The sequence below is a fragment of the Pleurodeles waltl genome, chromosome 2_1 (assembly GCF_031143425.1).
Source record: "Pleurodeles waltl isolate 20211129_DDA chromosome 2_1, aPleWal1.hap1.20221129, whole genome shotgun sequence".
Classification (NCBI taxonomy): domain Eukaryota; kingdom Metazoa; phylum Chordata; class Amphibia; order Caudata; family Salamandridae; genus Pleurodeles; species Pleurodeles waltl.
Genome location: NC_090438.1, coordinates 111640275 through 111712363, shown reverse-complemented (window position 1 = coordinate 111712363; position 72089 = coordinate 111640275). Strand labels below are relative to the sequence as shown.

General features: G+C 45.2%; 1 protein-coding gene across 1 annotated transcript; it reads right to left on the bottom strand.

The window, feature by feature from the left end:
- Positions 1–20824: 20824 nt before the first annotated feature.
- Positions 20825–65902, bottom strand: PGK1 (phosphoglycerate kinase 1). Its single transcript, XM_069211122.1, has 11 exons — positions 65728–65902; positions 58323–58373; positions 57351–57506; positions 57120–57264; positions 53761–53864; positions 52091–52210; positions 43771–43885; positions 41745–41924; positions 23346–23523; positions 22682–22780; positions 20825–21244 (listed from the first exon to the last, which is right to left on the bottom strand). The coding sequence occupies exons 1-11, from the start codon at positions 65790–65792 to the stop codon at positions 21204–21206; spliced, it is 1254 nt and encodes a 417-aa protein (XP_069067223.1). The 5' UTR covers positions 65793–65902; the 3' UTR covers positions 20825–21203.
- Between the last annotated feature and the right edge of the window lie 6187 nt (positions 65903–72089).

The following is a 72089-nucleotide window of genomic DNA, read 5'->3' as shown; positions in this document are numbered from 1 at the left end:
CAGCCGATGGTGTCACCTCTACCACAAGATATTTGGAGTTACTGTCCATAATCACCACCATTGTTCAAGCATCTGGAAAGCTTCCAAAGTCCATACTAAGATGAGACCAGGGATGTAAGCACAGCTCTTCGGTCATGTTTGGCGTTAGGCTCCCCACCCTTGTTATCTGGCAGGGTTTGCACCACTGTACTTTTTGTTCTACAGTCCTGTCTATTCCTGGGATCCAGAGCTTATTGCTGAGTCTTGCTTTTGTCTTGGTCCTTGATGCACCAGGTGAACCACCCAGCTCCAGAGTGCCTGGGGCACAACTATGCCTCAGCCACTGAGCAGAAGCCCCTCCTCTGTGATGCAAAGTTCTTTGCACACTCTCCACATCTATGTCAACACCAGCTTCTCTGTGGGGTTCCAAGTTCTGGTGCTGTCCAAATAATGTGTCCACATCCGGTGGTGCAGTGTCTCTGCCATCTTTTGCATGCTTGCGTCTTTGGTCGTTGCTATTTGGAGCTCTTCAAGCGTCATGGCTCATGGCATATTTATTGCACAACCATTCGTATGAATTCATTTGCCCACTTGTCTTCTTCCTTCCCCTTTTTGTTGCTTTGAGTGGGTGTTGTAACAGTCAGCCGGTTTCTTTCTCGTGGACTGCAGCCTGCATCGAAGGTGCACAGCTGCAGCTGGACAGCCCATATTTTGCTCCTCAGCAAGCATGTCCTGATGTTCCAGCGAAGTAGGGGACCAGCGTTTATGATCCATGACTGCCCAGAACTGCCTTCCACAGAGGTAGAGGTGAAAGTGCAGACAGCCCTGCGGTTCCACCTGCAGGCCTTCTCTCAAATAGATGAAACCAAATAATTCAATAGATGCTTTGAAGAAGGAGAACTTTTATTTATGTAGGGTGAGTCGTTGACTCAACAGGCAGGCTGACTTGGCTCTTAGTCGGTGATGGTGGTCCTCGAGCATTGTCGGAAAGATCAGGATATCATTGCTTATGTTTAGGACTCCTGCCAGAGCGGATAGTTTTTCTCTGATTGTATTCTACAAAACTCCAGCCGCAGGTGATATGACAAAGTTTAGATGTCAGTACCTCCTCAGACAGAAGTGGGTGGAGAAGGACCTGTAGGAGAGGGTCTAGATCTGGTGATACGTAGCATTACGTTCTAGTTTGGAAAACTACTGGGCATCATTCAAATCTGCAATGATGTTGTCCATCACAGGTGTCAACTGCCTATCCCTGCAGATTGCGTTGTTGGGCAACCTCATGTCCATGAACAAACAGATGGCCCTCGGTTGCTTTGGAGCACCTACTAAAAGTGATACCCACGGAGTGGGTTCTAATACTTTCTTAATCACCCCTTGCTGTTCCAACTAAGGAGTTCCTTCTCCATCAGCGGGCATAGGAGAATCAGTATCCTTCGGGTAGGAAGGCAGGTCTCACTGTCTGGTCAATGTGCAGCTTGACCTGTGTCCCCTTCAAACATCCAAGGCCTTCAAACAAATGGGTAAACTCCTTTACCACTTCTTCTATCTAAGCATCATGAACGTGCTTTGCAAAAGAGTGATCCCAAGTCCTCAGCTGTGTACTACCCTAACAGTGTACTGATCCCTTCCTATTTATATGCTTGGCAGTGTCTCCATTCTTCATGTACACCTCAATCACTCCAGCCTGTGGCAGTGCTGGTATCCTCCATAGGCACAGATAATCATGTTCATGGGTGCAAGGGCCGGCATGGGTTTTAGTCCTCTGAATTGTTGCTTGTCCATGACATTGATCAATGCCTCTGTGCCGATTACTGCTTGGACATCCTCGCCAGTGATCATGACAGAGCACATTAAGGGTAGTCCCTTTCCTGCACTGTTGTCTTTCACAAATAAAACAATGAAGATGTTGTCACTCCCACCAGTGTCCAATATAGCCCTCTGCCTGGCAGTCACATTGTTAGGTATGTTGTGATCAATAGAGGTTGTCTAAGAATCGGGCTGGAGCATGGCTTAAACTGAGCTTGGTGACTTTTTTTCCGCTCTAGCAAGCTCAGGCAAAGTAATTGGCTTTTTCTACATTGGGAGCACAACCTGCCCTGGTCTAGGCACACGTCAGTTGCATTGTGGACCAGCCAACAGTTGCAGCATTTGCCCTGGCTGATAGTTGGTGGTCAGTTCATATGGGGTAATGTTGGTCATTTGTATACTGTGTTGACATGTTCCTCTGTGACCTTGACTGGCTGGAAAGCTGCCACTTGAATTGACCCATGCAACAGGGCTATCTCCATTTCCTCTGCCCTGCTGTTCGAGAGCACGTGCAACCTCATCAGTGGCAGGATCTTTAAGCCTTATGCTGGCTGGTGCCCTGACGTTCTTGGTCTGGTTGTCGTTCACCCACGTTCTGGCCAGTGCCCACAGTCTCACGTGAAATCCATAAATGTTCTTGTCTTTGCGCTCAGGAGTCTGGTGCAGCTTGAAAGACTGCACATAGTCCAGGTTTAGTTGTGGGTTGAAATATGCTTTCACAGCTGTCACTGTCGCTTCATAGTTGTGGCCCTCCCCACTTCCCAGGAGGTTTTCATATAGTTTATAGATCTCCTCACCTCCAAAATGTACTAACAGGAGCACACTGTCATTCTCAGGCGTGGCACAGAAATAGTCCTTACATATATTGACCCAGGTCTTCTATTGCGGGGCCGCTGTCGCAGAATCGATGAGCTTTCTGAAGAGCGGCAGAGCTTTCATGGTTGTGGCCACCACAGGTTGAGGTTGGACAGCCACATGAGGCTGTGGAGGGCGATTCACTATGTCCCTTGGTGTACACTCACCCTACGCGCAGAGCAATGCTTCGGATGAAACACTGGGTGTAGTCCGTGGGGTAGCCCACTGTTACTTGTGGCAAAGCTACTGACCCCATGTGCACCTTGAGTCCTTTTTTAAGTCTTATAACGTCTCCTTCCCTTTTATTATTGGGTTATGCTTGTCTTGTTTAACTGATGCTTGAGGTTTGTTTCTTGTGTTGATGAGGAACATACTCATGTCATCTTTCATGTCATGCTTTGGAATGCATGTGTGCCACCTCCTGTGTCATAGAGGATTGGGGGATGGACGGTTGGGAGAGGAGTTTAAATATTGGTACCATGCTAGTTGTGTCTCTTGGCTTGTCCTGTTTTGCTACACCTGAAAATAAAGAAAAGTGAACTTGCCTTGTGTCAAGCTTCCTTCCAGTGGTGACAAGTTTCTTCAGGATGACACCACATGTGCAGTGCAGAGTGATTCCTCCTGTTTGGTGACAGCATCCATGCCCCTTCTCCTCTGAGACCCGTGATCAGGTTATGCCCGACGGTTGTCATTGGTAAAGGAGCGGATCCCTGCTGCTTACTCGCCTGGTATTCCATGGTCAGCTTTGCTAAGGTACTTTTGCAGATCCCGGGCTGTGCATTCCATTGTGAAAGTTGGTTTGTGGCTGTGTGTCAGTGAGTCATCACATAGTGTGTGTACTACTGCCATCTTACTTGGGTATGCCTTCAGTGCATCGATGATGTGCACACTATATGACCACTGCAGCTACTTATCTGTGATGCAACATGCTCCTTATTGTGCCACCATCTTACTTATGCCTCAGGCATTCAGCGCATCAGTGATGGGCACACCATCTTAACATTTTGGTTGCAGTCAGTGTCGCAATGTGTTTCTCCTTGTGTGCTGCTCTTTGGATCACAGAACAAGAACACTTCGTTGTTGCGTTGCTGTGCATCAGTGACGCACTCCATTTTTGCTAGTGAGCAATTCTATATGTCTGCAACTGCACTATTTGCTTGTGGGCATTTAATCTGAGATGCACACTCCATATCTTTGCAAAAAGCATTTCAATAGATGTTGCTAGAAGTATCATAGTGCAGATTTACTTTGACTAAAGGAAATAGTGTTCTTTAACTCCTTGATACGTCCTGAGCATCGCTGCTTGGGGCTGAGGATGTGTCCAGGATGTCCTAACACCCATTTAAGCGGGAAGCAGTGGTGCTCTTGCCGTATGCTCTGCGCAACATGCCTTCAGAGAGATGGAGGCGGAAGCGCTTCCGCTTCCACTCCGACCCCTGCCGATCTGATGAAGTCAGCGCACGCATGATGCGCTAACGTCGTCAAGCGGTGTCAGGGAATACTGGAAGCCATTTGCTTCCAGCATGTTGGCGAGGGAGGACACTGAAGGCAAGTCCTCTCACCTGGAGCGGGGAAATCAGGTGGATAGACAGATAGCATGGGAAGAGTTGTTCCTTTTCCCGGTCTCTCTCTTCAGTGCATTCCTGCTGCAGGACTGCGGTGGTACTGCAATGGTGCAGCATGAATGCACCTACTAGACACCAGGGATTGTTTTTGGTAAGGGCAAGGGTCGCCCCCAATATATTTGGCACATGTTTCGGCTGCTCCCCCTGCATCAACCCCCCCTCCCGCGGACAGATCAGGTGCTTTTTAGGCCGACGAGCCTCCCCTCAGGTTGGGGGGGATGGAATCGTACTAGACACCAGGGATACAAAAATATTGATGTGTATGGGTAGGGACTGCTTGGAAAAGTGTCACTCCCCTTCAAGGGGGCAGTTTTCTTTTGTTTCTGGCCACCTGGGAAGATATTGTTTATTTTTTAAACCATACTGCACCCCCAGGGGTGGAAGTAGACCCCAGAGATATAAATAATAATTATTTGATTGGGAGTGACCCCCTTGGGCAATGGTCACTCCCCTCAAAGGGGCAATTTCCCTTTGTTTCCACCCATTTTGAGGGGTTACCCACCACACACCGGGGAATTGGTGCCCATGGTTCTTTTTGGGAGCAGCCATTTGGGTAAGAGGGGTTGGAAACACACTAGATACCAGGAAATACGTTTTTGTATGTGGGGCAACCTGCCCCTGGGATAAGAGTTGGTTCCATTCTAGGGTGCAAATTATTTGCTTTAGCGTTGTGCCCTCCCCCTCAGGTATAGGTCAGCCTTTTTTTATTCCGGCCTGCCCCTCATAGCATACTTTATTGACTTTTGTAATACTATTTTATTTCTTATCATGTGCCTTTGTAACCTTAATGTATTTTTCTTTTTATTGTAGTGTAAAGATTTTGCTTTTCTTTGTGGCATATCCTGCTTAAGGTTTAGGCATTGGCATATCTGCAGTTTGTATAGTTGCATATGTTTGGTGTTGCATGTGTTTGGCAAGAAAACATTTTTTGTAATGTTTATTAAATGTGTATCATTGCCCTGTTTGGCTTGTTTTTAGTGTTGTAATAATGGTACATTTTGTTTATGATTATTGTCTTGCGAATTCACATTTGAATTTGTGCCTGATCCATAATGTGTAGTGGCCTTGTGTGTATTTTTTCCTTTCTTGAGGGATACCTTTGGTGCTAGCAGTGACTGTGCTGAGTAGGTGCAGTTGATCCTCAGTCTAGCTATCTGGGGCAAGTAAGCGGTAGTTAGGTATCTTTTTGTAGTAGAAAGGTAATTGTGTAATTTGCTTTATTTCCAGATCGTTATATTTCAATAGCTGTATTTACTGTCTGATACAGCCACAGTTTGCCAAGTAATGGTTTGACTCAGTGTTGTTTTTAGTTGTCTGTTTTTCTTGTGACAGTTTTATTAGTGGGTATAATGGCTGCTGGAAGGCTGACCTCGCAGCAGGTTGTTGGTTTGTTTTTAGAATCTGCCTCCGAACATGGCTCTGAGTGGCTGCACGGTGCTGAAACGTGATGATGTTAGGGGTGAAATAAGGATAAAGTGTATACAGGTCCATCTCTCTCAAGGTCAGGGAAAGTTGTAAGTTGGGGTGGAAAAGATGACAGAGAGAAGAAGTGTGAGCTGGACGGGCGGAGAAAGATAGAAGTATGGGCAAGAATTCAATCCTGTGAGAGTTTCTCACAAGTATAAGATGATGTCTACAAAGGTTTGTGATTTTGTGTTGTAGATTGTTGTTATGCTCTCTTTTGTAACAACTTTGTTCATTGCAATGTTGTGTAATACTGGAGGACATTTGATGGGTTTAGTTTTTTGTGTGACATTCAGTTCACTCCCTCACCATGGGGTAGAGACTTCCTCCTATGAGGGAATATAAGAAAGGCAAAGCTCCGTTTTCTGCAGCACTGATTAATGCCTGCTCGTTGCAGAACCATGCAAATGACATCTTTGACCTTTTGAGAGAGGGTACCCTTGACCAACTATTTCTGACAGAGATCTGGCTCTCAGAAACCTCTAATCCCTCCATTGTTATGGCAATTCCGAATGGCTTTAAAATATATAGGAAAGAGTGCCAGACTGGCAGGGGAGGAGGGCTAGTTTTGATTCTCAAGGATGATTTAGACTGCCAGACTTTCGAGATCGAGGTCCTGGTAGGCGCAGAAGCAATGGACTTTTGTGTCACTTTGTCGCATCAGCAAGCTGTGGCAGAAGTATTAACTTATAGACCACGAAGGCCAGCTGTCCCGTTTCGGAAATCTTTAGAAAATGCTGCAGTACATTTAGTGCCGAGTAACCTTAAATCTGGCTCTCCATCTGACCCCTGCCCACCTAATGTGGTAGCTCTAGGGGCTTGCATAATTAACCCCTTTGGCAAATGAAGTGCTTAATGTGTCATTAGCAACAGCCATGTTACCAAGATCTTGGACGCAAGCTAAACTTTTGCCCTTGTTGAAGAAACTATCTGCAGACCCAGGAATACAGCCTAAATACAGGCCCTCTACGCCGGCACCACACAAACTCACACGCAAGCTCCAGAGAATCCAGAACACAGCTGCGTGCCTCGTCCTTGGCCTCCCCCACCACGAACAAATCTTACCACACCTCAAAACCCTTCACTGGCTCCCCATAAACAACAGAATCACATTCAAGATCCTCATCCACGCACACAAATCCCTCCACAACACCGGGCCAACATACCTCAACGAAAGAGTGAACTTTCACACTCCCACCCGCAACCTCCGATCAGCCAACATCGCCCTAGCCACAGTCCCCCGCATCCAACGCACCACCACAGGAGGCAGGTCCTTCTCCTACCTCGTCCCCAAAACCTGGAACTCCCTCCCCACCAACCTCCGCAAAACCAAAGACCTCCTGCTCTTCAGAAAAAACCTCAAAACATGGTTGTTCGAACAGTGACCCTCCTTTCTCTCCCCCCACCCCCAAAGCACCTTGAGACCCTCACGGGTGAGTAGCGCGCTTTATAAATTCTTTTGATTGATTGATTGATTGATACTTCTTTGCTTCCAGCATTATCTAAAATATTGGAGAAGCATGTGACTCAGCAGCTCTCTGTATATCTGGAATTCAATAACCTGCTCCACCCTGGTCAGTCTGGCTTCAGACCCCACTTTAGCACTGAGACAGCACTTATATAGGTTAGTGAATACATCAAAGGCACCTTAGATGTCGGGGGGAGGCTGTGCTGATCATGTTAGACTTATCAGCAGCCTTTGATAGGGTCCCCCACTATAGTCTCCTGACATGCCTGCAATCCATTGGCATAGAGGCTCAAGCTTTTGACTGGCTCACCTCCTTTCTGGATTGCAGAAGTCAACAGGTTTGGATTCTGCTTTTCTTCTCAGACCACATGAGTTGACAGTGGATGTTTCGCAGGGATCTGCCTTGAGCCCAACATTATTTAATAAATATCTCACCCCTCTTGCTCGGATAGCAGAAGCCCTGGGAGCAAACATATCTTACGCTGATGATTCTCAGCAGGTGTTCATGTGGCATAGGAAAATAGTTTCAAGGATGGCAATTAAAACCTGCCTGACAGCAGTCTTTCACAGTTATCCAGGCCCTGATAACCTTGAGGTTGGACTATGGTAATGCCCTCCGTTTTGGCCTGCCAGAGAACCTGCTGGAAAACCTTCAGGTGCTCCAAAATAAAGCAGCTTGTTTTCTTTTGAAATTGCCACTTAGATTGTGTATGTCCCCTCGTCTGTGCACTCTTTACTGGCTTCCTATCAGGAAAAGAATCCTGCTCAAGGCACTAGTTCTAGTTCACAGAGCACTGTACCAGACCCGTGTAGTCTACCTCAGAACAAGGTTCCATTTCCAGGTTCCATTCAAAAACCTGAGGTCTGCCAATAGACTACCAGCAGTGACTCCCAGAGTTTGGCAGGCTAGAGCAGGTGGTAGATCACTGGTCTATCTTGGATCTACAGGGTAGAACAAGCTCCCTTTTGAGACAAACACTGAAAGCAACGCTGCAATGCTTTAAAAAAATAAATAAAAAAAAAAGGCTTAAGACCTATCTTTGTGCAGGATTAAAATGACTGGACTGATTTTTACTTTGACCTGTTCAGAGTGCCAGAACCCTCCTTAGAGTAGCTGTGCAAGTTAACAAGTCGAATTCATCATCATGATGTGATGACACACCGCCAGACAGAAAAGTAATGTTTTTGTCTTTGTGCATGGCACTAGCTCAAGGACTGGTTTTTCCCTGATTTCTAGCTCTCTGATCCTGGATTTGTTAACTTCCTCGTACTTGAAAGGCATGATCAGATCAATTCCATTTCACCAAGGTATTAATTAGCCTTATGGCACTCTCACCCAAATTGTGATGAATGAACACATCCGAAAAGAAACTTCCTGATGGAAGAAAAAAAAAGTTCCGTCCTAATATGGGATCTTTGATATCACGTTTAGCAATAAAATAACCCACGTGCAGTAACAATTTGTCTCCTTTTAGCTCCCATCCCACCATTGGTTATACCCAGCAAAGCATGTTTGATCCATTCAAAACCAGAAACCCATCACATCCTGGACTGTGGTGTGGACCTGCTCCCAATACGACTAAATATGAGAACATGTCCAAACCATATGAAAGAAGGTCCCAGTTTCCACTTGGCATCTAATGCACAAAGTAGTGGGAGATAGGATCTATTACACGGGCATCTTCGCCTCAATCCACTCATCACCCAATCACTCAGATCAGCTACCCATCTATGACAGGAGTGGATTTGGAGAGTTCTCTACCAAGGCACTAAAATTGAACCTGAAGTACCCTTTTCCCCCCCGTAAAACGTTCGAGAGAAAGATTGTAGTTAATGAAGGACTTTGCTGGGTAGAGAAGTATTTGGTTATTACTCAATTGGCTGAGCTACCCCCACCACCCCCCCACCCCCCACCACCAGTTTCTAAGGGACAAATTCATTGAATTTGTCAATGCTTGTTCATGGTTGACTGAAATGCTTTGATTCACTATATCTTTTATTCTATATCTCTGGAACACTCCGGTGGATCATTTGCATTGTGGGGTCTAGAAACACATAAGACAGTTTTTTATTTTATTTTTTTTACAAATTAGCGCTGTATTTCTTTTGTGTCTTGATTAGTTCTTAAATTCTTTTGGTGCTGTTTAAATGCGTTACATTTGTTCCTCTGTGTAAGCCTTGGTGCTCAGAGCCACAGCTACCCAGGGTTGAGCTGAAGGTTTGACAAACCAAACCCAAAGTTCCTAAAGGGGTTGGTAAGTGCATTACCCAGTGAGGTCGCACAACCAGTCTTATCCTCCAGAGTTCGTTGAGTGTCTTGAATGGCCTTAAGGATCATTTCAGTAGACACTAAGTTAGCCGGTCAGTCTTGTGTAGTCTACAGTAGGCCATCTCATTCACCCCTTTTGCCTGCAAGGGTTTGGCAAATTTACCACTATGGGTCTGCTGACCTGATCCAGAAGTGCATGGTGGGCCGGTCCCCCTCTCAACACAGGCACCAGAAGCACCACACCCCCGGCACACAGCCCCCCTGTTTAGCCACAGGACTGATCAAAACTGTCTGTGGGTGCCACAGCCCACAATGGCTAGACTATCACAGGTAGCCCAAGGTGTCACTGGGACCAGCAGGCCACAGGCCAGGAGAGGGTCCTCAATAACCCACCAACAACCAAGCCAAGACACCCAACGGTAAGAGCAGGTCAGTGACCTGGGCCAATGACCAGTCAACTTGAAGAGATGGCAAATAGAGGAGCTCACACACCTCTACTACATTCGCCTCCACACCCAGTCTAAGGGTAGGCCAGGCCTTACCCCCAGCCAAGTACACCAGGGCCCACCAGCTACCACACACTGTGGCGTAGCCTACCAAAAAAAAAAGGGGAGGGGGATGGTAAGCCATCCCAGACAGATAACCCACTAAGAAGTTGAGAGGGGGAGCGAGAGGAGGAAAGCCCCCTGCACTATATACTGCCCCAGGAGCCCAGACTCCTCACGCCTCTCCTCAGATGGGGGCTGCAGAAACCACACCTTTCTACCTGGTTGAGGCCTCCCTCAGCACAGCCTCCACTCCTCACACGGAATCGCTGCACCTATGCTTCATTTGACAGCCTCCAACTGGCCCTGAAAACCAGCAGGAGAAAAAGGGGAGGAAGGAAGCAGCCCCAAGCCACCATTCCTGTCTCTGACTGCTGCGTCAGGTCTTAGTGGCTTTCTGTGGCCGAGTGCGAGACTCCAGGTCCATCCACTCTTGTGGCTGAGGAGGCATCCCACTCCACCTTCAATGGTCCCCGCCGGCTCAATCGCCAGTAATCCGTAGGGATAAACATGAAGGGGTACGCATGTAGGTGGGGGGAAAATCAGGATGTGGTAGGATTTCAGCAGTCTAACAGAAAGCCCTTTAAGTTGTCAGACAATATCTTGCCCGCCAACCCAGATGTTTGACCAGGACCTTTTTGCAGGGTCATCCCCAAACTTTTGCCATCCTCCCTCTATTTTTTTTAGGCCTTTTTTTGTTGGCTTTACCACTGCTGATCAATGCTCAAGTGCACGTGCTCTCCCCTTCTAAACTTGGTATGATTGGCTTACCCCTGATCAGCACATTTAATTTACCTGCAAGTCCCTTGTACAGTGGTATCCCTATACCCAGGGCCTGTAAATTAAATGCTTCTAGTGGGCCTGCAGCCCAGCTTGCCCCGCCCACAGAAGTAGTCTGTCAAACCTCTCAGGCCTGCCACAGCAGGGCCTATATGTGCAGTTTACTGCCACAGTGGCCTGCCATCTAAATTTACTTGCCAGGCCTGGAACTCCCCTTTTACTATATAGGTCATCCCTATGGTAGGCCCTAGCTAGCCCTATGTAAAAGGGTAGAACATATGTCATTATGTACTACATGTCCTAGGATTGACAAACTGCCTATTTAGTTTCTCACTACTGCAAGCGCTACTCCTCTCAGGATTTCATTGGAAATGCCCTAACATCATATGCCTAAGTGGTATTGTCTGATCAATGAGGGGAGGCGTAGGCATGGTAGGAATGGTAGTGAGAAATGCTGACTGGTGTAGGTAGATTTATTTATTATTATTTTATTTTTTTAATCACCATTGCAGAAATGCCAGTCTTCGAAAGTGAGCATTTCTCTGTGCTTAGAACTCTGGTGTTTTGCAACCTGACTCTAATCCACGTCTGAGGCAGTGACAACTGGGCTTTGAGCATACTCCTCAGACAGCCTGTACATAGGGAGGGTGGAGATGTAACAACAGCACATCTGCATACTGAATGATCTTCCTGGGCTGGTAGAGGCATCTTCAAAGGCTGTGCCCTGGCCTCACAGAAAGGACTCGTTTACCACTCAACTGATGTCTGGAGCTCATGCTGGAGGAGAAAGGGGACATTCCTGGAACCGGTTAGTGCTGGTTGGAACCCCCTATACCCCTCTTTTGTGTAAGCTGCGCAAAATTAGTATAATTATAGGGGGCTGTAAATTGGACACTGGATGCGGCTGGAAGGACTCACCAGGAACCACCTTGGGTCTGCTCTGGTGTTATGCTGACCTGTGACCTGCTAGTTCACTGACTTTGAACCCTTGTGCAAGCCTGCTTGCTAGGGTCCTGCAGCCCTGTGTCCCTGTCTCCAGGAGTTGGGTGGTATGTGCCCTCCACCTGCAGTAACCTTCCTAAAAAAAAGCAAGAGGGAAGCGCTGTACTCTGCAATCTTAGTGCGTGGAGAGCGCTAAGTTCTCGTATTTCAGCACGTGACGAGCACTGTATTGCCTGCCCAGAGCGCTCATCGCTTTATTATCTACAGCAAGTGCACAGCGCTTTTTTTTTTGGTCATCCTGGGCACAGGCAGAGTCCTGTGGACTCTGTGGTTGAGGCTCCCCCTCGCCAGAGAGGTAGCAAAGGGCCCCTCGGGTAGCGCAGACCAGCATTTCATGTAGTGCTCTCGGGGCACAGGCAGGTATTTATTCCAGCCATGGGACCCCGAAGGACGCAGCACTCCAGTAAGCTGTTGTGCCTTCACCCCCGCCGACAAGCAAACATTTGTGGTGTGGAGGAAAGGAGAGCAGACGGTGATTGGGAATGGGCCAACCCTCCCCACAGGTAGTGGGAGAAGTCCCAGAGGACACGGATGCGGGCAGCTGTTCCATGCGGGGGTCCCAGAGAAGTCTCCCTGCTGACGAGGGCAATATGTGTGCCTCCACCGGTGGCAGCATATTTTTCGGGGGCATTTTTGTTTGCACCAGACATAAGCGGAATGGAAACCTTGACGCTGTGTCCTGTCTACCACCCCTCCTGTAGAAAAAGCACAAAGGCACCAAAAAGGATTGGGGTGCTGTCTGAACCTTCTTTTCTTTTGGGGAGATTTGACCACTCAGGAGCGCTGTGCCTTAGGGTGACACAACCAGCGTCCACGTGTAGGTGGTTGGCACTTCAGAGGGATTAGGGGATATTCTACCACTCACTCTGAAGTTTGTGTGTCTTGTTGGATCTAGGAGGATGCTTTACACTATGTACAAGGGAGAGAAGCCTCCCTTCTTCTATTGGCATTCATGATGAGGATTCATATGCTGTGAAAGAGAGAAACCGTTCTCATAGGTGCATTCAGGATGAGGTCTTGGCATTTCGGATAAGGTTTACTCTGACGTGCATTTTTGGTGCCCGACGTTCTGATGTTTATCCTGACGAGCATTTTTAATGATAATGAGGACCTGACTAGTGCTCCTGCTGCAGAATCCTAGTAACCTAGGTTTACCTGACTACTGCCTGTTTTCGCAGGGTACTAGTAACCTTTGTGATGTTCTGTCAACTGCTTGTGTAGCAGGGTATTACCGATACATGCTGTGTTTAGTCTAACCCAGATTGAAACATATGCTTCAGGGCCGTGCATTACGTTTTTTCAAGCACCTTTTATTGAATATGGTTTCAATGGCAACCAACACTGAAGATATAGGCAATGGTGACACTTCCCAAGGCAAGACTTCAAACACAATCATCTGCTTTGCGGTCACTGTCCTAAATGATGACATGGGGACAGCAAAAGGATAACGTTTCTGGGTTCTATAGCACTACAATTTCTTATTCCTTCTCAAACACACTAGCAGATAACTTATGGAAGTTCTGTCAACAGGACACATCCTATGATAAACCTGGGGGGGGGGGGGGGGGGACTAGACCCGATCTCTTGAAGCACCACAATCAAAGCTTTCTGGAAGCTAGAATAATGTTTAGCTTTCAAAAGATTCTGCAGAATATGGAGATATATATGGAAAATGTCACTTACCCAGTGTACATCTGTTCGTGGCATGAGACGCTACACATTCACATGCTGTGCACATCCCGCCATCTGGTGTTGGGCTCGGAGTGTTACAAGTTGTTTTTCTTCGAAGAAGTCTTTTCGAGTCACGAGATCGAGGGACTCCTCCCATTTCGGCTCCATTGCGCATGGGCGTCGACTCCATCTTAGATTGTTTTCCCCCGCAGAGGGTGAGGTAGGAGTTGTATATGCTAGTAATAGTGCCCACGCAATGGAGTGAATACGTATGTACATAATGTAGTTTAAAGTAATATATATATATTTACAAATATACAGATGTTCAAGATCAACTTCTAAACGGCTACAGGCTCCTGGGGAGGCGGGTGGGCGCATGTGAATCTGCAGCGACTAATGCCACGAACAGATGTACACTGGGTAAGTGACATTTTCCGTTCGGTGGCATGTGTAGCTGCAGATACACATGCTGTGCATAGACTAGTAAGCAGTTATCTCCCCAAAAGCGGTGGTTCAGCCTGTAGGAGTTAAAGTTGTCTGGAACAATGTTCGTAGTACTGCTTGGCCTACTGTGGCTTGCTGTGTTATTAGCACGTCTACACAGTAGTGTTTGGTAAATGTATGCGGCGTAGACCATGTAGCTGCCTTACATATTTCTGTCATTGGAATATTTCCTAGAAAGGCCATGGTAGCACCTTTCTTTCTAGTTGAGTGTGCCCTTGGTGTAATGGGCAGCTCTCTCTTTGCTTTAAGATAGCAGGTTTGAATGCGCTTAACTATCCATCTAGCAATGCCTTGCTTAGAAATTGGATTTCCTGTATGAGGTTTTTGGAAAGCAATAAATAATTGTTTTTTTTGCGAATTAGTTTTGTTCCGTCAATGTAGTACATTAACGCTCTTTTGATGTCCAATGTATGTAGTGCTCTTTCCGCTACAGAGTCTGGCTGTGGGAAGAACACTGGTAATTCTACAGTTTGATTTAAGTGGAACGGTGATATGACTTTTGGTAAAAATTTAGGATTTGTTCGTAGAACTACTTTATGCTTGTGTATCTGAATAAATGGTTCTTGTATGGTAAATGCTTGAATCTCACTTACTCTTCTTAAAGATGTGATGGCAATTAAAAATGCAACTTTCCATGTTAAGTATTGCATTTCACAAGAGTGCATGGGCTCAAAAGGTGGACCCATGAGTCGTGTTAAGACAATGTTAAGGTTCCATGAAGGAAGTGGTGGTGTTCTTGGTGGTATAATTCTCTTTAGACCTTCCATAAATGCTTTTATGGCTGGTATTCTAAATAGAGAAGTTGAGTGCGTAATTTGCAGGTAAGCTGAAATTGCTGTAAGATGTATTTTAATGGAAGAGAAAGCTAGCTTTGATTTTTGCAAATGTAGTAAGTATCCTACGATGTCTTTGGCAGATGCGTGTAAGGGTTGAATTTGATTGTTGTGGCAGTAATATACAAATCTTTTCACTTATTTGCATAGCAATGTCTATTGGTAGGTTTCCTAGCTTGTTTTATGACCTCCATACATTCCTGTGTAAGGTCTAAATGTCCGAACTCTAGGACTTCAGGAGCCAGATTGCTAGATTCAGCGATGCTGGATTTGTGTGCCTGATCTGTTGTTTGTATTGCGTTAACAGATCTGGTATGTTTGGTAGCTTGACATGAGGCACTACTGAGAGGTCTAGTAGTGTTGTGTACCAAGGTTGCCTTGCCCATGTTGGTGCTATTAGTATGAGTTTGAGTTTGTTTTGACTCAGCTTGTTTACTAGATATGGAAGGAGTGGGAGAGGGGGGGAAAAGCGTAAGCAAATATCCCTGACCAACTCATCCATAACGCATTGCCCTGAGACTGTTCTTGTGGGTACTTGGATGCGAAGTTTTGGCATTTTGTGTTTTCCTTTGTTGCAAATAGATCTATTTGTGGCATTCCCCAACTTTGGAAGTAAGTATTCAGTATTTGGGGGTGAATCTCCCATTCGTGGATCTGTTGGTGATCCCGAGAAAGATTGTCCGCTAGCTGGTTCTGAATTCCTGGAATAAATTGTGCTATTAGGCGAATGTGGTTGTGAATCGCCCAATGCCATATTTTCTGTGCCAGGAGACACAACTGTGTTGAGTGTGTGCCTCCCTGTTTGTTTAGTTAATACATCGTTGTCATGTTGTCTGTTTTGACAAGGATGTGTTCGTAGCTTGTTATGGGTTGAAATGCTTTCAGCGCTAGAAATACTGCCAATAGTTCTAAGTGATTTATGTGAAAGTGTTTTTGGTGAGTGTCCCATTGTCCTTGGATGCTGTACTGATTGAGGTGTGCTCCCCACCCTATCATGGAGTCATCTGTTATTACGTATTGTGGCACTGGGTCTTGGAAAGGCCGCCCCTGGTTTAAATTTATACTGTTCCACCATTGAAGCGAGGTGTATGTTTGGCGGTCTACCAACACCAGATCTAGAATTTGACCCTGTGCCTGTGACCACTGTGATGCTAGGCACTGTTGTAAGGGCCGCATGTGCAACCTTGCGTTTGGGACAATGGCTATGCATGAAGACATCATGCCTAGGAGTTTCATTACTTTTTTGACTTGTATTTTTTGATTTGGATACATGCCCTGTATTACAGTGTGAAATGCCTGAAACCTTTGTGGGCTTGGCGTGGCAATCCCTTTTGCTGTGTTGATTGTCGCCCCTAAGTATTGCTGTGTTTGACACGGCAGAAGGTGTGACTTTGTGTAGTTGATTGAGAAACCTAGTTTGTGGAGGGTTTCTATGACATACTTTGTGTGTTGTGAACACCGTTCTAGCGTGTTTGTTTTGATTAACCAATCGTCTAGGTACGGGAACACATGTATTTGCTGCCTTCTGATATGTGCAGCTACGACTGCTATGCATTTTGTAAAAACTCTTGGTGCAGTTGTTATTCCGAACGGCAACACCTTGAATTGTAGTGTACCCCCTGGAATACAAACCTTAAGTACTTTCTGTGTGAAGGATGTATCGGTATATGGAAATATGCATCCTTTAGGTCTAGTATTGTCATGTAGTCTTGTTGTTTGAGCAGTGGGATTACGTCTTGTAATGTCACCATGTGAAAGTGATCTGATTTGATGTAGGTATTTAATGTTCTGAGATCTAATATAGGTCTCAGACTCTTGTCTTTTTTGGGTATGAGAAAGTACAGAGAGTAAACTCCTGTTCCTTTCTGTTGGTTTGGTACTAATTCTATTGCTTCTTTTTGTAGCAAAACCTGAACTTCTAGTCCTAGAAGATCTATATGTTGTTTTGACATATTGTGTGTTTTCGGTGGGACGTTTGGAGGGAATTTGAGAAATTCTATGCAATAACCATGCTGGATAATTGCCAGGACCCAAGTATCTGTTGTTATTTCCTCCCAATGTTTGTAAAACTTGCTTAGTCTCCCCCCCCCACAGGTGTTGTGGATGTGTGACTTGTAAGTCACTGCTTATTTTGAGGAGTTTTGGGACTTTCCTCTATTTTTTTGGAACTGTCCCCCTCTATATTGTCCCCGAAACCTTCCACGCAGATATTGGCTCTGATAAGTGGGCCTTGTTTGTGAGGTTGTGGGTTCTGTGCTTTGCCCTCGAAACCCCCCTCGAAACGGTGTTTTTCGAAATGTGCCTCTGCTCTGTGGGGAGTAGAGTGCGCCCATGGCTTTGGCCGTGTCAGTGTCCTTCTTAAGTTTTTCGATAGCAGTGTCCACCTCCGCCCCAAACAACTGCTGTCCGTTAAACAGCATATTGAGCACAGCTTGCTGTATTTCTGGTTTAAATCCGGATGTACGCAGCCATGCATGTCTCCTTATTGTCACTGCTGTGTTGACAGTTCTAGCAGCTGTGTCTGCAGCATCCATAGCTGACCGTATCTGATTGTTGGAGATACTCTGTCCTTCTACTACTTGCTGTGCTCTTTTGTGGAACTCCTTGGGCAAATGTTCTATTAAATGTTGCATTTCGTCCCAATGAGCCCTATCATATCTGGCCAACAAAGCCTGTGAATTTGCAATACGCCACTGGTTTGCTGCCTGTGCCGCCACCCTTTTGCCTGCTGCGTCGAATTTGCGACTTTCCTTATCTGGAGGTGGTGCATCTCCTGAAGTATGTGAGTTTGCTCTCTTGCGAGCTGCCCCTACCACAACTGAGTCCGGTGTTAGCTGTTGTGTGATGTACACGGGGTCTGTTGGTGGCGGTTTATATTTTTTCTCCACTCTTGGAGTAATGGTCCTTCCTTTTACAGGCTCCTGAAACACTTGTTTGGAGTGTTTGAGCATCCCAGGTAGCATGGGAAGACTCTGGTACTGGCTGTGTGTGGACGACAGTGTATTAAATAGGAAGTCGTCTTCAATGGGCTCTGCATGTAGGCTGACTGCCCTCGACACCACTTGTGCGTAGGCTGTACTATCTTCTGGTGGCGACGGTCTAGCTGGATAACAGTCAGGACTATTATCTGACACTGGTGCATCATAAAGGTCCCATGCGTCAGGGTCATCTTGACTCATCCCTGTGTGGGTCGGGGATTGCATCATAGGTGGAGTGGCTACCGGTGATGGTTGCGGAGAGCATTGTGGAGATGGTGGCGGGGTTACTTGTTTAGCCACCTTTGCCTGTGGCTGCTTGTCTTTCTCCTGGAAGGCAAGTTTGCGTTTCATCCTAATAGGAGGGAGAGTGCTGATCTTTCCCGTTTCTTTTTGGATGTGGAGCCGTCTTTGGGTGTAGTCCGGCTCCATTGCCTCTAATTCCTGTCCAAATGTATGTTTTTTCATTTGTGAGGACAGTCCTTGTTCCTCTGTGTAGGAACTTGATTTCGGTTCCGAAGCCAGATGTTTCTGTATCGAAACCTTTTCGGCTACTTTTTACGGTTCCGACAAAACCTTTTTTGTTTTCGGCGTCGTGGTCTCTCGGTGCCGACTCATTTCGGTGCCGCTGTCTCGGTGCCGAACCTGCTCAGAGCCACTATTTCGACCCAGAGATTGCTGTGTGGCGGTATCTCGACCGGAGTCGGATGACTTCGCCACCAGCGTGCCCTTTTTCGGTGCCGATGATCGGTCACCTATTTTTCGGGTTAAGCCATGGCCTGTTGGCGGTGGCGTCCCCTGGGCTTTTGTTGTCTTCTCGTGAGTTTTATGTTTCGACGTCTTACTCACGGTTTTCGTCGTTTCTTCGGGATCGAGCTCGTCCGAGTCCGATTCATGGATGGAAAAGCTTTCTTCTTCCTCCTGGAAACGCCCTTGTCCTGTCGGCGCCGACGCCATCTGCAGTCTTCTTGCTCTTCAGTCTCTTAATGTCTTCCTCGACCGAAACGCTCGACAGGCTTCACAGGTATCCTCCTTGTGCTCTGGTGACAGACACAAGTTACAGACCAGATGCTGATCTGTATATGGATATGGATACTTGTTATGGCATTTTGGGCAGAAGCGGAATGGGGTCCGTTCCATCAGCCTTGAAGAGACAGGCCCCGATGGGGGGAATCGAAAAAACCCCGAAGGGCCACCGGAGCTCTTCAAAAGTCGGTGTCGATCTGTTATAACTAACCCGATACCGAACGCAAACAATACCGACGATTTTTCCGAGATTCTAACTAACTTTCCGACCCGAAACACGGAGCGAAAAGGAACACGTCCGAACCCGATGGCGGAAAAAAAACCAATCTAAGATGGAGTCGACGCCCATGCGCAATGGAGCCGAAATGGGAGGAGTCCCTCGATCTCGTGACTCGAAAAGACTTCTTCGAAGAAAAACAACTTGTAACACTCAAGATCAAAGGGGCCGGTCTTTTGCGTTGCTCAGGAAGTCCGTTCCAAAACAACTTGCATTAAGTTTAGAAATTAGCTATGTTGTCAGCAGTTTTCTAAAGACAGAATCCAGTAGGGTCTGTGGCAAATGTTATTAATTTAGCACTTTGACACCTTCAGGTAATCACAATCTATAAATATCTTAATAACAATAACTTATACAGGACCCCTCCACAACTTTTTAAGGCTGATCTTGCCCAGGATTCATCTTGCTGGAGGTTCCACCAACAAAACTGCTCACTACTCCTTAGGTTTTAAGGCTGACCAGATATCGACCCGTCTATAGCCAATAGATGCAAGTTTCTCCTCTTGGTTAGGTTAGCAATTTCACATGATGTCTCGTTGGGTTTAGACATCTTTATCAGTGGCGAAGCTGTGTATTTTCGCCCTGGTTTCTCTTCATATCATGATCACTGTTCCCCAGAGCACCATCTGCCCTCCTTTCGTCCCCCTCTGTCCCATTTTCCCCAGGTGCTGTTTTGAGTTCAGATTTTGACTGCTTACACTAGGGAAATACCATATAATGGGTTACAGTTTATCTACCACTGTCTCTACTGTTTGACAGGATGTACAGGCCATTTATATTGTGGACACTATACACCATCACAGGGAGGCAGGGCGGTCCCGCTCTCAAGTCTGTAAAAACTCAGCGCTATACTCTGCCTATTAAGGCACTGCTTCTTACCAATTACGTCTGGCACTTCTATGAGTGGTCAATAGCAGAAAATGGAAATATGCTTTTTTTTTTCTCCTAAAATGTGATTTATATTGCTCCGCTTTGACACACTAAGGAACTGATAAACAAGAAGAAGCTATTCTGTTCTTGGAGGAGAGAAAGGGGCAATACAGTGGTCTAACTCAGGGTTCAGTAAATATAAAACTCTTCCTAACAAAGTGAAAATAAACTTTGGATTGGTGCGCAAGGTTGCTCGGGTCTCAGCAGAAACACCACTCTGGCCAGCCGGTTAGCAAGAGGAGTGAAATATTTCAAAAGAACTAAACTCATTGGGAACCTTTTTAGCCGTTTACCTGCACTTCAAGGCAGGGTGGGGCAGTGGTCTATCACGGACGCACATATTGTGCCATCAAGAACATGATGCTATGGGTGATGCGACAAACTGTTCAACGTACTTTCAAAGGGACAGAATGGTGTCACTGGGTGGCTACATTGCGTATTACAGGCATGCATGCAAGTCAGTCGAGTAAACTTTGCCAATGCTTGTTAAGGAGAGGATGGCAGGCGACAATGGAGTCCAACAACGACAACAAAAACGTGACTGGCCCAGGGAAAATACAGTGGCTGCTCTTCAGTTCGTAAGTGATGGGCAAATAGGTCACAAGTGGTGCCACAGAGGGCAAAGCAGGGTACACTTTGGCTAAGCCACAAGCATGCTGTGTTTAGTCGCTTCAGGGAACCCCTTAAAACTACAGACAACAGAAGTTGCAAGCGAGTAATGGTCAAATCCCAGTTCATTAGGCATGCTTTCTAGGCACCTTACGAAGCAAAGTGTGGACCAACGTTTCTGGCTCTCACACAGAATAAAATACACATTGTACGGTCATGATGTCTTTTTATTGTTTTTCAGTTCCCACAGTTAACTCCCTACCTAAGGGAGGCTCCGCTGCTTACTGTGACCGTTCACACTGAGGAGATGTCTGCGGGGACAGGAAGGCGCGTGAACAGAGGTGCGGGACGAGCATGTACACAGTGCCAAGGTGAGATACAAATAATACAGTAAATATACACCACAGAGCTGGGGCAACGGACAGCGCCACCCACAACACGTAAACCGGAGAATACATGCAACTAAAGTGCTACGAGGCATCGCCCCCGCAGGACAATCCCATCAGTTCACGCTCTGGAACCGATCCCACCAGAGGTACAGAAGCGCTGCAGTTCAAGGTCCGAGTCCGAGGACACGTCAGCCCTTTAAACGTTACTCAGAGCATCCACGCCAGGAAGAACTTTACCTGCAAGTTGAAGGGAAAAGGGTGTTACAAGCTCCTTTCTCACTGGAAAATTCAGATTGCAAGTAGTTCGATCTGGCTTCTGGGCGAAGCTTGCATATTCAACATAACCATTATGATTTATATTGTAAATGTATTTGTTAGCAAATCCTTTCCAACTCACTCAAAAAACACGTTCTAATAGATTAGAATGGAAAGGGGGAGGGGGGACAAGACAAACTATAGTCTTAATGCACGAGCCTCGACACCCACAAACCATGAAATAGCGGACTGATGGAGGGCAGTACCAAGGTGAAATTTAAAAGGTAGAATGAGTCCGTTTTGGAACGTGGTAACCAGTGCTTTAACCTACTCAAATGCCTGCCCCTGGCAGAACAGCACCCGCACTATGGAGACCTCAACTCAACCAGAACAGCCTCACTGGGGTGTATCATTTTAATATTCAGATTTAATATGGGGTGTCACAGGCAGAGCGTCACAACATGTAAAGAATGAACAATCCTGTCAAGAAGAAAACAAAAAACAAAAAAAAGTCCCAAGTACAGGAAATCGCTTCCTCAAACGATGTCGATTAGAAGGCCACCCTGAATGGGCGCTGTCATTCAGTTCTTAAAACCAACATCCATGCCTTTGCAGCACAGCACATATTAGGCAAGAGGGACACATACACCTACTGAGGTGCAAAACGCGAGCACATGACCTGACAGAGAAGCCACAGTTGAATGTTGGTTATTTTGAAAGACACTCTAGCTTGTAACCAAGGACAGTGTAGCCAGGCTGAACGGATTAGAAACGGTGTCTTGGTTTCTAATCAAGGTCTGACCCGCAGTACACATGCATACCTCCTGCTAAACTCCTGCCGCATCCATAGCAAACAATCACCCACAAACAGGTAAAAAAGGGCCAAAGGCATAAATGACATGCCCACAGATGGTTCACGGAGCACTACTTTGGAATGTCAATACTGCAACAAGGCAATGTATGCAGAAGCCACGGTGGCAGGCCAAGTAGGTCAGCCACAAACATGAGTTTGCACACTCGTGCGACAATCTGTAAGCACAGTGCCAGGACGTTCTGTAAATGCTCACTGCAGCCATTACATGTCACCCCACCAACACGGGGGGTGGGAGGCCTGCCTGCAGTTAGATCAGAATTAGTCTGATAATGGGGTCATCAAGAAAGACCATCAACAAGTCAAGATCCGGATTAGTGTCCTTCCATCTTTGAAAGGGCTTCAAATAGTCTAAAGCTGGGAAGGACAGGTGCAGCTGCAAACTGGTTTGTGAATGAAGGGCATCTTCCATTAAATAGGGCAAACGCATACAGAACCTAAAGTTGCCTTTTAGGTTATGCCTGTCCTCTAACAATATCAACATTCGAGCATGGTTTATCTCTGGCCCAGCACATTTTCCTGAAAGCAGAATAGTCAACGATATCTACCTTCCAGGAGCTCTAGACTGGCTCCACCGCCTGTGCTGACGTGGCTGACCTTGTCCTCAGTATCCCACTTCGCACAGCAAGTCGCAGTATCTCCGCCGCCTGCAGCAAAATAGTTCAAACAAATGAGAAACAACTAAAAAAACTGCGCTTTTTAGACATTACCCTCCAGCATGCAGCAGACTGGATGTTTGCACTTCTGACGTCATTCCTAGCCAATTATTTTGCAACGTTATAGCCTTATTGTAGGGCGCAGATGGGAAATTACAACCAAGGAAAAGAAACAACGAAAGGCTGGTTATTGCGCAGTCAGTGGCCTCTGGGTACAAACAGCACAAAGTACTGCCACCACCTTCAGGCACCTCTTTAAGCCACTCCTACGATGAGCGGTACCTTGAAATCTGTATTCACCCTTAGTTTTTGCGCCTGGACCACATAACATGTCGATGTTCCCATTCTATGTCCTACTGGTGCTCTTTGTAAGTACCAGCTGAGTAAGAAACTACATAGCTATGGCCATTAAAAAAAAAACAAGAAGAAAATACAATATGTGAACTATCATAGTCCTCTTCCAAAAGTAAGTATTCACCAACGTTGAAGTAAATCACAAGCCCTGCCAAGAAGCCCCATCAAGAGAAATGAAGTTGACAAACGTTCTATTACTCACCAATGATGGTTGTGCATCCTTTTGCAGTGACTTCTACCACCTTGTCCATGACCGCTTTGGTTCCATTTGCAAATTTATCCCACTCAAAGACACCAACAGGGCCATTCCAAACGATCTGCTTGGATCGGCCGACTGCTTCAACAAACTTCTTTACGCTTTCGGGACCACAATCCAATCCCTAAATTAAAAAAGAATAAGTTTCAGATTAAAAATAAAACTGTGATAATGTTAACTCTAAGCAAGAAACTTACAAAACAAAGAAGAGCATTGATTTTACATACAGAGCACTAGATACTTAGCTGTACATAAGTGCCTTAAAGTATAAAAGGCATGCAAAAGAAGTTCATATCTAGCACGGCCCACACAAACTTTTCAATGTTTTTTCCTCAGCACCTCACTTGGAAGATTTGTTAGAGCGGTGATTAAAGCCACTGTTGAGGCCCTTAAGATCATTCAGGAGAAGAACATCATAGGCTTGCCTACTGTTTTCCTTCGGCTACAAGCGCTGTAAAACAAAAGGCTCTACATCATGGGGGGGAGAAGTGCAATTCATTTTAGTGGCAACACCACATCCTTGCGTCCCACCCACCCAAAAGCAAGTCGCAGCCCTCTTGGCTCACACAGATGGCCCACCAATGAAGTATTCCGCTGGAAATAAGCTTAAATACCCAAAAGGTGGGAGTTACGGCCGACTCCAGCATTACACTAGCGCTTTATATGCATTGAGGACCTACTTAAGCAAACTGTTAAACTGCTGCAAGACATTTTCACAAGCTAGAGCAGTAAATAATAAAATATTTTTGTGCAAATTATAGTAAGTAACTAAGAATCTCACTAGAAGCCAACATATCTATTCCAAGATGATTTTCCCAGACTCCGCTTTTTATACTTGACCCCTAACATTGCTCAATAGGATGTCAAAAAAACGTGATATTGTACTGATGGCCCGCGGTCACACTTCTATTGCCAGAAACACGGCAAAAGAGTACTCTGCAATTACGAAAGTAGACAAGCCTTGGTTGTTAGTGTGGATCACCAATTCTAGATAAGACCACTAAAGGGAAGGCTTTTACAGTAAAAAAAAATACAATGTCTAGCTCCAGCACTATTATGTGAGTGGACCAAGGGGATCTGTGCCAAAAGGCAACAAGTGAGATTCCTGTAATGAGTCCCTTTCCCAAACTAATAAGTTAGTCATGGCCATAATGTGGAGCCATCCTAAGTAGAAACAGAGCACCACCAAAAGGTTGGCAGATTACGCCCACTTTCTCATGTTGGACACTAGAGATTGGTTGGCCAGGATAGGCTTGGGTTGGCTGTCCAGCAACTGATCAAAACGCTCTGCCATTTGGAGCTGCAACGAGTACGTGTGGAGACTGGTATGAAGGACCATTCTGATGCAGGATCGCGCAGTCTCAGACGCTCCTGGAACCACCAAGCCAGCATAGCATGTTTTCTAAGAAGTGAGCCATGGTTTGAAGGGCATTCAATGCACTCTTAGGGGCAGTGAAATCCTTTGCAAGTTTGGTGTCCAAACCTGGCCGAATGAACAATAGCCTATCTGAGGGTGTCACGGAGGAGGTTAGTAGTTCACCAAGAACCCAAGATCAATAGAATCCAGAGTATCAGGGCCAGGCTGAACTCTAGCTTCCTCAACAAACTACGATTAGGCAATCTTCGAGGGAAGGGTGCCTGGGTCCAGTATCCTGGCAAAGACCAAGGAAAATGCATTTAAGGTAAACTGCAATTAGAGTAGTGAGGTTCTGGTGCTCTTTCAGAGGGCGTGGCCAGCTCAACATGGCAAACCTAAAAGCTTTTTAACCTTCTGAAGGTTTCGAAATGTCAAATGGGTCAGAGGTAGTCTGGATGAAGACAGTTGAGGGAAATATAGGCCATTCATCAGAGTTGGTCCATTAATTATATAAAGAGCAATGTTCTCCTCTACTTTTTTCCACTGCCACACTGTGTTAAGTCGCATGACATCAGGCTGGCGCAACCCTAAACGTATATGCACTTCCTAGTCTCAATTTTTGGTCTTGTGAACAGACATGGTTGAACATACACCTACACCAAGACACTGCCCCTGAAAGCACCTTCTTTTCGACTGGGAAGTCGAATCCCCAGAAAGACGGGGAGCTAACAGAAGCTATTGACTTAAAAGACTGCCTAGACAGCACTCAAACCGGACATGACTGTGCTAGTCTTGTTGCCTAGCACAGACTATAGAGAAACCGGTGTTCATGATCTTAACGACAACGTAAATGAGGTGCAAAACCATACAGTTTTTATTCAGTCACTTTTTGAATATGTCAAGCATAAACCTGTACTACTATTACAAGGAACCAGTGGGAAATATTAACACATCCAAATGAGGGAGAATATGTGGTAACAAGTAAAGCAAGGGTGCTATATCTCAAAACACACACACACTGCCATCAAGGATGTTCGGTCAACAGCTGGGATGAGTGTAACACAGTTCTGACACTGCGGGACTTCCCTCAACAGGTAGCCCTACGGTACAGGCTAGGCTTTCCGCCTGGTGTTCCCTCATGTAAGCTCCCTGGGGTCAGAGAACTCACACTCCATCTGGTGTTGGCGTAGCTCTGGAAAATAAGGACCAGACATATGCTCTCCAGCAATTACATCACTCTGCCCTTCACATGTATTAACCACAGTACCCTTCACCCAACCATCCAGTAACTCAGCCTTGGAAAAGCACTCTACTTCACCCTCCTGAGACTGGAGAGACAGTATCTGACTGTCCCTGACACTCAACCAATACTCTTCTGGGATGTCTCTACACTCTATATCCAGGACGTCCACCAGGGGGGAACCCTTTTCTCTGTCACTCTCTGCTAGAGCCAGTCAAGTGTCCCTCCCCCCCAGTAGAAATGACTCCCTGTGCCAGTTCCCCTATCCTTCTCAGGGACCCTGTGCATAACGGGAACTACCTCATACCCTTGAACCACCTGGGGTGTGTCAACTCCCTTCTTCAAGTTGGGCACCACATCTCTGGGCTTGTGCCCTTCTTCAGCAGTACTGGATGTAAGATTTTTGCTGCCACCATCTGAACTGGACTCAGCCCTTCCGACCTCCAGTTTCAGCTCTTCACAGCTCAGCTCTTGAGCTGCAATCCTTTCTTCTTCCAGGGCTAAGGCTCTGGCTGCCTCAGCCCTTTCAAGAAACTCATCTAGCTCTTCCATCCACCGTTCGAGCTAGGAGCCATTCATCTCTCACTGGTTCTCTTTCCTCACCTGAGTAGTCTTCCTCCTCATTTGAGCAGTCCTCCTCCTCATCTGAGGGGTACTTAGTCATTTGGTTTTTTGCTGCCTCTCTCTCTGCCCATCTTTCTTCCCCCCAGACTATGTAAGCATGTAGCAGTTCCATCTTAGTAGATCTCCTTGATACAGGAAGGCCCCATTTTCTGCAAAGCCTCCTTAGGTCGGCCTTAGTGAGGTGGTCAGTAGGCACAAAGAATGAGTAGGTAAGCAATCTCATTGCTGATAAGGTCTTACCGGCAAAAACCAAAATCCAAAGTCCAAAATATCAATAGTATATCCAGGAGGACATCACAGAACCAAAAGCAAAAAAATGAAAAATCAAGTTGACCTTCAACTGTGGGTAGGTAGTGAAATACTTAGCTACTGTATGTCACTGCACAAACACAAGTCCTATCCCACCGCTGCCACCAATGTTAGAAATTGGGTTTTTGGTTGGCAGTCAGGTTGCCCTCTGTCCAAGCAAGAACCCTCACTCTAGTCAGGGTAAGTCACACACAATCCAAAATCAGCCTGTGCCCACCCTCTGGTAGCTTGGCACGAGCAGTCAGGCTTAACTTAGAAGGCAATGTGTAAAGCATTTGTGCAATAAATCATACAATACCATAATATAACACCACAAAAATACACCACACAGTGTTTAGAAAAATATATAATATTTATCTGGGTATTTGCAGGTCAAAACGATCAAAGATGCAATATGAATTTGTAAAGATATCACTAAAAAGTGATATAAAGTGTCTTAAGCCTTTAAAAAGTAAACAAAGTCTCTTTCAAGCACAAAGTACCTGGTTTGGAGTGGAAAATCTCCGCAGAAGAGGAGATGCGTGGAAAAATGGTGTGCGCGGTTACGACCCTTCACACACGGACTTGCGTCGTTTTTCACGCGGGGAGACGTGCGTCGTTCTACGGGAGGAAAAAATGGTGTGTGCGTCGGTTGCGCCCCTTCACACACGGACTTGCGTCGTTATTTTTCACGCGGGGAGACGTGCGTCGTTCTACGGGAGGAAAAATGGTGTGCGTCGGTTGCGCTTCTTCACACACACGGACTTGCGTTGTTATTTTTCACTCGGGGAAGACGTGCGTCGTTTTCCGGCACGCGGACCGTCTCCTTCTATGGGTCGCGGGGATTACCAGATGTCCCGGATCTGTGCGTGGACTCTCCTGCTTGTTTTCCGGCTGCGCATCGTTCCGCGGGGCTGTGCGTCGAAGTTTCGATGTCATGGCAGGTGTCGCGTCGATTTCTCCTCTGGAAGTCGGGCGGCGTTGTCCTTGCGAGGCCGTGCGTCAAAGTTCCGGTCGTCCCGAAGGCGTCGCGTCGATCAGCGTCGGTGTGCGGCGTTTTTCTCGCCGCAGAACAAGCTGTGCGTCGAAAATTTCGACGCACGAAGCGTCCAAGTGAAAGAGAGAAGTCTTTTTGGTCCTGAGACTTCAGAGAACAGGAGGCAAGCTCTATCCAAGCCCTTGGAGAGCACTTTTACAGCCAGACAAGAGTTCAGCAAGGCAGCAGGCCAACAGCAAGGCAGCAGTCCTTTGTAGAAAACAGACAGGCGAGTCCTTTGAGCAGCCAGGCAGTTCTTCTTGGCAGGATGTAGTTTCTGGTTCAGGTTTCTTCTCCAGCAAGTGTCTGATGAGGTAGGGCAGAGGTCCTGTTTTATACTAAGTTGTGCCTTTGAAGTGGGGGTGACTTCAAAGAGTGTCTAAGAAATGCACCAAGCCCCCTTTCAGTTCAATCCTGTCTGCCAGAGTCCCAGTAGGGGGTGTGGCAGTCCTTTGTGTGAGGGCAGGCCCTCCACCCTCCCAGCCCAGGAAGACCCATTCAAAATGCAGATGTATGCAAGTGAGGCTGAGTACCCTGTGTTTGGGGTGTCTGAGTGAATGCACAAGGAACTGTCAACTAAACCTAGCCAGACATGGATTGAAGGGCACAGAAAGATTTAAGTGCAAAGAAATGCTCACTTTCTAAAAGTGGCATTTCTAGAATAGTAATATTAAATCCGACTTCACCAGTCAGCAGGATTTTATATTACCATTCTGGCCATACTAAATATGACCTTCCTGCTCCTTTCAGATCAGCAGCTGCCACTTCAACAGTGTATGAGGGCAGCCCCAATGTTAGCCTATGAAGGAAGCAGGCCTCACAGTAGTGTAAAAACGAATTAAGGAGTTTTACACTACCAGGACATAACTACACAGGTACATGTCCTGCCTTTTACCCACACAGCACCCTGCTCTAGGGGTTACCTAGGGCACACATTAGGGGTGACATATATGGAAAAAGGGGAGTTATAGGCTTGGCAAGTACTTTTAAATGCCAAGTCGAAGGGACAGTGAAACTGCACACACAGGCCTTGCAATGGCAGGCCTGAGACAAGGTTAAGGGGCTACTGAAGTGGGTGGCACAACCAGTGCTGCAGGCCCACTAGTAGCATTTAATCTACAGGCCCTAGGCACATATAGTGTACTCCGCTAGGGACTTACAAGTAAATTAAATAGCCAATTATGGATAAACCAATCAGTAGTACAATTTACACAGAGAGCATATGCACTTTAGCACTTGTTAGCAGTGTTAAAGTGCCCAGAGGTCAAAAGCCAACAACAACAGGTCAGAAAAAAATAGGAGGAAGGAGGCAAAATGTTTGGGGATGTCCCTGTCAAAAAGCCAGGGCCAACAATAACAATAGTCTACACCCAACCCAACAACCACAATACAAACACAATTTACTCAATGGGAGCACAGCAACATAAGTGTGTTAGAACAGAATATTTTACAAGTTTGCAAAAATATATGCTTTAAAAGTATTTACATTCAGCACTAGTCTCTTTCTTTATTACTTGGACGGCAAATTTAATAAATTAATCTCTAAAATGAGAATATTATAATCAATAAAAGCTATGTGAATCATTTTAACTACCAGTTAACCTACGAATCAGGCATCCCTCCCACAGAACAACGAACCAGGAAAGGGCAGAGTAATCTCCCTAGCTTCAAAGGAACGGCTGTCACCTACCCTTAACAATCTCGAGTCAGACCCATTACAAAGCAATTGACATTTTCTGCCTGGTTCCTCACCAACTCACCATCTAAATTTAAGTACCACTTCAATGTAGCAAATATAAAATTAATTCAAGTGTGGAAACAGTCACCTGTACCGCACATGCATGCTCCAGACAAAACACACTTATAACATTTGTGCCCACATGGATTGATGAAGAACCTGGTGCAGGGACTGACAGAGCACTCTAAAAAGCAGGAGAGGCCAGTGGCTATGAAGGTTATTGCAGCCAATACCGTCAATCGTCAACAGCCCGCTGAGCTATTGGTAGTCACACTCACCAAAGATGGTTCACATGGTGTGCCATTCGTGAACACTGAGCCCTGCTGTGTCCTGAAAGCTGCTCCAGTGCACATGCATGAACGTCATGTGTGTTGATGGGGGTCTGTGAGTGGGTGCACGAGGGTCTGAGTGGGTGTGTAAGGGTCTGAGTAGGAAAAAGATTGAAAGAAAAAGAGGGAGAGAGAGATTTCTAGGCTTTGATGGATGATATACTTAGAATGAGATATTTCTTGACAAACTAAAAAAAAGATGTATTTGTCGGTTAAAAAGAGCAAGATCCTGTCAGTATGAGCCTAAACAGTTGTAATTTAAAAAAGTTAAAGGAGGAAAATGATCACGGACATGCCTGGAGTAGAACCCTCAACCTCCAGTGTGAGGGTCAGAGTCCTTGACCATTAGGCCAATGTCCTTATTTTTAATATATTTATTTATTCATTCATTCATTCTGTGCCCTTTTTGGGCTATCTAGGACTGCAGGAGTAGCCTCAAGGCCTCCACTGCAGTCCCTGATGATTTTTTATTTTTTTTTTGCCCTCGACTGGCTATCTGGGACCACGAGGGAGCCTCAAGGTTTCCCCTGCAGTCCCGGTCGGCCCCCACCTCCTGCATGAGCCAGCATTGTTCCAGCAAGGAAGGAGCTGCTTTCATAGCAGATCCCTGCTTGCTGGAGCAATGTTTTCATCAGTCTTCCCTGCACACGTCTGCATGCAGGGAAGACAAATGAAAACTCCACTTTCTGACCGCTGGACCTGCGACAGGTCCCACTGTCAGAAAGTGGAGTTAAGTTTGCTTTTGCTTGGTAGGAGCAGTCCGCTCCCACCAAGCAAAAGCAAACATCTATGTCCTGGTGGTGGGGACCGAATATGGTGTAATTCAGTCCAGCGGTTTGGGCTACAGTTGTGCCTAAAGGTCCTAAAGAAATTAACATGGGAAACAACTTTTTTGACCCCCACCCTTTTTCCTCAGCCCCCGCTTGATGGAATCCCCCCTAAACTGTTTGTGCGCAACAAGAATCACTGGTGCGTTTTTTTGGGAACATTTTATGAAGCATCACCCTATTGAAACATATAGACATACACACAAATATTTATTCATGCCACGTAAAATGTATAGGTCTCAATAACAAGATATTTGGAGGAACTGCGCAAATAAACTCAGATTCATTTCAAATTTCGTGTTGGTACCAAGAGCAAGACCGATTATCGCCTCATAAAATGCATGCCACAATTAAAATACAATGAAAACCAAGTCCGCTAATAGTCAAGAGATCGCTACCTACCTGCATGAACTTAAGTCTTTGCATCTCGGTTAAATAACTTACAAAATACACAAGAACACCATGGCATAAACCATACACGCAGAAGTGAACAGTACATCTTGTGAGTCATGACCCCTCCCCCCCCCCATAGCAATGTTAGTTAACAGCATACTATGTAAAACTTTATTGGTTACTTCCTATCTGCAAAGTAGTCCCACTACTTTTTGATTGGGGTCTTAATTGCTTGTAATTACAGTAGGAAAATGCACCATGTTGCAGTTACACCACCCCCCCACCCACACACTTTGTCTGATATTGAGGCTGACTTGACAGAGTGTGCTGGGATCCTGCTAACCAGGCCCTAGCACCAGTGATATTTCCCTAAAAATGTACCTTTGTTTCCACAATTGGCACATCTCTGGCATACAGCTAAGTCCCTTATAAAAAGGTACCAGTGGGACCAAGTGCCCTGTGACCAGGGAAGGTCCCTAAGGGCTGCAGCATGTGTTGTGCCACCCTAAGGGACCCCTCACCTAACACATGCACACTGCCATTGCAGATTATGTGTGTTGGTGGGGAGAAAAAGGCAAAGTCGACATGGTATCCCCCTCAGGATGCCATGCACACAAAATACTGCCTGTGGCATAGGTAAGTCACCCCTCTAGCAGGCCTTAAAGTCCCAAGGCAGGGTGCACTATACCACAGGTGACGGCATAGCTGGATGAGCAATATGCCCCTACAGTGTCTAAGTCCATTCTTAGACATTGTAAGTGCAGTGTAGCCGTATTGAGTATATGGTCTGGGAGTTTGTCAAAACGAACTCCGCAGTTCCATAATGGCTACACTGAATACTGGGATGTTTGGTATCAAACTTCTATGCACAATACACCCACACTGATTCCAGTGTTGGATTTATTTTTAAAAAATGCACACAGGGGGCATCTTAGAGATGCCCCCCTGTATTTTACCAAATCCTCTAGTGTAGGACTGACTGGTCTGTGCCAGCAGGACTAAGAGACAAGTTTCTGACCCCCTGGGGTGAGAGCCTTTGTGCTCTCCGAGGCCAGAAACAAAGCCTCCTCTGGGTGGAAACGTAACCCCTGGCGATGAGCCTCAAAGGCTCAGGCCTCGTGTTATAGTGCCCCAGGGCACTCCAGCTAGTGGAGATGCCCGCCCCTTGGACAAGCCCTCACTTTGGGTGGCCAGTTCGGCGGGAAACTTAAGAAAACAAGGATGAGTGACCACTTCAGCTGAGACCCGTGTCCAGAGCTGGTGTCCCCCCCCACTTTCCCTGGAGAGTCCTCCGTCTTGGTTTGGAGGACAGGGACCAATAGGGATAGGAATGAGCCCCCATCCCCAAAAGGAGTGGACACAAGGAGGGGGTAGCCACCCTCAGGGACAGTATCCATTGGCTAATGCCCTCTGCCCTCTAAAATGCACCTAAATCTTTTATTTAAGGGCTCCCTTAACCAAGCTAGGCAGATTCCCGACACCCTCACAAGGACTGCTGAGCTGAAACCCCCGCAGAGAAGGAAAGGAGACAACAACTGACTCGGCCCCAGCCCTACTGGCCCATCTCCTGCTTCAAAGAACCTGCAAAAGAAAAGCAACACATCCTGCAGGTCCAGCGACCTCTGAAAAACCTCCAGAGGACTGCCTGCATCACAGGATAAAAAACTCCCGTGGACAACGGCCCTGTCCAAAAGTAAAATACAGGGAGTGCAGAATTATTAGGCAAATGAGTATTTTGACCACATCATCCTCTTTATGCATGTTGTCTTACTCCAAGCTGTATAGGATCGAAAGCCTACTACCAATTAAGCATATTAGGTGATGTGCATCTCTGTAATGAGAAGGGGTGTGGTCTAATGACATCAACACCCTATATCAGGTGTGCATAATTATTAGGCAACTTCCTTTCCTTTGGCAAAATGGGTCAAAAGAAGGACTTGACAGGCTCAGAAAAGTCAAAAATAGTGAGATATCTTGCAGAGGGATGCAGCACTCTTAAAATTGCAAAGCTTCTGAAGCGTGATCATCGAACAATCAAGCGTTTCATTCAAAATAGTCAACAGGGTCGCAAGAAGCGTGTGGAAAAACCAAGGCGCAAAATAACTGCCCATGAACTGAGAAAAGTCAAGCGTGCAGCTGCCACGATGCCACTTGCCACCAGTTTGGCCATATTTCAGAGCTGCGACATCACTGGAGTGCCCAAAAGCACAAGGTGTGCAATACTCAGAGACATGGCCAAGGTAAGAAAGGCTGAAAGACGACCACCACTGAACAAGACACACAAGCTGAAACGTCAAGACTGGGCCAAGAAATATCTCAAGACTGATTTTTCTAAGGTTTTATGGACTGATGAAATGAGAGTGAGTCTTGATGGGCCAGATGGATGGGCCCGTGGCTGGATTGGTAAAGGGCAGAGAGCTCCAGTCCGACTCAGACGCCAGCAAGGTGGAGGTGGAGTACTGGTTTGGGCTGGTATCATCAAAGATGAGCTTGTGGGGCCTTTTCGGGTTGAGGATGGAGTCAAGCTCAACTCCCAGTCCTACTGCCAGTTCCTGGAAGACACCTTCTTCAAGCAGTGGTACAGGAAGAAGTCTGCATCCTTCAAGAAAAACATGATTTTCATGCAGGGCATGCTCCATCACACGCGTCCAAGTACTCCACAGCGTGGCTGGCAAGAAAGGGTATAAAGAAGGAAATCTAATGACATGGCCTCCTTGTTCACCTGATCTGAACCCCATTGAGAACCTGTGGTCCATCATCAAATGTGAGATTTACAAGGAGGGAAAACAGTACACCTCTCTGAACAGTGTCTGGGAGGCTGTGGTTGCTGCTGCACGCAATGTTGATGGTGAACAGATCAAAACACTGACAGAATCCATGGATGGCAGGCTTTTGAGTGTCCTTGCAAAGAAAGGTGGCTATATTGGTCACTGATTTGTTTTTGTTTTGTTTTTGAATGTCAGAAATGTATATTTGTGAATGTTGAGATGTTATATTGGTTTCACTGGTAATGATAAATAATTGAAATGGGTATATATTTTTTTTTGTTAAGTTGCCTAATAATTATGCACTGTGATAGTCACCTGCACACACAGATATCCCCCTAACATAGCTAAAACTAAAAACAAACTAAAAACTACTTCCAAAAATATTCAGCTTTGATATTAATGAGTTTTTTGGGTTCATTGAGAACATGGTTGTTGTTCAATAATAAAATTAATCCTCAAAAATACAACTTGCCTAATAATTCTGCACTCCCTGTAGAAGAAACTGCTTCTAGAGGACTCCCACCTCACACCAGAAGCGTGAGTCCTGACCACTCTGCACCAAATGCCCGCGGCCCGAGTTCAGGTGGCCCAACTGACCAGAGAGGACTCCCAGGCGACTAAGTGCCCAGCCTGGGTTGACCTCTCCACCCCTCCACGACGACACCTTCAGAGGGAATCCCTCTGACTTCGACTGCCCTGGATGAAGATAACCGACGCAACAGGACCCACTGCACCCGCAGCCCCCAGGTCTTGGAGACATCGACACCCAGTGCTGCAAAGATCAACAGGCACCCCTCTTCCCTGTCTGACCGATGGTGTGCCCAAGACACCCCCCTGGACCTCGCCTGCAGCGCCCGAGTGACCCCCAGGGTGCCCTCAAAGTTTCATTGGAAACCAGACACCCTGTTTGCACCCTGCACCCAGTCGCCCCAGTCACGCTGAGGACGTGGGATTGGTGTCTATTTGGGGCCTCTCCAGTGCTCCTCTAATCCCCCCCCCCCCGGTGTGCCCTCCGAGCCACTGGTACTTACCTGCTGGTAGACTGAACTCCAAGAACCCCCTGTCTCCATAGGGGCCCCATGTTAATTTGCCTCCTTTTTTGACCTCTGCACCCAACCAGCCCGTGTTGCTGGAGGTGGGTGTTTGAGGTTAACTGGAACCCCCAACGGTGGACTACCTATACCCAGGAGACTGGAACTATAAGTCGCGTACTTACCTCTAAAACTGTACTTTATTTTCTTCCCCCAGGAACTGTGCAGAAAATGCAGTGTCCACTTTTAAAATAGATATTCTCTGTTTTCTTAAAAACTGTTTACTTGACTAAAGTGAAACACAGTTACATTGATGTCTATGCTAAGTACTTACCTGCAACAGTATTTACTTCTGAACTGAGTCTTGTGGTTCTAGTAATAAAGTAACAAAAGGAAAATGTCACTTACCCAGTGTACATCTGTTCGTGGCATTAGTCGCTGCAGATTCACATGCTGTGCATAGTCCGCCGTCTGGTGTTGGGTCGGAGTGTTACAAGTTGTTTTTCTTCGAAGAAGTCTTTGAGTCACGAGACCGAGGGACTCCTCCCACTTCGGTTCCATTGCGCATGGGCGTCGACTCCATCTTAGATTGTTTTCCCCGCAGAGGGTGAGGTAGGAGTTGTGTATGCTAATAATAGTGCCCATGCAATGGAATAAATACGTATGTACAAAATGAAGGTTTAATGTAATATATTTACAAATGTACAAATGTTCAAGATCTACTTCTAAACGGCTACAGGCTCCGGGGGAGGAGGGTGGGCGCATGTGAATCTGCAGCGACTAATGCCACGAACAGATGTACACTGGGTAAGTGACATTTTTCGTTCTGTGGCATGTGTAGCTGCAGATACACATGCTGTGCATAGACTAGTAAGCAGTTATCTCCCCAAAAGCGGTGGTTCAGCCTGTAGGAGTGGAAGTAGTTTGAAATTAAAGTTCTTAGTACGGCTTGACCTACTGTGGCCTGTTGTGCAGATAACACATCTACACAGTAGTGTTTAGTAAATGTATGAGGCGTAGACCATGTTGCTGCCTTACATATTTCGGTCATTGGAATATTTCCTAGAAAGGCCATAGTAGCACCTTTCTTTCTGGTTGAGTGTGCATTTGTTGTAATAGGCAGTTCTCTCTTTGCTTTAAGATAGCAGGTTTGGATGCACTTTACTATCCATCTGGCGATACCTTGTTTTGAAATTGGATTTCCTGTATGAGGTTTTTGGAAGGCAATAAATAGTTGTTTTGTCTTCCTAATTTCTTTTGTCCTGTCAATGTAGTACATTAGCGCTCTCTTGATGTCTAATTTATGTAGTGCTCTTTCAGCTATTGAATCTGGCTGTGGGAAGAACACTGGTAATTCCACCGTTTGGTTTAAGTGGAACGGTGAGATAACCTTTGGTAAGAATTTTGGATTTGTTCTTAGAACGACCTTATTTTTGTGTATTTGAATAAATGGTTCTTGTATGGTAAACGCCTGTATTTCACTTACTCTTCTTAGAGATGTGATGGCAATGAGAAATGCAACTTTCCACGTTAAGTATTGCATTTCACAAGAATGCATGGGTTCGAAAGGTGGACCCATGAGCCTTGTCAAGACAATGTTGAGGTTCCATGAAGGAACAGGTGGTGTCCTTGGTGGTATAATTCTCTTTAGGCCCTCCATAAACGCTTTAATGACAGGTATTCTAAATAGGGAAGTTGAATGAGTAATCTGCAGGTAAGCAGATATTGCTGCGAGATGTATTTTTATGGAAGAGAAAGCTCAATTTGATTTTTGTAAATGTAGTAAATATCCTACTACATCTTTTGGAGATGCATGCAATGGTTGGACTTGATTATTATGGCAGTAACAAACAAATCTTTTCCATTTACTTGCATAGCAGTGTCTAGTGGATGGTCTTCTAGCTTGTTTTATGACCTCCATACACTCTTGTGTGAGGTTCAAGTGTCCAAATTCTAGGATTTCAGGAGCCAAATTGCTAGATTCAGCGATGCTGGGTTTGGATGCCTGATTTGTGTTGTGTTAACAGATCTGGCCTGTTGGGTAGTTTGACATGAGGTACTACTGACAAGTCTAGTAGTGTGGTATACCAAGGTTGTCTTGCCCATGTTGGTGCTATTAGTATGAGTTTGAGTTTGTTTTGACTCAATCTGTTTACTAGATATGGAAGGAGAGGTGGAGGGGGAAAAGCGTAAGCAAATATCCCTGACCAATTCATCCATAGAGCATTGCCTTGAGATTGCTGGTGTGGGTACCTGGATGCGAAGTTTTGGCATTTTGCGTTTTCTTTTGTTGCAAATAGATCTATTTGAGGTGTTCCCCAAATTTGGAAGTAAGTGTTCAGGATTTGGGGGTGAATTTCCCATTCGTGGACCTGTTGGTGATCCCGAGAGATTGTCTGCTAGCTGGTTCTGGATCCCTGGAATAAACTGTGCTATTAGGCGAATGTGGTTGTGAATTGCCCAATGCCATATTTTTTGTGTTAGGAGACACAACTGTGTCAAGTGTGTTCCCCCGTTTGTTTAAATAATACATTGTCGTCATGTTGTCTGTTTTGACAAGAATGTATTTGTGGGTTATCATTGGTTGGAATGCTTTCAACGCTAGAAATACTGCTAACAATTCTAGGTGATTTATATGAAACTTTCTTTGATGTACGTCCCATTGTCCTTGGATGCTGTGTTGATTGAGGTGTGCTCCCCACCCTGTCATGGAAGCATCTGTTGTTATCACGTATTGTAGCACTGGGTCTTGGAAAGGCCGCCCTTTGTTTAAATTTGTACTGTTCCACCATAGAAGCAAGATGTATGTTTGGCGGTCTATCAACACCAGATCTAGAAGTTGACCCTGTGCATGTGACCATTGTGATGCTAGGCACTGTTGTAAGGGCCGCATGTGCAATCTTGCGTTTGGGACAATGGCTATGCATGAGGACATCATGCCTAGGAGTTTTAATACCATCTTTGCGTGTATCTTTTGTGTTGGATACATAGCTTGTATCACCTTGTGAAAATTTTGAACCCTTTGTGGACTTGGAGTGGCTATCCCTTTTGTTGTGTTGATTGTCGCGCCTAAATATTGCTGTGTTTGACACGGCAAAAGGTGTGACTTTGCATAGTTGATGGAGAAACCCAGTTTGTAAAGGGTTTGTATAACAATCTGTGTGGTGTGAACACTTTGTTAGCGAGTTGGTTTTGATTAACCAATCGTCTAGGTACGGGAACACGTGTATTTGCTGCCTCCTGATATGTGCAGCTACTACTGCTAGACATTTTGTAAAGACTCTTGGTGCGGTTGTTATTCCGAATGGCAACACTTTGAATTGGTAATGTATTCCTTTGAATACGAACCTTAGGTATTTCCTGTGCGAGGGATGTATCGGTATATGGAAATACGCGTCTTTTAGATCTAACGTTGTCATGTAGTCTTGCTGTTTCAGTAGTGGTATTACGTCTTGTAACGTGACCATGTGAAAGTGGTCTGATTTGATGTAGGTGTTTAGTGTTCTGAGATCTAATATTGGTCTCAGACTTTTGTCCTTTTTCGGTATTAGAAAGTACAGTGAGTAAACTCCTGTGTTCTTTTGTGTTTTCGGTACTAATTCTATTGCGTCTTTTTGCAGTAATGCTTGAACTTCTAGTCCTAGAAGGTCTATATGCTGTTTTGACATATTGTGTGTTTTCGGTGGGACGTTTGGAGGGAGTTGGAGAAATTCTATGCAATAACCATGTTGGATAATTGCTAAGACCCAAGTGTCTGTTGTTATTTCCTCCCATGATTTGTGGAACTGGCTTAGTCTTCCCCCCCACTGGTGTTGTGTGAAGGGGTTGTGTGACTTGTGAGTCACTGTTTATTTTGAGGGGTTTTGGGACCCTGAAACTTTCCCCGGTTTCTTGGGAATTGGCCCCCTCTGTATTGGCCTCGAAAGCCACCCCTTTGATATTGTCCCTGGTAGGTAGGTGGTCTTGTTTGTGAGGTGCTGGCTTCTGTGGCTTGACCTCGAAACCCTCCTCTGAAAGTTGTTTTGCGAAATGTGCCAAATGTGCCTCTGCCCTGCGGGGAATAGAGTGCGCCCATGGCTTTGGCTGTGTCAGTGTCCTTCTTTAATTTTTCAGTTGCAGTGTCCACTTCTGGGCCAAACAATTGCTGTTTATTGAACGGCATATAGAGCACTGCCTGTTGTATCTCAGGTTTGAAGCCAGATGTGCGCAGCCATGCGTGCCTCCTTATTGTCACAGCAGTATTTATTGTTCTTGCAGCTGTATCTGCTGCATCCATAGAATAACGTATTTGGTTGTTGGAGATATTTTGCCCCTCTTCAACCACTTGTTTCGCTCGTTTCTGGAATTCTTTGGGGAGGTGCTCGATGAGATGTTGCATCTCGTCCCAATGGGCCCTGTCGTATCGCGCTAGGAGTGCTTGCGAGTTGGCGATGCGCCACTGATTTGCAGCTTGTGCTGCAACCCTTTTCCCAGCTGCATCAAACTTGCGGCTCTCCTTGTCCGGAGGTGGTGCGTCGCCTGATGTCTGCGAGTTGGCTCTTTTACGAGCTGCTCCTACGACTACTGAATCTGGTGTCAGTTGTGATGTAATAAAAGCAGGGTCTGTGGGCGGTGCCTTGTATTTTTTCTCCACCCTTGGAGTTATTGCTCTGCTTTGAACAGGCTCCTTGAAAATCTGTTTAGCGTGCCTTAGCATTCCCGGGAGCATGGGAAGGCTTTGATAATGGCTGTGGGTGGAGGACAGGGTGTTAAAGAGGAAGTCATCCTCAATAGGCTCCGAATGTAGAGATACATTATGAAATTCGGCTGCCCTAGCTACCACCTGTGCATAGGCTGTACTGTCCTCAGGTGGTGAGGGTTTAGTTGGGTACGACTCTGGACTATTGTCCGATACTGGAGCATCATAGAGGTCCCATGCTGCCTGATCATCCTGGCTCATGGTGGTATGAGCTGGTGATTGTGGTGGAGTCTGTGCTGGTGATACAGGAGTTGACTGTGGTGGAGAGGGTGGTGGAGTTGCCCTCTTTACCACCTTTGCTTGTGGTGGCTTGTCTTGTTGCTGGAAGTCAAGTTTCCTTTTCCTTCTGATTGGGGGAAGAGTGCTGATTTTCCCTGTACCCCTTTGGATAAAGATCCGCTGTTGCGTGTGATCTACCTCTGTAGTTTGTAATTCCTCCTCAAATCCGTGTCTTTTTAGTTGGGAGGACAGTGATTGTTCCTCTGAGTAGGAACTGGTTTTTGGTTCGGTTGCCGGGTGTTTTGGCACCGAAACAGTGTCTTTAGTTGTTTTCGGCTCCGACGAGATCTTTCTCTTTTTCGGTGTCTTGGCCTCTCGGTGCCGACCATCTTCGGTGCCGCTATCTCTGTGCCGAGCAGCTTCGGTGCCGCTATCTCTGTGCCGAGCAGCTTCGGTGCCGCTATCTCTGTGCCGAGCAGCTTCGGTGCCGCTATCTCTGTGCCGAGCAGCTTCGGTGCCGCTATCTCTGTGCCGAGCAGCTTCGGTGCCGCTATCTCTGTGTCGAGCAGCTTCGGTGCCGCTATCTCTGTGTCGAGCCTTTTCTGCACCACTTTCTCGGTCCCGAGAGTGTTGCGTGCCTGTGTCTCGACCTGAGTCGGACGACTTCGGCACCAGCTCGCCCTTTTTCGGTGCCGATGGACGGTCACCTACTTTATGGGTTATGCCATGGCCTGTTGGCAGTGGCGTCCCCTGGGTTTTGTCTGTTTTCTCGTGTGATCTTTCTTTCGACGTCTTACTCACGGTTGGTCGCTCGTCGACGTCGAATTCTTCGGAATCAGATTCGCGGATGGAGAAAGTTTCTTCTTCTTCTTCCTCCTCCTCCTCCTCCTCCTCGAACCCTTGTTGTCCTGTCGGCGTGGAAGCCATCTGCAACCTCCTGGCTCTTCGGTCCCTGAGCGGTTTTCTCGACCGAAACGCGCGACAGGCCTCACACGACTCTTCCTTGTGCTCGGGGGACAGGCACAAGTTACAGACCAAATGTTGGTCTGTATAAGGATATTTACTGTGGCATTTAGGACAGAATCGGAACGGGGTCCGTTCCATCAGTCTCGATGTTGCACGCGGTCGGGCCGACCAGGCCCCGACGGGGGATCGAAAATACCCCGAAGGGTTACCGGAGCTCTTGAAGGCTCGGTGTCGATTTGCCCCAACTATCCCGATACCGAACGAAACAATACCGACGAATTTTCCGTTGATTCTGACTAACTTTCCGACCCGAAACACAGAGCGAAAAGGAACACGTCCGAACCCGATGGCGGAAAAAAAAACAATCTAAGATGGAGTCGACGCCCATGCGCAATGGAACCGAAGTGGGAGGAGTCCCTTGGTCTCGTGACTCGAAAAGACTTCTTTGAAGAAAAACAACTTGTAACACTCCGACCCAACACCAGACGGCAGACTATGCACAGCATGTGTATCTGCAGCTACACATGCCACCGAACATATATTTTTCTATCCAAAAACCTATTGGTTTGAAGTTAAGTCATTGAGTGTGTGTTTCTTCTATTGCTTGTGTGTGTACAACAAATGCTTAACACTAGCCTCTGATAAGCCTAACTGCTCAACCACATTACAACAAATAGAGCATTAGTATTATATATTATTGCCTCTGTCAAGCCTCTGGGGAACCCATGGATACTGTGCACACTACATCTCACTTTGATATAGTATATACAGAGCTTCCTACAATTACTCACCATCCAGCCTGCTGGAATCCCTGTGGCGACACTAGCAGTTCCTGTGTTGGCATTTTCATCAAACTTATCTGCGGTGATGAAGTCAACAGGCAGGGTGATGATCACTCCATTTTTCTCTGCCTTTGCCATGAGGTCCTTCACTATCTTGGCTCCCTCTTCATCATACAGTGAAGTACCAATCTAGAAAAGAAAAAAAAAGAAGAAAAAAAAAAAGAAGATTTGTAGTGAGTCACTTCATTGCGCATTGACTGGACCAGGAAGAAAATATTAGCAAAGGTATGAAGAAAAAAATAATAATAATATAGTAAAAAACTTCAATCTTTTGTTTCATGTGCACATTTTTTGTAACTATATCCCGATGACTAGGTCCAGGAGGTCCATTTAGTTTCTCTGCCTGCTAAAAAACAGTCTCCTGCCTGGTCTCTGCTCACACTAGAACCATTCATTCTACCTGTAATGTCTTTTTACTTACTGTAGCGACGGTTAGTACAATAGAGACGTTCCTTATACTAAACCCGGCTGTGCAGCACCCCCAAAACCACCATACTACATAACATTCCCATTGTATTTGTGAGTGCCCTGCAGCTGGAACAGTTTTACTGTAACCAGTAGACTCAGATATCGGCCCCTGAAAAAAAAAAAAAAAAAAAAAAAAAAAAAAAAACACACACACACACACACGTGACACACACACACACACGTGACACACACACACACACGTGACACAGTGGGTTCGGGCTTACTAGGTTGGTAAAACTCCCTTACCTTCGAGTCCATTGTAACTCGGCAACCCCTGGTGTTCACAACATCAAGAAAGTGCCTGGACCCTCTTGGGTGGGCATCCTATTAGGGTGGTAGAGTTTGTAGAGAGCCTCTTCAAAGGCTATCTGACGCACTATTTTTAGGAGTGTACTTTTTTATTCTAAGCAACTCTGCGTCAGACAGCTACAATAAAAACAGACTGTATCAGTAGGCCTGTTTGCATTCGGTCTCTATAATCTACTGGCAAGAGGAATCCTGAACACTTCTGAAATTAACTGAAAGACGTGAATAAGATTTGTGTAAATGGCCCAATGTGAGATGGTATTCTAGCATCTGGCACAAGGGAGATGTAATAAGGTTTAGGGTTGGGTCCCTGGGGTACAACGTGCTATAGATTTTTGGTTTTCTTAGGAGATCATATTTTAAGTGTACTATAACACTTGCCTGTAGTGAAATTCCTTTCTACTGAACAGATGTGAACCAGCTGGATATTCAACCTATCGCAGGTTATCCATTGCATTGGAGTTTCCAACCTCACCCACCATCTTGGAGTAAGCCTTGCATGAGAGAGTAAAGCACTAAAATAGATTACTTGGTCACACAGTTTGGGTGCCACCAGGGCACCAGTGGTAAACAACAACATTTACTGCCTAGTACCCTTTAACTGCCCAGGCACTCAAAAGGCCTCTCGGTGGCATCCTCCTCCCTCACCAGCACGTGGTCAGACTTCTTACCACCCATTGCCAAGGAACCTTCTTGAGAATAGAGTAAAAGCATATCAAAAAGTAAAACTCTTATCAGTTTCCAAATTCTATATGATTAAAAACAAACATTTCAAAAGATTGGCTTCCCAGATCAGAGTTGGTGTGCACAGAATTCAGAAAGTAAATATCCGACTGGGCTTTATCTAAAAGGTACACTTCGGTGCCTGAAGGCAGACTGTAATTAGCTTTACCGCAAACAGTAAAGCCACCGCTCTTTCCATGGTCAGGCTATGGCACTCCGCACCAATACGACCTATAGGAAGGAAGGCCCAAAGCGCGGAGTAAGGCCCAGGATCAAACCCCGCTCGAAATTGGAGATTTAATGTTCAACTTAAGCAGATGCAGTGCCCCATGGCCCTGGCTACACGGGACCTAAGGCCACGATGCCACCAGGCAGACATACTAGCATGTGGAGAGAAGCGCCAAGGAAAGGCTAACAAGGGAATGATTGTAGCCACCACAAAGTATGAAAACCACAAACAACAACACTAGGCGCATACCTCCATGTTATTGAGCACTTTCAGGAATGTGAAAGCCATGCCTCCTCCGATGATCATTTCGTTCACCTTGTCCAACATGTTATTGATCAGCTGAATCTTGTCCTTGACCTTTGCCCTTGAAAGAAAAAAATATATTACGTCAAAACACTCGATTCAAAAGGACCCACGCAAATATAACACGACTACTGAATTGTCCCACCTTCAGAACCTGACATTTACTGTCACCAGATGAAATGTTTTCTACACGTGAGACTAATACCAGTGTGAACTGAAAGAAAATCATACAACGGCACAGCGCAAAAAGCAAAAAGTTAATAAATAAAAAATAAAGTTACGGTTCAGTAATGTTTCCAAAGTGCATGATAAAAGAACCACACACAAAAAAAAAAAAAAAAAAAAAAAAAAAAAAAAAAAAAAACACACCTCTAAACCACTCGTATTTTTGCATCAAACGTGGGAGCTGGCACCTCTATTCTGGCTACCGTATACTGACGTACATACATTCGTGTGGTGAAAACATGCACAAAACAAATGTCCGCGGGCACGTGTGCGCGCGCAGGTTCTCCGGGGTGCAAGGCCGGGTCACGTACAGAGCCGAGGCCTGGAAGAGCGCCACGCGCCGCGGATTGCACAGTCCTGCTGACCCTGCAGGATCTCCACACACGGATGACGCGAAGAGGTCACCGCCCGACAGCGATAACATAACGGAGCCTTTGCTTCGACGTCACCTGTTCCTGCAAAAAGCAGATCTGACCGGCAAAAGAGGCAAGGTGGCGCTCGTTCGGGCATGCAAAAGACAATCTGAAGGCACAGAAATACATTTTCCCGAAACCCATATATGGCACATTAACGTTAAAAAGGGAGCAAGGTTAGAGGTTTAAAATTAAGCACAGGGCTAGCTCCTCCATCATGGTCGAAAGCGCACTGGTGCTGAAACATCTGCAATTTATGACTAAAACGCCACCTGCTCCAAAGCCGTCTACTCCGGAGACAGAGGAAAGGCCAACTCGACAGGTTGCAGCAGCAGCAAGAGTTGGATGAGAGGCAAAGGCAGATTATCATTCAATCGTACTCAGGAAAGATCTCTGCCTTAGAAAAGAACCTGCTAAAGAAGCACAGACTGGCCTTTGAAGACGCCTCACAACCAGAATCCTCTGTGCCTCTATTGCCCTCAAAGAGGCCCAAGGACAAAGCTTCTGCTCCTCCTCCTCCTCCTCCACCACCATCTCCCTTCTTTACCTCCTCTACTACCATTTATTCCCTCCCCTCCCATGACCTCCCCGTAGGGGTCACCGGCGTCCCACTTCGAGACAGGCAGCTGAACCTTGGAAGGATTATGATGTGGACCTTCAGAGGGGCCCAGATCTCAAACATGTCCCAATCAGGGAATCCCCACCAGATAACACAACAGTATAACACAGCATTATTCAATAAACAGCTGCCTACCAAAAGGTGGAGATGTACGTCACCCATGGATGGCGACTTGTTCGAGACGCTCTCCAAAAATGAAGCATTCCGTCTCTATGCCCCAGGGATGATAAAATCTGCCCCCGAGATCTTTAAGGACCCGGTAAAAACCCAGGTACCAAACCAGCACCCTCTGATCCACTCTATGTTAGGGGTCATGTCCCACCAGATTCACGGATTGTCACAAACACCAGGAAAAGGACAGAAGCCCAAACCAAAGGTGACATTCTGCTTCCTGACAAGGAGAGCAAGCTAACTGATGCCTGTAGGAAACGGTACCTGTGGATGTGGTCACGGGGTAGAACGCGGAGGACACAAGCAGGCACAGAAAGTACACCCTCAGCGGCACAGGGGCAGACGGGTGCAGGGTGCAAGCAGGTGTCAGGTTTTGTATTGAAAGCAATGGGGAGACCCGGGGGTCTCTTCAACGATGCAAGCAGGCACGAGGGGGTAGCCACCACCTGGGCTAGGCAAAGGGTCGCTCCTGCACTGGAGTTCGGTTCCTTCAGGTCCTGGGGGCTGCGGGTGCAGTGTTGGTTCCAGGTGTCGGTCCCTTGTTACAGCCAGTAGCGGTCAGGGGGAAGCCTCTGGATTTCCTCTGCATGCGTCGCTGTGGGGGATCAGGGGGGTCAACTCTGGCTACTCACGGGCTCGCAGTCGCCGGGGAGTCCTCCCCGTGGTGTTGGTTTTCTGCAGGTCGAGCCGGGGGGCGTCGGGTGCAGAGTAGAAAGTCTCACGCTTCCGGTGGGAAACATGAAGTCCTTTAAGTTGTTTCTTTGTTGCAAGAAAGTTGCAGATGGTTGAACAGCGCCGCTGTTCACAGGAGTTTCTTGGTCCTTGGGTGCAGGGCAGTCCTCTGAGGTTTCAGAGGTCGCTGGTCCCTGTTTGATGCGTCGCTGTTGCAGTTTTCTTTGAAGTTGGGAGCCAGGCCGGTAGGGCTGGGGCTAAAGCAGTTGTCGTCTCCGTCTTCACTGCAGGGCTTCAGCTCAGCAGTCCTTCTTCAGGTTGCATGAATCTAGTTTCCTAGGTTCTGGGAGCCCCTAAATACTGAATTTAGGGGCGTGTTTAGGTCTGGGAGGGCAGTAGCCAATGGCTACTGTCCTTGAGGGTGGCTACACCATCTTTGTGCTTCCTCCCTGTGGGGAGGGGGGGGGGGGGGTGGAGGGGGGAGACACATCCCTAATCCTATTGGGTGAATCCTCCTTCTACAAGATTAAGGAATTCTAAAAGTAAGGGTCACCTCAGCTTAGGACACCTTAGGGGCTGTCATGACTGGGGGGGGGGGGGGGGGGGGACTCCTCCTTGTTTCTCATTATCTCCTCCAGCCTTGCTGCCAAAAGTGGGGGCAGTGGCCGGAGGGGCGCCATCTCCACTAGCTGGGATGCCCTGTGGCGCTGTAACAAAGGGGGGTGAGCCTTTGATGCTCACTGCCAGGTGTTACAGTTCCTGCTGGGGGAGGTGAGAAGCACCTCCACCCAGTGCAGGCTTTGTTCCTGGCCACAGAGTGACAAAGGCATTCTCCCCATGTGGCTAGCAACATGTCTGGTGTGTGGCAGGCTGGCAGAAACTAGTCAGCCCACACTGGAAGTCGGGTATGTTTTCAGGGGGCATCTCTAAGATGCCCTCTGGGTGTATTTTACAATAAATTGCACACTGGCATCAGTGTGCATTTATTGTGCTGAGAAGTTTGATACCAAACTTCCCAGTTTTCAGGGTAGCTATTATGGTGCTGTGGAGTTCGTGTTTGACAGACTCCCAGACCATATACTCTTATGGCTACCCAGCATTTACAATGTCTAAGGTTTTGCTTAGACACTGTAGGGGCATAGTGCTCATGCACCTATGCCCTCACCTGTGGTATAGTGCACCCTGCCTTAGGGCTGCAAGGTCTGCTAGAGGGGTGACTTACCTATGCCACAGGCAGTGTGAGGTTGGCATGGCACTCTGAGGGGAGTGTCATGTCGACTTAGTCATTTTCTCCCCACCAGCACACACAAGCTGTGAAGCAGTGTGCATGTGCTGAGTGAGGGGTCCCCAGGGTGGCATAAGACATGCTGCATCCCTTAGAGACCTTCCCTGGCATCAGGGCCCATGGTACCAGGGGTACCAGTTACAAAGGACTTACCGGAGTGCCAGGGTTGTGCCAATTGTGGAGACAAAGGTACAGTTTAGGGAAAGAACACTGGTGCTGGGGCCTGGTTAGCAGGGTCCCAGCACACTTTCAAATCATAACTTAGCATCAGCAAAGGTAAAAAAAATCAGGGGGTAACCATGCCAAGGAGGCATTTCCTTACAGTTACTTACTCTGTAAGAATCTGTTTGTTGTATGTAGTGCTATAGAGTCACACTTGCCCACTCTCCTACCAGGAAGATAGTGTAGATAGCTTTCACCCTCATACAATTCTTTTTCAACATACTTCACTATTCTTCTTCTACTCACTGTTCCATACCAGCTCTCAACGATTGGGCGAAAAACAATCGAACAATGGAGTCATTGCCTGTGTGTATCCATGAGAGGCGAGTCACTGAGACCTTGTGGCTCAAAATACGACTTTGAATAAAAACAAGCTGCAAACACCCAACTCTAGACAGCAGGAGTGTGTAGAACATGTGAATCTACGCACTACATGCAACAAACAGACGCTTACAGAGTAAGTAACATAATCCTTCACTGACATTAGTTGCCTGCCATAATTGTATAAATGAAGTTTGCTGCACCGATACTATTTTTTCTATAAAGAAATAAATATATACTTCACATTTTCATGCACGGCTCAGCTAACCATAATGGGGCATACAAGATACGATAGACCCTAAAGAGTGGAAAAAATAAATAAAAATTATATATATATATATATATATATATATATATATATATATATATATATATATATATATATATATATATATATATATATATATATTTTTTTTTTTTTTTTTCACCATCCTCAGTGCTTCAGAAGGATTGTGATACCAAGACTCTTTAGGTACACAAGGTGGCAAAGTATTTTCCAACTAATGAGGTCAAGCCTTTAGATGCTACAGGGAGTGTGTGTGTGACCTAAAATGCATTTCAATGACTTAACACTGAAGCCAGTCTCACTCTGAAGAGGTTACTAAGTGAAGAAGTGCTCCTAAACCTGCGTCATACATGTAAAGATCCGACAGCTAAGGCAGACATCCCTTGTGGACTTTTAATAGCCCACTTGGAAGCTCTTAACATGGTTTTCCAAATGCAGAGACACCTCTAAATTGAACAAGGAATCTAGGTTGTCAGAAGTCTGTTTGTTTTCTATATGTTTAGCAAGTAGATTGCTCTATTTGTACAGTCAATTCACATTCATGTGAAATGCGTGACCACCTTGACGCTGTGCGATTTTAAGGGGGCAGGAGTTCTCACTCTCTTGACCCTCAAGGCTAAGTAGACTAGTTTTTTTTTTTTTTTAAATGAATAACATTCGGTGTCTTGGTGAAAACGAAGTACCAAGGACTAACGTGTACCTCACCGCCCCCGCAATATATGGTGCCCCCATGTGTTTGTAGTTAAAGTACTCTGCAGAAAATGGGGGGGGGGGGTGGAGGAAGAAGAGTAGTCCCACATAAGGAACGACTAGACACAATTTGTAAGAATCAAGGTCTACATCATGAAATGAGTGTAGAGCATTTTGTTAGTTCAAGAGCTGAAAACTATGTACAACATAATATTGAGTCCACTTTAAAGGAATTCATTACACCTCGATAGGTCAACTCTCTCTTGCATTTCTTATCCAGATATTTCAGACTCTTGCCATCTCTGCAGTATGAACACTATGCGTGCAGCTCACACTTGTAATTATTAACAGCAAAGTTCAACATTTCTGAGATTATCGAATGTTGACAGAATGGACATCTGGTCAAATAACTAACAAGAAGGTGAATGCACAAATACAGGAGGTGGAGGAGGATGGGAGCACACTGCCTCACATCCCGGCATTCAGGTTGCCAAATGCATTATGGAAAATGCAGTACAGGTTCACGCTTACTTCAGTGGTCGCCTGTAGTTTTTCCACTGATGTTGGTGCAGCTAGTGCTGTACATCCCTAGACACGTGTTTCTGGATTTAATCCTTCATGAGTAGAAAAGCAGCAGGTTTTTTTCTGGGGTTCCTGGAAATGATGCGAAAGCCTTCTCAGTACCACCCACTGGCACACAGGTCCATCAACCAGAGCTCACTGGCTAAAGGGAGCCTCCTTAAACAGAAGGAGGGTGGGAGCACACTGCATCACATCCTAGCGTTCATTTTGCCGCAATGCATTATGGTAAACAAGGCACAAGTTCACGCTTACTTCAGTGGTAGTCTGTAGTTTTTCATCTTTGTTGGTGCAGCTAGTGCTGTATATCTCTAGACTCGTGTTTCTGGGTTTAGTCCTTCATCAGCAGAGAGCATTAGGCTTTTTTCTGAGGTTGCTGGAAATGCTGCCAAAGTATTCCCGGGTCTCAGTGCCACTCACTGGCTTACAGGTGCAGGTCAGAAACACATGTCTAGATACATACAGCACTAGCAACACTCACAATGGTGAAAAACTACAGACTACCACTAAAGTAAGCATGAACTTGTACTGCGTTTACCATAATGCAGAAGTCTTCAAACTGGGGGGCGGGCCCCCCTAGGGGGGCCTCAAGTGATCCCAGGGGGGGCCCCAGACTCTGGCCAAAATAAATATAATACAGATAACAGGCCTTTGTTTTAAGCAGAAGCATATTATTGCAGTTTTAAAAAGGTAACAATACCTAACTGCAATGTTTGAATAGGTTTAGACATATTTAAACATTGCCATGTTTATAAAATAATTGTATAAAATTCAGAGGGGGGGCCCAATGATTTTTATTTTTCAACTGGGGGGGCGCGGCATTAAAAAGTTTGGAGACCTCTGCCATAATGCACTGGGGCAAACTGAATGCTGGGATGTGAGGCAGTGTGCTCCCACCCTCCTTCTGCACAAATACAGTAGTACAGGGTTACATGAAAGAGGGCAGTAGCGCCAGGTCTGGGAACATGTTTACCTCATCATGAATCACCTTGTTAATCTTGCACTACGGCAGTGCAACGAATGGCCCTTCTTTAGCAAGCCTTCAGGCAGTGTGAAGGTGCAAGTTAAACCAAATAATAACTCTTTGCTAAGGGACATTTTGTCAGCTTTTACCAGCAAACGCATTATTCTATAGACCTCTGTCCATCAACCCGTTGAAGGTGAGGACAATTTCAAATGAACATCAATGTTTAACTATTTTTTTTAAGTTTACCACATAGATTAATTTTACTCAATGCCCTATTAGGAGATCTGAAAAAGGTCATCAAGCTTACTCTTAAATACTCAATAAAGCATATTTTTGGACAGTATTCCTAATGAGACCTCGTGAAGGGTATGCTTTGATGGCATAACCTTTTGGTTAGACGAGTGAGACTTCCCATCACCATACAGTGGCTCTCCGCAGTTTTTATCTTTTATGGAAAAAAGCAGTAATCAACATTCTTGTTCTACCTACTGCCATTGACACCAGCGTCTAGAGATAACCTCTCAATGCCACTGGAGAAAGATCCAGATAGTTCACCTGAAGTCCTACAACTACAGTGTACAGCAATCTCCTCCGTGATAAGGATTTGGCTCTACTGACTCAGCAGTTATTCAGGACCTGTGACCACCCCTCCCCCACCCCACCTCCGACCCCCTTTCATTATAAGAACTAGAGAAAGGGGGGAGGGTCACTGGGAGATCTTTAATCCGAGAGCTGCGTGGAAAGGCGGCTCTTCAGGAGACCTGGTGGCACACAGCTCCTTCCCAGTGTTCAAGCAAATATCAGCAGTTTGAAACTGCCTCAGACACCCAGCTCGTAGCCAGACTTCAATAAATGCATCACAGGAATTTTATACGGCTAAGTCGGAGGTCTCCATCCCACGCATAATCCTTAACCTAAAGCAGCCAAAAACATCAGTGGCATTACTTCCCAAGGTACAAAGCCTCTTCTACCATGATTTACTAGCTATTCCAGTTGCATCCATGATTAGCAGATTGAAACTAGATTATCAGGGGCTGCGCTTGTGGATTTGAAGAGTTCGTGCACAGGCAATTCTCTGCAGCACAGGATGGAGTCTGCCTACTGCTTCCATCAAGAACTACCAATGCCAATACTTTGTGACCTTGATCAGTTTACCATTCACAGTGACATTCTCATATTTGTACAAAGGCAGTGGCTCGCCAGCTTCCTGCTCAGCAATTTAAACAAGGACATTTTCCTTTCAAATTGAGTGGGTGTGCAAGTGCTAGACTAACAAATACCCTAGCTCTTAATACACACCCCGTGTGCCTTTTGGAAAGTTGTTAACAACCACAACTTTTAAGGCGGTCATTGCTCACTGGTAATTAATGTCCCTGTGGTGCTTCTTCCATTTAGTAGCGCACAGCGTCAGGATATATATGTTTTCATAAAATAGTTAGGCCCTGGTGTTCTTTCCCCCAGAAGCACTCAATTTTAACATTGTGCTGTTTGGACTGTGCAGTGATAACAGTAATACAGTTAGCACTCATTGAGTTTCTGCAAGGAACCTAAAAGCAGAGCATCCTCCAGGAGATATAAATAATTCAGGTTTTCGTTATGTAAAATAGCAAAAGATGTAGTTCCATTTTAGAAGTAATGTTTACACATCTGCCTAGGCAAGCTGAATGACTATTAGGACATATACATTTAATGCAAGCTTGCACTGAACTTGGCTTTGATTGGCCACTGGTTTGGATGGAAGGTAAACCACATGTACGACGCATACATCAAATAGATGGAGTAAGCAGCAGAAAGGAAACCGAAAAAGGCCTCTTACCCGCCAAGGATTGCCAGGAAGGGTCGCTCTGGGCTCTCCAGGGCCTTGGCAAAATAGTCCAACTCTTTCTTCATCAAGAAGCCAGCAGCCTTCTGGGGCAAGTTGACTCCCACCATGGAACTGCAAAAGAAAGATTCATGCTTCTCTTACTTAACTGTTGGGACACCAAGAGCACCACGGCAAGAACTCAGAACAGATGGTCTGTCCATTTAATATTCATCAGATCATATATACATCGATGAGAACAAAACGTTCACATAAAAGAACACGATTACACCGAGGGAATGGGTCAGAGACAGTAGGGGCGGGGAATGCGGATATACAGCACATTAAGCTGCAAAGGGCGACTTGAAGAAGGAAAACCACGATGGGCCATCACAGCTACAGGGGGGAGGGGAGTTGCTGGGGGGGGGGGGGGGGGGGGGGGGGGGCAGGTTACCAATGATGGACATGGCCACAGAGAGCAGAGAATGAGGGGTGGGCTGCAAAGGCCTTGCAGTGCTGGAGGAGTATAGCAGATTTCAAAAGAGCCAACACAGCAACAGCAAAGTATTTAAGTATGGGGGGGAGGGGGGGGGGGGGTCTTGCTTCCAAGAGCCAGTGTACACCTGGGGGCAAGTTTTCACCTCATCACATACATGTTGTAGTACTGAAGAGAAAGAAAAGAACCCCCCACAATAACTTGCGTTGCTAAGTGAAACCACAGGAATAGGAATGTTGCTTTCAGTGCTAAGGAAAAACAGGACCACTCTCTTTACAAGTCTCAAGGCAATTCGGGCATCTACATGCGCAGTCCCTCCAACCCTGGGAATCCTCATAAGGGGGAACCAGAGAACCAATTTCAAGGAATGGGACTACCTGGGATTTGGAAAGAGATGTTGCTAGGCCACTAATTACTGAACATCAATGTTAGCATGAGAAGGAAGCCTCAAAATAAATATTTACTACTAGAAACAAAAGGTGTGTACATTTCCTGGGATATAAAGATATTAATTTCAGTAAATGGTGAATTTCAACATGCACTGCAAACAGTGCAGAATGTAAAAAATTAGTTTGTTTTATATTGACCTATGTGTGTTTTTCCTCCACAAACCAGTGTTTAAGGCACCACTCTTATGCATTCTATATTCATGTGAGGATTTGCCCACATATTGGTTATAACACCAGTCACCAAGAACAGAGACTAGTAGGCGGTGTTGTAGGTAGATCTCTGGTTTGCGCCCGGTGCAGCAGAATTAATCCTAGTGATCGGCTTCTCCTTCGAAGCAACAAGAAACTGCAGGGAATGCACCCAGAAGCAAGGAAGGCCCATCCCCGTCACTGCCTACACCCCCCTCCCTCCAACGACAAGAACACTGTTCTGTGCAACAATTAGGGAGGAGGCAAAGAAGCTCAAAGGCCTCAGATAAGCACAACACAGACCAGGATCTCATCAAGAGGTTCACAGCCTGGTTTTTTCCACGTGCAGGCACTAATGAGATGCACAGACTTGCAGAGTATTTCCCATGGGCATGATCCCCGCTCTGGATGCTGGAAACAGTATTCCCTGGTGATACGTCATACTCCATCCTTTTCCAACTCTCCAAGAAACGTTGCATTTAAAACTGCAATCTCTGGATGGTGCAATTACTGAACTCCCTGGCTCCACGACAAGAGATTATTTCAGATACCTGTGAGCTCGGTGGGCGGTTCCAAAGGCATCATTAACGTAAACATCTCCCAGCTTGGAAAGGGACGCTCTGAAGGCTTCCACCTGTGCTGCATCCGCCTTGATCTAAAAATGAAAGAAAAGCACAATACAAAAAGGTCCATCAAACCAAGGACTAAAAGATAAGCAGAGGCGACTACTCCCATCACTAGAAAGGACCCAAATAGAAAACGGAGACGATAAAAATCCTGTGCGTCCTACATCCGAGTATAAGTTCATGCTAAAAGACAAACATAATAATTGCCCCAGAGTGCGGTTGGTAATAGAAATGCTGAGCATTACTAAAGGAAATCCATGCATCTAAGCATTGGAAGCTGCTGGTATTACAAATGTATGTAGTGGCCAATTCCGGCAAGAAGAGCGCCTTAAGGTGGCAATAACATCCCTGAGAAACTGTCATCATCCGCAAGGAACACTAAAGATGAACACTCAGCCAACACGAGGGCCCGAACCACCTGCAGCCAATAGCAAAATGCACTGAAGCTGCTTATGTTACTTGGTGACTACGTGTTTTTTTTCTCACTTTTCTGAATTGTTCCTCCCCAATTATAGTTTCTTTGTGTACTCCTACAACTGGTTAATCTGTTACCCTTCATGATTACATGTTTCTTTGTGTACTCCTACAACTGGTTAATCTGTTACCCTTCATTATTACATGTTTCTTTGTGTACTCCTACAACTGGTTAATCTGTTACCCTTCATGATTACACTTAAAGGCTTTAATGGGTCGACCCAGAAAGACCCTTCTGGCACCAAAAACATAAACCGACGTCATGGTTACAGGTCAGGATTGAGTTGGACTTTACCATCAGACACACAAAACAAACAGATGGTAAGTTATCCACATGCATGCGTGATATACACATAAATTGCAGACTCACTCAGTCTTCAGAGTGCAGAGTGTACCCTGGGATAGAACTGAAATGAAGTAAAACATAGAAGACTCCCCACCTCCCCCCCCAACACCTAAATTAAACATAAGAGCTCTTCTAGCACTTTCTTCATCACTTACGTATGGGTTATTAAAATGTTGGCTAAACCTACAAATTAGGGTGGAAATGCATTTCAAACTGCTCAACACCCGCAAAATGAAGAACCGTGGAGTGGGGGTGTTTAAATCATCTGCACCACACTGTATTTATCTAAGCACTCAGGCACGCTCCTGGGAAAACCCAACTGCACACCTCCACTGTGAAAGGAGGAGTGCATGTCAGCACACAGAGGCACAGTCTAGGCCTACGAAGATGAGATCTCCCTACACGTATCTAAAACCCTGATAAATTTGTACACCACTGGTAGATTACACGTGGGGAACTTATATCTACCAGACATCAATTATTTGGGCAAGGGAAAAACAGCAATCCAGATCCAAAAAGATATAATTACAGCTTATCCACCCCCCCCCCCCCCCCCATCTTGAGAAAGAGAGGTAATGACATAGCTCTCTGTGCAGAAGAAATCACTTTGGCGTCTACAGAGAGTGATGGATACTGATACTTCAAAGTACCGAGTTAACCAACGTCAACACCAGGTAGTATAATTAAGGATTACGCAGAAGAAGAAACAAATGAGAAGAGTTAAGCACGGATCCAAAGAGTGACTTCAATTACTCAATTCTCAATTCCAACAACCAGCCTAACAACTTGCAATATGAAGTCCTGCACGTTAAGGAGGCATTCTTGCCCTAGCAGCTACAAACAATCCCTGCAACACGACGATTCCAACCAAACACACACGCCTGCCCATCCCTCCTCCTAAAGTAATATGTGGTATGAGAGGGGAGGAGGATGGTATCAAATACCAATAGCCCTTTGATTAAATTGACTGCCGAAGTGGACCTGCTCTTCACCGGGTGGCACCAGGCAGAACAAACCAGCATAAACAACCCATCAAGATAAGGTGTGGCTGCACCACCTAGGCCACGGTAAGGTTGACACTTTCCTTCCTGAGCGAGGAGGATGAACAAGGCCGTGTCTAACAAAAGGATGTAAAGCCACACAACGGGTTGGCATGATCAAAAGAAGCCTATCCCTACGAGCAAAGGAAGGTGCACTTAATCTTAAAATCTAAGACCCCTTGCTATGAATAGCTCGGTCTGTGTACCAATGAAGAGTTCATCCTTCCAGGTCACTGTGTAAAGGTCATCACTGAAAGGTCAGCCAACTCCATGTCAGTATTCAGATGCATTTCACAGATGTCCTTGGGCAAGGGATCCAACCCTGCCAAGAAAAGAAACCGTCTGGAGGGTGGTGCTAGCCTGACCTTCAGGAAATGTCAGAGGTGGTGAAGGAGCACCCTCCATGCTGGCCTCAGAATAGACGTGCGGGGCATCTAAAAGCATCTGACGCCGTCGCCCTCGTAGACCTGCTTCCAAACCGCTTGGGAACATTACTGCAGGCCGGCAGCACGGACACAGCAACTGCAGCTCGAATATTTGACCAGATTCCAATGCAAGGGTGTCGCTCCACGCAGGAGAATGAACACTCGCATGAGCTTCACCCTAGGGTGGCCATTTGCCCAGGTTTAAGCCAACATGTATCTGTTGCAATCAGACTGAAAGCCTCATCCTAGGTTCTTTCCCATGCCAACATTTGAATAGTCATTCCATGTGGTGAATGAGAAAATATGTGTTCCAGTTCAATTGGATAAAATCACGAGGCCATGACAGAACATGGCCATTTCAGGATTTTGTGATTTTCAACTTGGAACACTACACACATTCAAAGTTGAATCCAGCCAGCCTTTGACTATATCCAGTTAAAAGATGTAATGCACAGATCAACAACTCCATAACACTGTCATTTTCATCAAGCATGTACCCTTAAAATGGTAGGGCTGGATTCTATTTGCACCCAATTTCAGTTTTACCTGTGCAATAGGGACCAACATGTGAAAAAATTCTTAGTCATTTCTGTATATGTATTTCAATTTAATGCACTGCCTTGTGTGTGTGCGCGCGCAATTTCCTTCTGAAGAAAGTCTACTGAAAAACCAGAAGTGCATGCAATTTGTGCTACGCCCAGATACATGTGCTAATGGCACCTAATTTCACACACACTGCAGAACCCAAAATGAGGCTGAAAGGCTGGACTAATCAAGCCACTGAAGAATAAAATGCAGTCAGGTTTTCAGAATAAAAAATAAACATGCAGAACGCACACTAACACAATGCACTTATTGTACATTACCTGTATGTTTTACAATCATTGTGAACTTCTAACTGGATTTTTCTGGGATGTGACTTAATGGACCAGCCCACAATATATCCTATTAAGTACCCATAAATGTAGGCGAATGCAGTTCCTCAAATGTTTGTCTCACCTTGTTTCCTGATGCGTCTTTGCCCTTGCCTTCTTCCTCTACATGGAATCGGAGGTTCTCCAAAAGAATGACAGAGCCCGGGGAGGGGTCAGCACAGGCCTTCTCTACTTCAGCGCCCACGCAGTCTTTGAGAAACAGAATTTCTCTAATGAAATAAAAACGAATAGAGACTTATTTATGCACGGGTTTCAAGTGTTTCACCACACAGGAAAGTTTTTTTTGTTTACGCACCTTCCCATGAGAGTTTTTAGTTCCACTGCTACAGGTGCCAACGAGTACTTGTCTGGCATCGGAACTCCATCCGGTCGGCCCAGATGGCTCATCAGAACAACTGATTTAGCTCCATGGTCCAAACAATGCTGGATACTAGGGATAGCTGCCTTGATTCTAGAATACCGAGATTCAGAAGTACGGTTCAAGTTGGATAAATCCAAATAAAAAAGTGTGTTAAAACAGTATTAGTAAAATCACATATACAGGTCAGCCCCCAAAATTATTCCTTTTTACTTAAGTTTGAATCATATTATTTCCCATTTATCTGCTTTACCTTTTCTAGGTTTCAAGATTAAACATAACAGAAGAAACGCTGTCCCACGTTCCTAGTGATGCTACAGTTCGCCCAGTTACAAAGATAAACATATCCTCAGTTATGAGTGGAACACAAGCCTCATTACCAACTGAGAAAGTATACCAACACCAGGTGCTCGATTTAGAAACATTAACCAATTAGAAAGAATTTACAAGCAATCTTCATCTAACACAGTTCGGCATCTACAACACAGAGGTTGTGGTTGAGCCATCAGAGCAAGTGTCAGTTCAAACAATCTCAAACGAAAGATTGGCACACAAGCCACGAGACAAACAGAATGGGTGTCAGAAAACAATGCTAGGAGAGAAAAGGCCACGTCTCTGCAAAATTAACAAATCATGTAACAGACAAAAGGCTGAACTTGGCATATGATGACACTGCATGCACATTTTTAAGAAACACTATTTGAGAAGACAAGTAGGATTCAGCTGTTATAGCAACTGCACTAAATCACCACTGATTTTTTAGGATTCCAACTGGGTGGCGCTAGGCATAACTTGAGATCTCTGAATATGGAGTGGGCATTTCCCTTTTGGAAGAGAACCTTGTGGGAGTGAGAGACGCTTATTCTACTCTCTCTGTGACAACTATTCATCAAAAAGATGTAGTCTTACCTTTGGTTGTTTGTTATTTGGTTATTTTTCATAGGAACGTTGAAATCTACCCTATAAAAAAAATGAATGAAATCAACATTAGAAAAGTTCAATTTGAAAGCAGATTCTGCACCATTCCGATGCACCCCTACCCCCAGCCCGCCCCCTCCATCGCGAGGGGCTAAATCTAAAGTAAACTGCTCGCACAAGCACTACAGTGAAACACGAAGACAAAAGAGGCATATTTTCTCTTGAAGATTTGCTACAAACTGCTTAAAAACAGAAGGAGCTACAGGAATATTCGGACAATGGCCCTCAACAGCCTGGAACATCTGAAAGGTCAGGGGAAGCTGGGAGAGGCAGCTGCATGTTCTGTGAAATGCAAGTGACTGACAAGGCAGCATGGCCCTTCGTATCCAACCCCATGCCAAGCTTGACATCCATATTTCACTGCCACTGCACACCTTTAAGCATCTTCCACAGCTAACACCTGCAATAGGAGGAGCAGCTTTGACAGGCCATCCATGGATTAGAAGTGGGTAAATGCCATGAATGACAAAAAAAAAAAAAAACTCTATGTATGCATGCATTTGATCATATTGTTTCCACACCCCAAGTCTACATCATAGGATCTTAAGCTTAGCAGATACAGATGTCTAAATTCCTTTATGAATGGAAAGAAATTGCTGCTGGCACCAAATGACTTAGCTAGGCAACTACTTTTAGCATTGGGTTGTTGAAAGACAAGTAAAAGAAAGGAAAAATGAATTAAACCTTGTCCCACCCCACTCAAGCGTCTGAGAAGGTATGATGCACAATGGTGGACAGTGAACAGTTTATTGCTGGGTGCAACTGAAATTAACCCATGATTTGGAAATGCTAAATCGTCCTTTACCCTTATGACTCTCAGTCCTATCAGCCTTTCATAGGCCATGTCTGGTGGCCAACATAGCTAGGGGGCAAATGTACTGGTGGCAGAGCTCTGAGTCAAACTTTCTGGAGTGCAGTTCAACATACAGCTGAGAAGAGCCAACCTTCCATGTCTCAAAAGCCTACTGCGCACTTCAGCTGACCAACATGTCAGGTTGCATTGACACCACCCTAAGCTCCGTGATCCATAAGCGTCAGAAGACTCTGCATCTACAATCACTGAAAAGGAACGGAAAGCTCACTCTCCTGGAAGCAGACGTCGGAACTTCTATTCAAGCTCTGATCCTCTTGCATCTTAATTGAGTCAACACACTGCTGGCAGGAGTACCAGATTCACATCTCAGCCCTTGGATAAGGGTTCTTCGCACAGCTGTTCTCCTGATCGTGGGTCTCCAGAGACCTTCAAGATCAAAATCCTTGGCGTCACCTGAAGTTCCCAAAGAAGCACTATCACAAGGTTTAAAACCAGGAGGAGCAAGAAAGACAACAGGATATCAAGCCTTCTTCCATTCCACCATGAGAATCTGGAACAGGATCTTCACCCAGATACACCAAGCATCCTTCTTACTCCACCTGCTAAGGCAAACAAACACGGTTCTCTTTGCACCCTACCTTCCATTCAGCATTGGAGCTCTTAGTGGTTGTTGGCCTTATTTTTTTTATTTTTTTTTAAGATTCTAGCTACTGTTGTGCTGAGGATAACCATATGCAGAACTGCACGTTTCCAAACAGCCTGCTACCGGCTTTTCCCGAAGCCCACCCGGTCCAGGCACTGCCTCTACTTGTGGGTTGGTCATACTATCAAATTCACTCTTGAGCTTATGAAGAACACCCACCATTTGAAATAAATAAATATATATATCCCACATCTGTAAACAATGGGAGGGATTAAACTTAAGCTATACTGCAAAAAAAACAGGCAAAATGTACCTGTCAAGCCCAGTCTACAACAGTCTCGCAAACAAGTCTAGATTTAATCAAAATAACTTCAGTTAAAATAATAATTTTTTGTATCAAATGAAATACGTATAAATGGTCCAACACCAAAGCTATCAATGTCAGAGCCTTCTTTGTCAGGTTGGGCCAACATCTACAGAGAAGTTTGAATTCCAGAGCTCATCCACAATTCAATGAACATCGAGGCAAAACCTGGATTATCTGGAAACGGAGGATGACAATCCTGAACAATGAGTTACAGTCCACTTGGAAACGATCAGTTTCACTCAGACACACCATTCAAACGCTCCTTTCGTTCTCGTTTTGCCAGACGAATGGATTTTGAATGCACAGTGATGCTGTGTGGAATAATCAGACTGACGGAACAAGGTCAGCACTACTAGAGCAATGGAAGCCAGAGAGCGGAAGGATTTGAACAGACAGTCTAGCCAGAATGAAACACAAGGCTCGAGAAGTCAAGTACAAAATGATAACGACTTTAAACAACTGCTAGACGAAAAAAGGTATAAAGCAAATTTCTCATCACAAAACAAGCGTGGGTAAAAAAGAAAAATCAAATAAATTGCAAAAATTCAATAGGAAAACAAAATCTGGAACGGGAAACAGATTATCTTGGTAATGAACAGTGCAAACATTTATCAATCCCTGTCTATCAACAGCCCTTGAAAAATTAAAAAAAATAAAATAAAAATAAAATTGACTAAGTAGCAACTGTTTTAATGTTTATTTCAGCCAACCATAGGCAATTGACCTTTCAGAACTCAGTGCGCCCTATCCACTGCTTTCAAGTTAATGGACTATCCTAGAGCATTTTAAAATTATGCTAACAAATAATACCCATTGCTAACTACTTTGCATGCCCACGCAGTTGCCCAGCATGTGGCATGGTCTCCGTTTCAAAGCGGTATCTAAAGATCACCTGAAGTACGCGCATCAGGGTGAGAACCACTCACCACTTAGGAATTCCAAGAAACGTGTTCTCCAATATAAAATACTATCAGCGAGGCAAACACTTGATTCGAATTTCAACAGGTACCATTTTGGAAGGAGGAAAAGCCCATATGGCACAGTCTTGCAAAATCATGCCTTTGGTGGAAAGGCAAGTTTGCTTAGAATCGGACTCACAAATTACAGCATACCTACCCATCAACTTAACTCACCAGCCATACTCTCTGCAAGCAACTATCATACATAAACGTCACTGAGAGCTTCTTGCAGGCTGAATACCAAAAGAAAAAAAAAATATTTTCAAACCTTGTACCTGAAATGCTGATTTGCAATTGCGAATGAAGATAAAACGTGATTAAGACAAATAGCCGGCAGACTGACGCCTTTGGTCAAACGATAAGGGAAAAGCATGGGTGGAGGACCACTCTTGTTGTGAACTAATCTAAGGTTCATAGACTCACTACCATGCAGCTCAACTTTTCTAGATGAAGTGATGCCAAAATGAACACTACTGCGTTTAAAAGGGCAGGAAGCAGGAACGTCAATTCATGGATGTTCAAATCTATGCTAGAATTTCAGGGTATCCACCGACTATGTAATGAACTGATTAAAATATGGGTAAACTAACCTGATGTGTGACATAGATTCAACCCCCCTGAAACTACAATGGGCACCCCAATCCTAGAATTAGTGCGAAGAGTCAATATCACCACCATTCATATCTGCTTCCAACTAAAAATGGTATTTGTAACACTACAAGGAAGGAAGAATGTGCCCTGCACAGCCGAAAGGCATTTCCCCACACAACAGCATAAGTGGGAAAAGACCAGTCATGGATAAGACAAATCAGCTAGGAGATGCATACAAATCAGTTCTGTCAATATCCCCAGCTTTTAACCCATACCAAAGATGTAAACCCTCATAAGACATAACTGGTAATGGGCAACATGGAGAAACATACACCTATCTCTTTGACAAACAGGAAAAAATATGTAGAGGCACTCACAGGTGAGAAGTGGCAGGAAGCAAAGAGGACCCCGCATGAAACGGATATCGCATCTCAATACCAAATGATCCATTTAAAATACCTACACTGCACATATCTCAGTCGGTGGAAACTATGGCGATTTGGTCAGATAAAAAAAAAAACAGAGTGTTTGGGAGGCAGACCAGGCCGAGGACTGCCTCCACACTGCATGCTGATGCTGTGAGAGTAGACCCTTCTGGTTGGGAGTTTACCGAACACTCGAGGAGACCACAAGCCCATGCTGTGAGAGTAACAACAAACAGCTGTCAGAGCACTCACAAAAGTAAAATATAAGAGTATGGTGATGTAATAAATCCTCTGTGTGGAAGGCAATCACGCCAGGCTCTGGTTCAGGATAAATTTATTTCTTGAAGTAGTTCAATCATGATAGGAAAATGTCCTTGAAATCATATACAATTAGCCTCCACAGCCAACACGTGTTTCGTCCAATGAGAGATCCCTCTCACAGACTTCATCAGGGCTGTAAAATTGAGAACACATTTGTATCTAAGTACATGTCATCTCAGACAGACAAGTTAAGAGCAGAAATTATAATGAATTTTGTGCAAATCAAAACATGCTATCTGTGACTTAATCTCCCAAAATTAGACAATAGAAAAAATGCCGCAATCCATTTGTAAAGGGTCAAACATTTTGAGTCAAGTTCTCAAAAGTAGTCAATATTCAACCATATAGGAATTATATCACCAAGTGATGATGTGTTAGAAGAGTTATAAATAAGTATAAACGTCACCAGAATAAGGGATGTAAGGAATATAGAACAAAGAATATGTATATATAGAGTGAGAGAAAAAAGAAAAGAAAGAGAAAGACCTATTATCCCACAGATATATATTATCAAAGTATCAGGAAGATCAACAAATAAACATAAGTAGATAGAGATATAAATTTATAAAGTACCAGTCCTATAATAATAGATAGCCCGATCTGACATTGCGCGAAAATGTGTCTAAACCTATGATAGTATCGGAACTGTGAACCCCATCAGAGTTGAGACATACCTTAAAATCAGGTACTGCCTGTGTTCAACGGTACTCTTATCGTGGTCTAAGAAATCTATAAAGGCAAGAAGTGCGAGTGACTATTGGGATGACTATTAATAATATGATGTCTAGTAGAATTGTTCGTGCCACCACATCTAATAATAACCAATACGGTCTATCACTGACCTCGTGTGATGAACGCAGTTAATTATCACATCCCAGTATAGTACTGCAGGAATCCTGATATGTAAACTGGAAACGAAATGGAGGAAACGAATGCCATCATTTCGAATATAGTAGAAAACAACTCAATAGAGAAACTACTCAGCGTTAAGCTCGAGTAGTTGAGTACACAACACCCCTCAGCAACGCTCACCTTAATCAAATATGCTAGTATCTTTATGGGAACATCGTAGCCGTGGTCAGATCATTGCACGGCGTTCCCTGTGACCGAGATCTATCTTCGTAGAACGAGCGTCTGAGAACCGGCGCTTTTGTTTGTAATCACGTTCATGATAATAACATGCTGTGAGAGTAGACTCTTCTTGTAGGGAATTTATCGAACACTGGGAGAGATGTTGTGCTGAAGGATAAAGGAGAAACAGAAACTGGCCCCGTTGCACATATTGCTAGATTTACATATGATCAGATATAAAATACCACTTCTATGGATTGGTCTGGTCAGGATATAGAGAGGCGTAGCCTTCAACTGGAGTAATGCAGAACCTCCAGGTTAGAAATAAGGAAGATGCGCTTAGATCACCGCACGACCTTGGAGATCACCATATACAAAGTCAGAGGCTGTCCCCTAGAAAGATAAAAGATGAGGGGGGTCGGAGGAGTGGGATTTAAAGAGATAAAAGACTGATCTTAGCCCTGTAGCCTCCAGATATCAGACTGATGCAGCAGTTCACCAACCTACCGAGGTACTTTACTGTCAAAGCTATGGATTTATTGGGCCCTACTGCTACGGAAAACATCACACAAGAAGGCTCTACCGGCTTGACAGGACTAAAACATAATAGATATATTAGAACCTACCTGGGCTTCTGAAAAAGGAGCAGCCCCTAGCCATCTATCGTGAACGCTTCACTTCTAAAGAACAATGTTATAATTATGAGGAGTTCAAAAACATAATTGTGCTGCCCTCAATGTCTGGAAACGTGCTGTGTTCTTCTCCTGTCATGACAAGGCAGAGTTCAACGGGCTGCTGAGGCTTGCGCAATGTAGGGCCTCTGTGTCATGCACACTCATGTTCTCAGTCGTTTTAAGTGTGTCTTTGCAAGTCTGGAAATACTGAGGCTGGCGCACGCTGCCTCTGTAATACCACTGCTGGAATCCAACCAACCCCATACAAAGATGTCTGTTACAATAAATAACCACAGAGAATGGCGTCGCTTTGAGAAGAAGCGTTACAAGAACAGAGATGCAGGAAGGATGTGGTCTGCCTACTGTTCATGACTGCCCATGAATCATTTTCCCCTTGAATGTCAAGAGCTGTTTCCCTCCACAAAGTATTTGCAGTAAAACACCATCTAAAAAATGTCGATATGCGGTCCATAGTCACGTCAGAACCAAAAAGGAGATAGAAAGCAGTCGTCATTTTTTCTTTAGCTGTGTGCCTCTATCAATGCTTTGCTCTCCATCGCAACCGACTCCAGCTCCTTTGGATTGCAGTCTGAGGGGAGTGTACTCAGCACTGTGCCCTTCCTAGCTCGCAAACCTCAAAGCTCTACCAGTCGGCAGTCCCTTAACCTTTAAAACCAACACCCCCGTCAGGCAGCAGCCTGCATGCACCAACCCTGTAGGTAGCCTATTAACGACGAGGCCCCCACGTAAAAGACATAAAATAAAAAAATGCGGGGACCTGAGATCACGGTCACGAAGGGCACACCCGCTTAACCACAGACGTGAGGCACATTCCAGACTCTTTAATTTTAAAGACAAAGCAGTTGCGCTTGTGCCGTGCCTAAGTGGAGTCAATTTCAATGACTATGCGGCCGGCAGATGGTACCCGATGCAACGCAGAAAGTTACGCCCCCACAGCCCAGTTGCATGTGGCCTTCTCAACCGGTGACTTGCATTTTTCAGCCACCTTCTCAGTTTCAAACCACTGAGCAGCCTTACGAAGGTAGTGAAAACGCACGTAGCAACGATGCTTCTTTCCAGCCTGAACACTGCATGGCCTTCCCACCTTGCAGCCCTGCTGCAGCAGGCACACCAGACCCGCTCTACAAGGGTATCAAATGGCTCCATGACACCGATAACCCATTGCTCCAGTTCGAGATTTCCATTCACCAACTGATGCATTCTGGAACTTGAAATCTTAGCTCACTCCTGTTTACACAGCGCCTTGAGACCCCACAAAACGCATGGCGACCCTATGGGTGAGAAGCAAACTTTTAAAAATTCCAATTGAACTGAACGTAACTAACCTGAAAATACATTTTAAACGACAAGGAGAACACTGGAGCATTGCATCTCGGAGTCACCTTAACTAGGCAGTGATAATGTTACCGCGCAGCGGCGAACGGTTCATCCCCAAAATTCCAACACTAACCTCATCACAATTCTCTTGTTCTTCACATCAACCTTGTCCAGGGTGAGCTTGGTAGAGAGAGACATTTTGCTCTGCCACGAACAGCTGATGAAGAGAAGAGTTCAGACTTCAGACCTGCACCGCGCTCCCTCCCCTGAACGGACTGCACCAGCCTGTCCCTGCAGGTCACCTTAAACGAGTGCAGAAATCCTGAAGGCATCTACGTCCCGCCTGCCCGTTTTTCCCATTGGGTACATGAACACAGGTCTTACAGGATGGAGCCTCTGATTGGTTCATACAGGAGTCAATTGAGTTAACGCGAGGAAGAGAAAGGCGGGGCAGAGTAGGTTGAGCGGGCAGCTGTCACGTTTGTCACGGAGCTCAACAGCTAGAATCATGAATTGCACGCACTCATGGCGATAGAAAGCGGAGCCGCCCTCTACCAGGGGATGTACATTTTCATTTTCAAAGCCATAGAATACTAAATAAAAAGCGCGTACGCAAAAATATTAAAAACATATTTATTTACATTCGGAATAGAGGAAAATAACTAAAAGAGAAGAGTAATGCAGGACTATTTATATTAATGTTTATATAATATTTTAGAACTGTACATTTTAATATGGATAAATGTAACTGAATGTATTGCTAAAAACATCTTTATTTTGTGACACTACATAGCCAATTAAAGGGGAACGGTCCTTTCCAACATGGCTATCCGATGAAGGCAACAAGTGATACTATGTCGATGTTCTGATTGCACACGCCTATCCGAAGTGCACATATATGCCCATGCTTTACTGTGTTGCCAGACGGAAGAGAACCGCAAAACACCCCAAATAATCGTGGAGGAAGAATTATATTCGGGGAGTGATTTATAGTTTGGCATAATGCGGTTAATGAGGCAGACGGGATATCCCTCTAAAGTAGAAAGTGCTCTTCTAACTCCAGTCCTTGCACAATTAGGGAAAGTGTTTGTGAAGAGGGCTGCTACTTTTTCTGGTCTGCATTTAAATGTGCAGACAAGGTCGGTAAAACAAAACAGCTAGGTGGCAACCCTATTTGTGAACCTTGAATACATGCCAACATTTCAGAAGAGGAAAGTGTGAGATTTAAAAGAAGTAACCGGGAGACTATTTCTCCCACTGATTTCTATTGTAGAAGAGGTAATTTCAGGTGGGACACAGCCAAAATAAAGTTATTTTTGGCTTTAAAAATTGGGATTCTCCCGCCTGAATCGGGTCTATTGACATTTATGGCCTTGGCATACTATTGGCAAATAGGAAGAAGCAAAAATGCTAGCATGTCAAATGTCAATGCATATGCTTTTGCATGTGCACCAGACATAAAGCTTTCATTCCAAGTCACGAATGGCCTGATGTTTTTGCACCTGGGTTCCCTGGTGTCAGAATCCCTTTCAGAGGCCAACGGCACATGCAGAAGTTACTGAGCTCAATTGTGGAGATTGGGGCTTTTTACTTCAGATGCCCAGCCGGGCCTACTCTGGTCTCTGTGCAACTTGGCCAAGTACCCCTTCATTGTGGGTGGAGCAGTCCAATACTTTTTGGGGAGGAGGTAGGTGTAAGACAAAAATAGACTCACAACTCAAAACGTGCACAGCAACCCCAGAAAATGATTGTCAAGCTTTTTGGGCCATAGTTACCTCCATTAGGGTTACCAGCAGCCACAACACTTCATTTAGCTGTCACGTTTCCAGTGAGTGTTGAGTCGATCATTTTTCTCTTATCTATATCCAACAGTTCGTGGTGTGGCTTCAAAAGAATCCCTGCTCACTCCTGAGTATACATTTTATCTATTCTTTCCTTTAAACAAGGTTGCTGAAGCGATACAGCAGAGCCCTGCCGAGAAAGCACCAGGGATGGATGATTTCTATAGACCTGGTAAAATGTAACCCCGATTTATGGACGCTACTGCTGACTAATGTCCATAATTACCTCACGTATTCCCACCTATCCAGATCCTGGTCTTCCTTGTTTATTGTTTAAAAAAGGTGAGTGAACGGATGCAAAGTGAAATAGGCCAATTTCTCTCATCAATAGCTCAATGAAAATCTTGGGCAGGATTTCTACAATACGATCTGCGTCTGAGCTTCAGAAAAAAGTGTGCTTCACTGCTGCTGATATGGCTTTAGGGAACAATGGGAACGCAGAGCATTGCCTTAATCTTAGTTTAATTGTTGGCAAATATACCATCGCAGAGCAGTGTCCACTCTAACATGCATTCTTGGTTTTGCCCTGTCAACTCTGGACAACTTTCTCTCCTTGCCCTCATAAATGATTACAGCCTTTCATCTTGGGTTCTCTGGATATACTTTATTTCACAACTGGGGGAACCACTGTAGTGCTGCATGTGAAGTCACATACAAGGGAGAGTCTCAAAGATCATCTGACTGCGTTCAATATTTACACACTTCAACAGGCATTGAATACAATAGCTGATCCAAATGTTACAATCTGGCAAGCACATCTGTTAGTCATGTGATTTCTTTCTCAACATCTATCTTTTTTTAAAGTGACACCCTATACTCCATGGGCTGGGGGTGTACTGCTGCTTCTAGATAAGATAACCTGTTCTGTTACTTGGAACTGTTTTTGTTTTTTCTTTGCCTATGCCTTGTAACTAATCTATATTTTGAAACTCAGGACATAAAAAATTCTTTTTAGGTTTGTTTTCTGCACACCCGTTTGGTTGATTGCCACAAAATGGAGTTTTTTCACAAGATGGAGTTAAGGTTCTGTTTCTTATCTCAACAGTCCACATCTTTTGACTATGTTAACCACTCAAAACTGTGGCCAAATACTATTGGAACAGGGGCTGGAAGAAGCCCTTCTGCACTATTAGCAGTGTTGCAGGAGGGCAAGAATCAGATTTGGCGCCAATGGAGAAATTACAGAGCAATTTGAAATTTCCTGAGGGTTTTGGCAGGGATGTATCCTTGCCCCACTTTTTTTTATACTCTACATCAAGAAATCAAGCCCGGATGTCCCTCGGATTGTCAGCGCCTCCCTTTCCAGCTTTACTCTATGCAGAGGATGCAGTGTTAATGGCCCTTATACCAATAACTCTTTGCTCCTGTTAGTAAATTAATTTTCCCAGTTTATGGCAAACTTAGACCTTCTTACACATTTTAAAAATCATATATTATGGTTTGTTTCCCCAAACAATTTAAGGTCCATACCCTAGCTGTTGCATAAAAATGTTTGGTAATGACTAATAGCTTTTCTTATCTGGGAGTTGTACACAACTCATTGGGACCCTGTGCCCCTAACATCTGGCATTGTCCCCTAAAGCTTTATAAAGCGATAAGTACTTTATTTATTGAATCCTTATTGCAAATGTATATGACACAATGTGTACCCGCCGCAACATGCTGAGGAAGGATTTGGGGTTGTAGTGAAATATGTGTTTTTGACCACTGACTGTGTGTTGCACCACTTTGCACATGGATTAGCTGTCTAGTGTTCACCAGTTGCAGACTACATTTTGTATTCAGTTTAGCTGCCTATTGACTTTCTCACAGCATTAGACACTGACATGTTAAATCTGTTTGTACTTTTCCACATTGTAAACTGTGCTGGTTTTCGTGCTTTTTCTCACCAAGTGCTTTGGTTGATAAGGATGTACTCAGACGGCAGGGAACGGCCTTGTTTTGATTTGACACCTTGGGATTGTGGCCAAACCCCATTGTGTTATTTTCAAAGCAGACCTAAACTAGCCAGCATGTTTGAATTACGAAATGAGGTTTTTTTTTTACAGAAAGCTCCTTTTGTTTTTTTTAAGATATAAAAAGACCTGGTGCAATAGTGAGAGTGAGAGTGGCCTCAGTCAGGATTCTTGACGCCAGATGCCTGATATCTGTCCAGTGAGGGTGGAGATCTCTTTCTCGCAGTAGAACGGGGTTATCAACTTGCTGGCATGAGAAAAATGAAGACCTTGGCAGGCCCTACGGTGATGAATTTTTCCTTCATTATTTGCTTTGCAGTATAATAGAAATACATATATTTGCTGTGTACATGGCAGTGGAGAATCATTTTGGTATATTTTCTTTCATTGCTGTAACTATTTTAAAAAGTGTGCTTTCAACATGCTAATCTCCTTTTTAGGAACCTTGTGGTGAATTAATAATAAATGTCTTCTTCAAACTGAGAAGTGCATTCCAGAGATTTTTGTCAGCTCGGTCATTAGTGAAAACAGGGGTATTGGCAGTTGCACAGCCATTCAAGCTTGGGAAAACCACTTTTCTAGAAGGCGTCTCTCAGCCACCCCCTCCTACAACATCTTATTATAGCTGCCTTGAAGAATTAGGGCTCTGCTACACCGAGGACCGCATTAAATTGTGTCCGGTCATTCTATGCATCTCCCTGTGGCAGAATCAGGAAGCCAGTTTTAATCAGCTTCGTAATCAAAGACTGCCTATCATTTGATAAGGGCCTCACTATTCTTTGACATGCTTGGCCCATAATACCTTCTTGGAGCTACGCCAGTCATCTCTTTTTGATGAGCCTATGTCAGGCCACAGGGCTGACAGAAAATTAATTAAATACAAATTTCTGGAGCGTGCCTGCTCCATACAGAATTCTGTGGAACTTAAGAAACCAACAATGTTAGCTTATATGAATCTGGAGCCCTTTAGCAGACCAGTGCAATACTTACATGTCACGCAAGGGCAATGGGAATGATCTTTGCTAGTCCGCTTTAGGGCAGGAGTGGTTTTATTTTTACTTTGCCTTCCGTTAGGTTATCATAAAGATATTTTAGCCCACCCCTGCCAGTACGATGATACTACCCCACAGTCTCTGTTGCATTTTTCTTTTTATTTAAATTGTATACATGTTATACAAAATCAGTTTTTATTCCCATTGAAGAGGAAGCATAAAATCCACCAATGTAAATTGTATGCATGTCATACAAAATCAGTATTTATTCCCATTGCTAAGGAAGAACAAAATCCACCAGTGTAGAGTAGCATATAGATAACTGCAATTGTTGGTAGACGCAGAATGCTGCTTTTATGTCGGGTCTTTTTTTAAGCTAGCTGTTCATTCAAGTAGTACCATGTGCACCCAAGGATCCCCTTAGTGACCTAGCATATTTAAATCAAGGATTAATTATCTTTTTATCTAATACTTTCGTTGTTTGACGGTAGGATTGCATTGTAGTCTATTTTAACTTTATTGTATGAAATGTATGATGAAGAAATTGGTGGGATTTTATTGTTGATTATTTTAAACCTTACTTAAGAGATGTATGATAAATATATTCATTTGTATTTACTTTTTTAGGTATTTCTTCACCCAAATAAAGTTGCTTTGATTGATTGATTGTTGAGTCAAATACTTGCTTTTATGTTAAAAAAGAGTATTTATCTCCTAATACAAATTACAATGCAACATGTAGAATAATGATATACAGTCTTTGTAAGGCAGTGGTACCCGGATCTGCTCTTTTCCCACTTTTCCATCTATGGATGATGCTTGTTCCCCTTTCACATGTCGCAACATCCAAGCTAAGCCCTACTGGTGAGTTCAAGTCTTGGAAGTTCTACGGGGTCTTTTATAACAAGTCCGTGAGCGCAGCTGCGTCAGTCAGAACAAGATTTCCAGGGCCCGACGCCTAGTACCAGGCTTACCCGCACTCGCTGGGCTGTTGGTCCAGAGACCCCAGGTGTGCATTCCCAGCCTAGCGGTGAGGAGGACTCTGGAACCTGTGGATGCAGCAGCAGACGGCCACGGTGCTCTGACAATCTGGCAGCAAGTCTTCTTTGTCCAAAGGCTAGTCGTGGGTGCTCCAGGGCTGAGGTAGGCAAAACGTGGTTCCAACTCCGCAGGTCACAACCTGCTGGTGGTTGTGGCTGCATGCTTCCTGACCTACGGCCCCCTGCTGACGTGCAGGGGGTCTTCAAAGTGAATTCTGTACAACTGCCTTTAGTCTTCTCCTTGATCCTCTCCAGATGTATGGGAATCACTTAGCAGAATCAACAAGGTGACAGCTTATTCTAGTCCCAGTGCTACCAAGAGCAACAGCCCAACCTTTGTTACAGTACAGCACCATAGCGGCAACCCTTTCTCTCCACCTGGAATCAGGAGGTCAGACTGTGCACAGACTAGCAGCCCGATCTGTGCGGTGGTCCAGTCTTCTCCCTGGCCCCTACCGGGCATATGGAGGTCGCACAGCGCTCATGGGCAGGCAATCTAGTCAGCACCCTGTTTTCGATGGGCCAGAATCTCACTCCCCACTGCTGGGACCCTCTCAGTAGGACCCCCCACTAGACCTTGCTCCCTCCAGGCAATTTCCTTCTCCTCACACGGCCCACTGGTCTCGGGTCAGACAGTACTGGTTCTCCAGGCGAGTGTTCTTAATTC

Bases quoted from the DNA above. Each gene is read 5' to 3' on its own strand.
- PGK1 (XM_069211122.1), bottom strand. From the start codon at position 65,792: ATGTCTCTCTCTACCAAGCTCACCCTGGACAAGGTTGATGTGAAGAAC. The intron at 53,865-57,119 runs GTGAGACAAACA...TTTCATTTTTAG, and splicing joins AAGACGCATCAGGAAACAAG to ATCAAGGCGGATGCAGCACA. The intron at 52,211-53,760 runs GTATCTGAAATA...TTTCTTTTGCAG, and splicing joins ACCGCCCACCGAGCTCACAG to TTCCATGGTGGGAGTCAACT.